The 72,089-nt window shown below is 42.0% G+C and overlaps 1 protein-coding gene and 8 non-coding genes across 13 annotated transcripts; 5 read left to right on the plus strand and 4 right to left on the minus strand.

The window, feature by feature from the left end:
* Positions 1–20,165: 20,165 nt before the first annotated feature.
* On the minus strand, positions 20,166–37,866 carry LOC128443135 (nuclear receptor ROR-alpha A). Of its 5 annotated transcripts, XM_053425909.1 has the most exons (13): positions 37,730–37,836; positions 30,206–30,413; positions 29,715–29,809; positions 29,115–29,200; positions 28,283–28,424; positions 27,618–27,886; positions 27,332–27,524; positions 25,786–25,907; positions 25,068–25,200; positions 24,651–24,758; positions 24,131–24,241; positions 23,904–24,016; positions 20,166–23,534 (listed from the first exon to the last, which is right to left on the minus strand). In XM_053425909.1, the coding sequence occupies exons 3-13, from the start codon at positions 29,719–29,721 to the stop codon at positions 23,370–23,372; spliced, it is 1,449 nt and encodes a 482-aa protein (XP_053281884.1). In that variant the 5' UTR covers positions 29,722–29,809; positions 30,206–30,413; positions 37,730–37,836; the 3' UTR covers positions 20,166–23,369. The 5 variants fall into 5 exon arrangements, with proteins under 5 accessions (XP_053281884.1, XP_053281911.1, XP_053281875.1 ...); XM_053425936.1 differs by lacking the exon at positions 29,715–29,809; XM_053425900.1 differs by lacking the exons at positions 29,715–29,809; positions 30,206–30,413 and having other exon boundaries at positions 37,730–37,866.
* A 774-nt stretch (positions 37,867–38,640) lies between these two features.
* trnav-uac (transfer RNA valine (anticodon UAC)) lies at positions 38,641–38,713 on the plus strand. Its single transcript has one exon. It is a non-coding gene; the product is annotated as a tRNA-Val (tRNA).
* Positions 38,714–41,126: 2,413 nt separating this feature from the next.
* Positions 41,127–41,199, plus strand: trnav-uac (transfer RNA valine (anticodon UAC)). Its single transcript has one exon. It is a non-coding gene; the product is annotated as a tRNA-Val (tRNA).
* A 235-nt stretch (positions 41,200–41,434) lies between these two features.
* Positions 41,435–41,507, plus strand: trnav-uac (transfer RNA valine (anticodon UAC)). Its single transcript has one exon. It is a non-coding gene; the product is annotated as a tRNA-Val (tRNA).
* Positions 41,508–41,917: 410 nt separating this feature from the next.
* trnav-uac (transfer RNA valine (anticodon UAC)) lies at positions 41,918–41,990 on the minus strand. The gene has a single exon. It is a non-coding gene; the product is annotated as a tRNA-Val (tRNA).
* A 2,864-nt stretch (positions 41,991–44,854) lies between these two features.
* trnav-uac (transfer RNA valine (anticodon UAC)) lies at positions 44,855–44,927 on the plus strand. The gene has a single exon. It is a non-coding gene; the product is annotated as a tRNA-Val (tRNA).
* Positions 44,928–45,264: 337 nt separating this feature from the next.
* On the plus strand, positions 45,265–45,337 carry trnav-uac (transfer RNA valine (anticodon UAC)). The gene has a single exon. It is a non-coding gene; the product is annotated as a tRNA-Val (tRNA).
* A 23,288-nt stretch (positions 45,338–68,625) lies between these two features.
* Positions 68,626–68,698, minus strand: trnav-uac (transfer RNA valine (anticodon UAC)). The gene has a single exon. It is a non-coding gene; the product is annotated as a tRNA-Val (tRNA).
* A 282-nt stretch (positions 68,699–68,980) lies between these two features.
* Positions 68,981–69,053, minus strand: trnav-uac (transfer RNA valine (anticodon UAC)). The gene has a single exon. It is a non-coding gene; the product is annotated as a tRNA-Val (tRNA).
* Positions 69,054–72,089: the final 3,036 nt, after the last annotated feature.

Raw genomic sequence — 72,089 nt, forward strand, 5'->3', positions numbered from 1 at the left:
TGTTGAATGTTCCATACTCGTCGTTAATTAGCTCCTTGTATTTACTTCATTGTGTTGAATTTCCTGAAGTGTTTTCATTAGGTCTAATCAACAATCTGAGAGAAGAATAATGATTCAATTTACTGGAGAAATAACATTTCATGAGTTTGTGTGAAACCAAATGGATTCAAGTCAAATACATGAAAACATAAATATCACTTCCTGTCTACAATGTAAAAGGCACAAGGTTGATTTTCTTGCATGAATGATTTATATTCAGAGGAATTATTTTTATCTGAAATTTGAAAAATAAAATAGTTGTGGAAAGTTGCTCCGGAGCCTCAACACAGGACAAAACAACACAACATTACAAACACACACGTTTACAACAGCCACTGAACTGTGACGTCTTTCAGATGCTGATTAAATACTTTAGTACTGATGGACTTATTGATGTGTTTAATTAATTATTGTCCCCACTTCTTCTTCTCTGATAATTGTTATACTCTTTCTGGATGAGATGGTGTTTGTTTAAAATTACAATTTTACTGGAAAGCGACGCTCATTCATCTTTTCATTTAAAAAAAAAACAGACTCCGAGAACTGACTAATTTCTGTTTCACAAAATAAAAGGACTTTGTGAGTTAAGTGCAGTGAAGTGCATCATGGGAGCTCAGTGGACCTGGATTTCTTCCTGTGAGTCGGCGCCGCCTGGTTCGCTGTGTGTGATGAGACAGGTAAACTTCTGCGAGGCGAGGAGGAGTCCAAAGTAGGAAGAAGCCTCAGTTTTGAAATATCCAGGCTGCTGCGGCTGCACCTCCTCCCTCCTCCCTCCTCCCTCCTCCCTCCTCGCTCAGATCTGACGAGCAGGAGGTTTTAAATCCCGTCGACCTTGAAGCCCTGAGGCGCCTCGAGCCAACCAGGCACGTCTCTCCTGAGCTTCCTGTCACTCAATAATCAAACACACAGGCAGAACCTCCCTGAACGCCTCCGCACAACTCACCGCCAATGATCCAAACACACACACACACACACACACACATAATCGCTGCAGCAAAATCCCCCTCAACTATCTGCCTGGGGAAACACAAAGAGGCAAACACACACAACTTTCATCTGCACACACACTCTAACGTGCGTGTGCATCCCCCTCCCCCCCAACACAAACACTAATCAGAACACACACTTTAATCTGCACGCACGCTCTAACCAGCACACATACACACTGACACACACAGACACACAATCCCTCTCTCTCTCTAACCTGCACACACACACTCTAACCAGCACACACACACACACACACACACACACACACACACACACACACACACACACACACACACACACACACACACAGACACACTCTCTCTCTCTCTCTCTAACCTGCACACACACTTTCATCTGCACACACACATTCACACGCACACTCTTTCTCTAACCTGGACACACACACTTAACAGATCATGCACTTTCATCTACACACACACTCTAACCTGCACACACACAGAGACACACACATTGTCCATCAGATCTTTGTTCACTACAGTCTTTGTCTAAGAATCAAACGGATCCTTGGCTCCAGGTTTTCATCCAGTTGTTGGTTTTTGCTCGTGAACAAATTTGAAGCTTGAGCTCAGATCAACATCATCTGTCTCCACAGCAGGACCAGAGGGGCTGAGCCTGAGAGAGGACGAGCCTGGTCCCTGCATCATGTCCCACAGCTCCTCCTCCTCGGAGACACCGACTATCGTCCCCTACGGGACACGAGGCGTCCGCACCATCGCCTCCAGCTGTGTCAGAGCGAACAGCTTAGTTCTGAGATCCATCAACGACAAAGCCTGAGTCCTCAGGGGCAACGAGGGAGCACCAGCCTGAGAAGATCCCAGGATGAAGCTGTGGAGATTAATGAGAATCTGTGGAGTCACCTCACCTCACCTCAATGTGCCGTCTGCAGGGGGCGTGATGTCCTCGGCCTCCACAGAATGAGTGCATTTAAAGACAGAAAGGAAGGAAGGAAGGAAGGAAGGAAGGAAGGAAGGAAGGAAGGACCCTGGAGTTTGGGGCAACATCTGGTTAAATTGGGGGACTGGCGAGCAGCGTCCCACCGGAGTGATGGCGCTGACCTTTCCAGGATCGATAGCACAGCGCTCTCCCTCCATCAGACACATCGAGCAGTTTGAAGCAGAGGAATCAACAACTTCATAATTAGCTTCAGATTATGGAAATCACAACTAATCAGCAGCTCCTCCCTGAAGCCTCTTTTCTTTCCAGCATCATCAACGTCCAGGGTGAATTTGAAACCTGCATTAATCTGAGCTGGTTAAGACACACACGCACGCACGCACACACACACACACACACACACACACATACACACTCACAGATTCAGCATCAGTGTTCAATTTGCTCATGTTTTGCAAATTTCCTGTATTTACAACTTTACTGTTAAGATGTCCAGCCCTGACGCACATTAACAACATCACAATTAGAAATGCACAACAACACAACCTGAAATACACAACAACATCATCTAAAATGCACAATAACAGAACGACACAAACTGAGAAGCCCCACAACACAACCTAAAACACACGACACCAGAGCCTGAGACACACAATAAAATAACACCAACACAACCTGAGACAGACGACAACACAACCTGAGACACACATCAAACCAAACACAGAGAAGAAAACCATGAAACACGTCTTCACACTGAACTCCACGGCCACGCCTGCAGCAACGTGAAATGACAGACGCACAAATTGTACTTCAGCCATTTGTGTGTAATTGTCTCCCAGTGTGTGTGCATGTGTGTGTATGTGTACAAATGAAAATGAGTCTATTTAAGGAGCCTGCAGGGGGAGGATTTCCCCTCCTGAGTAGATGTAACTTTAAATCCAGCACACACGTGTTGACAGCCGGCCTCCTGATTCAGCCGTGCACACTCGGCTCACGTGTTCGCCCCCCCCCCCCCCCCCCCCCCCCCCCCCGGCAGCAGCGACACAGTGCCTCGTTCCGTCCGGTTACGCTGTGAAGACACTTATTCTGTAGACACGACTTTGCAAACAGCAGGAGGAGGAAAGCTTTTCCCCGGCACAGCGGTTTTTTACTGCTCTAATGAGAAACGTGGAAATGTGGAATTCACAGAGGAAGTGAGAGACGGCGTGAGGATGAGGAGGGGAAGACGGGATGAAGAGTGACAGAGGAGGAGAGAAAATGATAAATGCTGAAGGAAGAGAATTGAGTCAGTATCTGAGGAGCAGCAGATTTTCACCAGCGAGTCTTTCCTCACCTTCATCGTCTCTTACTCCTCTTCCTCCTCTTCCTCCTCCTCCGGCTGCTGATTATTAATCTGCAGACGATGATCCACTTTTCATTTGATGTCTGAAGGAGGAATTCACAGAAATATCATCCTCTCTTTTCCCATCAAAACTCGACTTTATCCCTAAATTCTCTTATTCTTGGGATTTCTGAGGAAAAGATTTTTTGCTGTTCTCAGTTCAAACACAAACTTTATTGTTCTCGTGTTGGTTATGATTCAAATGCAGCTTGTCGCAGCAGATATCTATTCAAGGTTTTACCCGAGGACCAGAAACGTCTTCTTTACAGAAAGCAACACAGGTCTGAATCCCTGGTGACGTGCTGTGGGACACTGTGCTGCATGTGCACTTTCAAAAGGACAAATACACAAAGAACATGATATAAACCTCTAAACACAGCACAATGAAACTGGGACATAACCAGTTTGATTTAGTCTGTGGATGAGTTTGATCCTCGTCAGGCTCAAAGCTGCTCGACCCGTTTTAGTTCATTACGCTGAGTTTGAGTCTGGACGACAAAAACTGTGATGTTTGGAAAAGACGACGCACACAACAACCGCTTGATGGTGTCGTCTTTTCGGGGCAGGACGTAGCCGTCCCTGATTCGTCAGGCTCCCATCACATGACCGTCTTCTAGAATCAAACTAAGACAATTAGCGTGCCTTCCTCACTTTACTGTTAGTGTGGCCGGGGAATCAAACTGATACAGAACCAAAATGCACGAGTTTGAAAATTCTGTTTTCAAACAACAACGCAGAAATATTGACGAAGCCTGAAGCAGCTGTGAGCAGCAGCGACATGTGATGATGACCTTCAGTCACGCATCATAGCCAACGGGCTGAAAGTCGCCTGTCGTGACATTTGAGATGTTTAAAAGGGTTAAATTCGATTTTCTCAGTGTTTCCCAGTTGTGTTTTACTCTGTGTGTGTCGTCACTGACGAGTTAACTCCTGAACTTCTGCTTCTCCCTGCGTTCGATTGGCACGAGTCTGAGGCTTTAAAGAAAGCGCTGCTCTTTTATCTCGACCTCGTGAGGGGTCTTTGATTTATTCTTTTGTCCTTTTTGTCCAACATGGATTTTCTGAAAGCTTCTCGTCCTCGTTGCGGCGCCGGCCGTGTCGGCAGCGAAGGAGCAGAAAGGTCACGGCTGCTTCTCCCACAGACGTGTGTGTGTGTGTGTCTCACTCCACCGGCCTCCATCCACACAACCACGACCCAGCGTTTCCCTCACAGCCTCACACATGTCAGAACGCCTTCTACACACGTGTGGGTGAGTTAACGCAGGATGTGTGAGGAGGCGCCGAGAGGCTCCCTGTGTCTCGTTTAAAACTTTATTTTTCTGTTCCATGTTCCATGTTCCATGCTCGTCTGAGGAGATGAAACCATCTTCTGTTGAGACTCAAGCTTCTGCTCGTCCAGTTCGTCTGATCAGCATCAATAACGAGTCGAGTCCTCAGCATGAAGCTCGGAGGTGGACGTGATGAACGACAGCAGAGAAATATGATGTCAACAACTCACACACTGGATTATAGTGAACTGAGCGTCACATAAACACTGAGACAGACACAGAACATCATTTCATTTAGACGTGTGAAAAAGAAATGTGATCAACACTTCTAAATGAAATGATGCAAACCACAAAAAAACTAAACCTGTGAGTAAAATAACGTTAAATTCACTTTGTGGTTTCAAGAAACAACAACGAACCACACGTGTGTTCAAAGCTGAACTCACACGGCGATCTGAACCTATTGAGACGCACAACTCATTTGAGTCTAAGCAAATTTCAGCTTTGTGTTGTTTTTAATGACCATCAGTTGTACAGTACTTTTTTACAATGCATTGTGGGAAACAAATGAGTGAACTTTATAGGGTATATAAATATTACCACAAAATGGCGAACTCACTCTGTGGGGACTTTACTTTGATCAGTGATTTCAGACACACATGAAATGCCCTCTGAGGGTTGACACAATGCATTCTGGGAAATGAAGGAAAGGATTAACTGAAGTGGAAGAAGACGAGAGGATGTGACTCAGTTCAGTGGTTCAGCAGGAAGCTGCTTCACACCACAACATGTTGACTTGTTCTATTGACTGTGTGGAGACAGAACGTCCCCTGAGACGCTGACGTCCTGGAGACTGGATCAATGTCCTGTTAGAGACGTGGAGACCTCCTGCTGAGCTCATGTCTGCAGGAGACTCGCTTCTTTCTCTGAGGACTAAAGTCTAAAATGGAAAAACATCCAGAACATCTCACAGGAATCTCAGACTCTGATTATCTGTGACATGGAACGTGGAGAGGAGACAAACTCAAAATGTGACGTAACAATAGAAACAACACAGTTTTCTCTTTACCTCCTACATGTGTGTTCATTTCATTTCTTGTCAGGGAATAAAAGCTTGTGTGTACTTTCTGATGCTGACGCGTGTTAAACCGGATCTTTCTCTGCAGATACTTGTTCCGTCATCGTCTCTGAGTCTAAGTGCTCTTACATTTACATCAACACACACACATCACGCGTGTGTTCATGTGGACGTTCGAGTGCAGCTGCTGCTCTCTCACCTGGAACCTGTGTGCTGTTTAAATCTCTGAATCCTGACAAGTCGGAAACTCATCCTCAGTTTTTGTTATTTGTGGAATAAATGTTTTCATCCGGTTTCCATCGATCTGGTCCAGTATCAGAGAAACAAATGTCATACAACAATATATCTGCAGAGGAAATATGTTTAATTAAAATTTGTTTATTTAACATATTTATATCTATATATATATTCTTTTTTTTCTACTGTATTATCCCACCTATCCCATCTATAGTGTATTCATATTTATATTTATCTGGCTCATAGTGTATTCATCATTCTTATATCATACCTTACCTCTTAATACTGTTCATATTGAATTTATATTTCTAACTGTACTTCCTATTTATTTTCATATTCCACTATGCACAATACTCTACTTTTTTTGCACTTTTGGTTAGATGTTAAACTGCATTTCCTTATATTTGTAATGGTACTGTGCAATGACAATAAAGTTATATCTAACCCTAATATGCATTAATTCAATTATTCTTATTTTAGAATTTAAGACACAGATTCACCAGCTGACGCCACAGACTGTAAATTAAGATGGATGACGTAACGCCTCCTAAAAGTGAAGCCAATTCATTGTGATTGCCCCCTTGTGGCTGTTTGAAGTATGGGTCATAAACCCTGCCTCCTCCATGTGAGGGGATGGGACGTGGACCAAACTAAAATCAAATAAATGTTTGTGATGGTTTTTGTTTTAATTAGTTAATTTATTGACAGCTGAGCCTCACTCCTGATTGGCCGAGTGCATGCAGCGTCATCACCAGATGACGGCAGCGTTCGTATACTTCGTATACTTGTGAATGAAACTTCGTATATGAGTCGTTTTAGCTTCATTTCCGGAGAAAGACGTCTTCTGTGAACCAACGACTACAAACAAAACCTCAGAGAATCTCATCTTCACGTGGATGAAACAGAATCATTAACCCGTCGCTGTGTTGAACCAAACACACAGATTTCATTTGCAGTAATTGAACCTCGACCCATCGGGGCTGCCCCTGCTCCTCCGCAGTATATTTCATGAACAGATGCTAACTCCATTTCAAGTCCCAACCTGAGACTGGACTGTGAATTTGTTTTGCAGTATCGGTGAATCTGCATTGATTGGTTTTGCGTGTGGCGCTGATGGATCTCACCGCTCCGCCTCCGTCCAGCCACGTGGACGGAGGAGGCGGGGAAACCGGAGCAAACGTTCATTTCCATGATTGCGTTGAGTGAAATTGAAAACACAGGTGAGCTGATGTGAGAGAGTCGATCTGAGTTTCATAATGAAACTTTATTGAGTCATTTTCCCGTGGAGAGCGGCTCTCACATCGCAGCACGTTTCCAAACCTCCAGCCGGGTCCACGTTTAAAGAGTGAACGAACATATGGTCGACAGCCAGACACAAAAGTTTTACTCCAGTAACCGCGGCACTTCTTTATCTCCGCTCTCGTTCCCGACTCTTCATCCATTTATCTCAGCGTGGATCATTAGTTTAAGAAGTGAGTTATTGTCGAGTTAGAGCTTCAGCATCTGTCGTGTCTCACAGGACGGAGGAAAATATTCAAACTCAATTAGATCCAGGTTCCTCAGAAAACTGCATTTTCTCTTTTTACTTTCAGTAATTTGCTTCTGTTGCTGCTGGTGTGTGTGTGTGTGTGTGTGTGTGTGTGTGGGCGGAAACTCAAAGCACTTAAGTCCACACACACTCACACACACACACACACACACACACACAGACACACATAAAGACACACACACACACAGACACACACAGAATTGAATAAACAGACATGTACGTCTGAACCCAGACACGTGAGCTGTGGTAACCAGACGTGTTCCATCCGCTAACATGGAGAAGGCCAGATCTATGGTCTATACTGTAGTCAGCCAGCAGGGCACATTTTATGAAATTATTAACACATATTTGTTTTTGTTACAATCATTTACTTGAAATAGTCTTGAAATACCAAAATTTCAAGACTACTTGAACTTGTTGTATCTGGCAGCGCTGACACAGTGTGTGTGTGTGAGTGGGGGGGGGGGGAGGAGGGGGGGGGGGGGGGTGTCAAGGTCGTCAAGACGTTCTCTCGCCTGTAAATTAAATTCTGAGATTAATTTGAGATCCGTTAACAGGTAAAAGATCAGCTGCAGTTCAGTTTGTCAAATGTGGGAATAATTAAATCTGCCTTTATAACTAACACAAGCGCACACACACACACACACAGTGTGATGCAGTGAGCCGTGCACTCAGGCTTGTAAAGCAAACAGCTTCTGTTCCAGGCACAGTAAATGTTTCCCAGCTGCCATTGAGGCCGAGGGACGATTTAAATATTTATCACCTGAGATGATTGTCACCACCACCACTCCACCTGCTGTTTGTCTCTCTCCATCACACACACACACACACACACACACACACACACACACACACACACACACACACACACGGTGCAGTTGTTGCTGACTTCAACTACAGTGCCTTGCATAAGTATTCACCCCCTTTGGACTTTTCTACATTTTGTCATGGTATAACCACAGATTAAAATGTATTTCATCGTGAGTTTATGTAATGGACCAACACAAAATAGTGCATCATTTGGAAGTGGGGGGAAATATTACATGGATTTCACAATTATTTACAAATAAAAATCTGAAAAGTGTTGAGTGCATATGTATTCACCCCCTTTACTGTGAAACCCCTAACAAAGATCTGGTGCGACCAATTGCATTCACAAGTCACATTTGCAAGTCACATAATTAGTAAATAGGGTCCACCTGTCTGCAATTTAATCTCAGTATAAATACACCTGTTCTGTGACGGACTCAGAGTTTGTTGGAGATCATTACTGAACAAACAGCATCATGAAGACCAAGGAGCTCACCAAACAGGTCAGGGATAAAGTTGTGGAGAAATATGAAGCAGGGTTAGGTTATAAAAAAATATCCAGAGCTTTGAACATCTCTCTGAGCACCATAAAATCCATCATAAGAAAATGGAAAGAATATGGCACAACCGCAAACCTACCAAGAGAAGGCCGTCCACCCAAACTGAAGAGTCGGACAAGGAGAAAATGAATCAGAGAAGCAACCAGGAGGCCCATGGTTACTCTGGAGGAGTTGCAGAGATCCACAGCTGAGGTGGGAGAATCTGTCCACAGGACAACTATTAGTCGTCTACTCCACAAATCTGGCCTTTATGGAAGAGTGGCAAGGAGAAAGCCATTGTTGAAAGGGATCCATAAAAAATCCCGTTTGGAGTTTGCCAGAAGCCATGTGGGAGACACAGCAAACATGTGGAAGAAGGTGCTCTGGTCAGATGATACCAAAATTGAACTTTTTGGCCTCAATGCAAAACGCTATGTGTGGCGAAAACCCAACACTGCCCATCACCCTGAGCACACCATCCCAACAGTGAAACATGGTGGTGGTAGCATCATGCTGTGGGGATGCTTCTCTTCAGCAGGTACAGGGAAACTGGTCAGAATAGAGGGAAAGATGGATGGAGCCAAATACAGGGAAATCCTTGAAGAAAATCTGATGCAGTCTGCAAAAGACTTGAGACTGGGGCGGAGGTTCATCTTCCAGCAGGACAATGACCCTAAACATACAGCCAGAGCTACAAAGGAATGGTTTGGATTAAAGAATGTTAATGTCTTAAAATGGCCCAGTCAAAGCCCAGACCTCAATCCAATAGAGAATCTATGGCAAGACTTGAAGATTGCGGTTCACAGACGGTCTCCATCCAATCTGACTGAGCTTCATCTTTTTTGCCAAGAAGAATGGACAAACCTTTCCATCTCTAGATGTGCAAAGCTGGTAGAGACATACCCCAAAAGACTTGCAGCTGTAATTGCAGCGAAAGGGGGTTCTACCAAGTATTGACACAGGGGGGTGAATACTTATGCACCCAACCGATGTCAACTTTTTTGTTCTCATTATTGTTTGTGTCACAATAAAATGTATTTTGCACCTCCAAAGTACTATGCATGTTTTGTTGATCAAACTGGAAAAAGTTTATTTAAGTCTATTTGAATTCCAGTTAGTAACAGTACATAATGGGAAAAAGTCCAAGGGGGGTGAATACTTATGCAAGGCACTGTAGCTAGTTTAACATAATACTTCCCCAGGTATGATGAATTGTATGATCAAGAAGACTTAACTGTAGAAATGCTTATAGAATGGAGTTCAACAAGGTTTTAATATCTCCTCTGCTTTAGGTGATATTGTAAACTATCGCTGTTTACCTGGATACACACTGATTGGAAAAGCAGAACTTATGTGCAGTCTCAACTCCCACTTGCTCTTTGAGGCCCCACCACCATCATGTCAAGGTAAGACATCACTCATCATTGTAAAAAAATATGACCCTGAATTCCAGCAAGTGTTGCAGAATTGAAGAGCTCCGATTGTGTAGTGAACTTAATTTGGTTATACAAATTAAGTTATTGAAATTAAACTTTAAGGATCCTCTGGCTATTTTACCCTTTGTATCTCTCTGACGTTGACATCAATGTGTTCCACAGCATTATGTCTTTAAAATCCATTTAAATTTTAACTGTATTGACTGTATTTACTCTGAAATGTGTGTACTTGTCAACACTAATCCTGCATTTCCCATAATGCAACATGAGGTGCCTTTTTTTTTGTATTGTTCCGCTCTGTAAGGAGCCAGGTCTTTTCAGGACTTCAGTTTTGTTAACCAAGTTCTCTTTGCAGCGACAGGAGATATCATAAAGCTGTTTACTCTGGCTGAGTGTTTGTCCACATGAGTAACTGATATGCATGTCTCCTCCTTAAAGACGGACTTCTAATTTAAGGCTAATTCATCTTACTACCTTTGGAACTATTACCCACTAATGTGAACCAAAACTTGAAGAATCAAAAGAGAATTTGAATCAGAGGATTGCTGCACTTTATACAGCCGTAATTTGGTTATTGTTGTGCAATTATTGTTTCACCTTCACATCGGCCACCAAGCTCCGTGTCAGTCAATTAGACTTATTATACCAAAGCCTCTCATTTTATTATACTTAAAATAGTGAAGAGGCATAGAATTAATTTACCCTGTTGGTCCTTCAATGTCAGTGTCTGTAGAAAGCACCCATTTTTAGTAGCAGTTAGCATCTTGAATACATCAATTGCCAGAACCAGCTCCTGGTATTTCTATGACGAAACTGAATTCTGATGACTATTGCTGAATTATCCTTTCCTGCTACACTAGAAGTACAAGTAGAATGGACATTGTGCTTTCCATTAGAAAGTTGGAGCAAAAGAGGCAAGCACTCTTATAAGAGAACATGAAACCAAAGTGTGTCCCCAGACAACCTGGAGGACAGATCCTTTTCTGTGACATGATACCTGTACAGTCATCACCTAGAACGACTGGGAGAGGCTTTAAATGACTCATTGGTTAGGAAGCTTTTAAAGGCAGACACCATATGTCTAGAGATTATACACATTCTGACTAAGCCCCACATGACCCCAGTTCATCTGTTGCCAGTGCAAACTAGTTGAATTAAGAACTGAATTTCCATGCTGGAAAAGGCTATTTTTCCAAAAGTGCTGGTGACACAAGACTGGTAAAGGAAGTGGGCAGGATAACATTAACATTGGATGAAAGGGACGCCAGAAATCGAGCTGTAATCTTTCAATGTTTGGGTCAATCTGACAAGCTTTTGACTGTCACCCTCCAGCCCAGTGCCCGGCCAATGAGGAGCGGTCTTCATCATCAGGAGTCATACTTAGTCCGGGGTTTCCAAGCAACTACCCCAACAGCCAGACATGCTCCTGGCTTCTACGTATGGTTCAAGGTACAGTGTGTGTCCTGGGGGTGCATACACTATGTATATAATGTGTCAGAGTGATGTCTGCAAAACTGTGCACTCATAAAATATATGCATGTTCATGTGCACTTACATGTATAATGCATATGCATACATGTTTGTGTGCAATGTGTGTGTGTTTGCATGTATATGTGGTACAGGCTTCATATTACAGCTTTTTGACGTGATTGTAAATGCGTTTCTCTTGTTTCCCAGGTTATACCATCAATATCTACGTAGAGATGTTCCACAGCGAGGGAAGGGATAAAGGGATAAAGTTGTGGAGAAATATGAAGCAGGGTTAGGTTATAAAAAAATATCCAGAGCTTTGAACATCTCTCTGAGCACCATAAAATCCATCATAAGAAAATGGAAAGAATATGGCACAACCGCAAACCTACCAAGAGGAGGCCGTCCACCCAAACTGAAGAGTCGGACAAGGAGAAAATTAATCAGAGAAGCAACCAGGAGGCCCATGGTTACTCTGGAGGAGTTGCAGAGATCCACAGCTGAGGTGGGAGCATCTGTCCACAGGACAACTATTAGTCGTCTACTCCACAAATCTGGCCTTTATGGAAGAGTGGCAAGAAGAAAGCCATTGTTGAAAGGGATCCATAAAAAATCCCGTTTGGAGTTTGCCAGAAGCCATGTGGGAGACACAGCAAACATGTGGAAGAAGGTGCTCTGGTCAGATGAGACCAAAATTGAACTTTTTGGCCTCAATGCAAAACGCTATGTGTGGCGAAAACCCAACACTGCCCATCACCCTGAGCACACCATCCCAACAGTGAAACATGGTGGTGGTAGCATCATGCTGTGGGGATGCTTCTCTTCAGCAGGTACAGGGAAACTGGTCAGAATAGAGGGAAAGATGGATGGAGCCAAATACAGGGAAATCCTTGAAGAAAATCTGATGCAGTCTGCAAAAGACTTGAGACTGGGGCGGAGGTTCATCTTCCAGCAGGACAATGACCCTAAACATACAGCCAGAGCTACAAAGGAATGGTTTGGATTAAAGAATGTTAATGTCTTAAAATGGCCCAGTCAAAGCCCAGACCTCAATCCAATAGAGAATCTATGGCAAGACTTGAAGATTGCGATTCACAGACGGTCTCCATCCAATCTGACTGAGCTTCATCTTTTTTGCCAAGAAGAATGGACAAACCTTTCCATCTCTAGATGTGCAAAGCTGGTAGAGACATACCCCAAAAGACTTGCAGCTGGAATTGCAGCGAAAGGGGGTTCTACCAAGTATTGACACAGGGGGGTGAATACTTATGCACCCAACAGATGTCAACTTTTTTGTTCTCATTATTGTTTGTGTCACAATAAAATTTATTTTGCACCTCCAAAGTACTATGCATGTTTTGTTGATCAAACGGGAAAAAGTTTATTTAAGTCTATTTGAATTCCAGTTAGTAACAGTACATAATGGGAAAAAGTCCAAGGGGGGTGAATACTTATGCAAGGCACTGTATATTTTCCGCGAAGTGGAAATATGATCAGAGTCTGCACTTTGTCGGAGAGTCTCTCTTTCACATCATGATTTAAAATCTGGCAGAAAATTGTTTTTGTGTGAACTAAGCTTAACCTGAGTGGAGTGTGTGTGTGTGTGTGGGGGGGGGGGGGGGATTCTTCAGAGTAAGAAAATGTAACCAGGTGAGACACACACACACACACACACACACACACACAAACGTACACACACACAAACGTACACACACACACACACACACACATAGTGTTTTCACCACAGGAGCAGTGTGGATGCATCTGTGTGTTTTTTTACATTTAAAGAATGAATCACCATTTACTCCAATTGTATCATATTGTGTTTTGTGGACTCAAACATTTATAATGAGGGAGTTTTTCATTTTTGGGTGAACTATCCCTTTAACAACGAGACTTTAACCAATTAACTTAACGAGGCGTCTTTAACGAAGCGACTTTACCAACGTGAAGATGAGGCCGGCGAACATTCTCGATAAATCACAGGAGGCCGTTGTTGAGACGTTAGAAGTTTTTGCACTGAGATACACATTTTTGCTCTAAACCCCAAAACAAACAAACACATTATCCATTATTTATGAATCAATTAACTTTTCACGAAATCCAATCATGGTTCGTCAGCGTTAATCCGAGCCTGGACACGGGCGGTCCTGATAGCTGCCGTTAAGCTCTTGTTGATGCTGAACATTAACGAGACCACAGGCGCTAATTCAATTAGTCACACACAAGCTTCTGAGTGCGGCTGAGAGTGGGAGGAAGCGCTCGCTAGACATTTGTCGGTTGGGTTTGTTTTCCATTGAGACGTGAGCTTGAACATGGTGCGTCTCTGCAGCGAGGCTCTTCTGTTGTGGCTGATTCTTCCTCCTCCTCCTCCTCCTCTTCTTCCTCCTCCTCCTCCTCCTCTCTGTTACTGACACGAAGACGAAGGTCTAATTAATGTTTTCTCTCGACTGGACCCACTCCTAGATAACAGAGCCGAGATGCACAGGAACACACTGTCATGAGATTAGAACCCTTCAGGCTGCAGCAACACAAACATTAACACAACAACAGAACAAACACAACAGCTCAAACACCCTGAGGGGATTTATGACTACCCTACGGTTTCTAATCTAATTTACACCGGAATTTAAAGTCTTGCATTTCCACAACATGATCAAATCTGGTGAAATTCTGTTTTATCTCCACGGTTATTGTTCAAATCCCAAGTCATCACAATAATCACAATAATGATGTTTGTCACCTGAGAGTCTGACACTAGCTTCTAGTTTGTGTTCCTTTGTTTCCATTGGATCTGGTTGGTTGTGGTCTCACTTTGTGATTCAGTCACTCTGAGGCTGAAGATTCAAACATCTTGTGGTGATGACGTCACTCGGACTCAGAGTCTGTGCGATTAGTGATCGTGGATCTGAGGTATCGAGTTCATTGTCGTGATTCAGTCTCTGACCCCGAGGTCGAGAAACACAAACTCGGTGACTGATTCATCCACAGAAACACAACAGAAAGATGAACTGGTCTGACCCCGGTGGAGATGAAGCTCCTGATGACTCGTCTCTCCGGGTCCGAACGAGGCTCTGAAACCTGAACACAATCAATATTTGTATCATTTATGACGCAGATCGATCGTCCTTTCCAACTCTCCTGGATGTTATTTCCAGTTAGCCTCTCACTCAGGGAGCAGATTAGGATACCCCGAGGCCTGGCAGTAATGGGAGGGGCGGCGAGCTGGGCAGCAGGTCGATGCTCATTGATCCGCCTCATTATTCTGCTCCATCGAGCGCTCGCCATTAACGGCTAAATAAAAACCAAATGCTCTCGCTCTCTAGCTCTTAGTGATGCTCGAACGCCCGGCTCTACCTTTCCTCTATGTTGGTTAAAAGCTGCAGCTTCTCACCGACTCTTTGTTTGGAGCAGGGCTCGTAGTTCTGTCGGGGGGGCGGGGCGGGGCAAGGTTTTCAGCTGGAGCAGAGGAACTCATGAGGCGACGGTCGATGGCGCCCGGCAGCGAGGTGCTCTCATCGAGAGAGAGGAGATCTAATTCAGACTCTCCGCTTTCAACCACACATACAAACGTATACACACACCTACACACACACACACACACACACATACACATACACACAAACACACACACACACACACAGGGACACACACACACACTCTCACACACATCTACACACACACACCTACACACCCACACACACACACAGCTACACATACACATAAAAAACACACAAGTGTTGTCAGTATCAAACTAGCACGTCACCACCTCAGTGATCGGTTTGTCGTCTGCTCGGCTCCGTGAGGATTTGTGAGCTTCTTACATTTTGTTCCGTTCAAACATGTCGCTCAATCTGCAGCAACACTATTCAACTTCTGATTCTTTTTTTTATTGACTCATATTTTTTTGTTACTTCTTCACTTTTTCTTTGCAGGGCCGGTGACATTCAGCAGGTTTTCAAATGTGACTTTTATCAACAATTTGAACCCTGAACTTTTTGCCTGTTTTCGCCTGACGTCACCGAAGGGCGACTCAGTGCTGCCACCATCTGGCAGGTCTCTTACTTTACCAGTCTTTGTTAGGGGGAGTGTCAGACTAGCAGCCAATCAAACGTTATGAAGATAATGTGCAAAGATTTTTGTAATTGTCATCCGTGTTAAATATCCTTGTCAGAACAGAAGTAAAACTACTCTCACCATCACTGTGTTTTTTAGTTTCTTAACTATAAAAGTTTTCTTATAGCGAGATAACCTCGACAGCAAAAATGTCAAACTGTTTCTATTATTCCTGCAGCGTCGTGCGCCCTGATAAGAACCTTTATTTCAGATAAACGCGAGCGGCACAAAGCAACTTAAAACTCCAGCGGCGACGATAAACACATTAGAAGACGGTGAATGTGTTGATAAGCTCTGATTTGTGGGAGCTGAACGCAGCGTCGCTCTGATCGCAGAGGAAACACAAAGGATAAGAGAAACTTCACATCACCGAGAAAATCCAGCCGACAGGCAAACAGATGAAACCCAGCGGAGGATAGATACAGTCGAACGTTTGTTTACCTGCAGCTCAGAGTTGTCGTGTGCTGCTGATTAGACGATCACTGTTTTATTAGTAGGAGTCACGACAGATTAAATCAAGTGTGAGAAGAACAAACTATATTTATTTACTCAGTTCAGGGGTTTGATGTTGTCGCACTGATTCAAAACAACAATGAAATCAGGTGAATTGACAGTGGTCAGCTTGTGTTCTTTCAAAATAAAAGCGTCTGAATTGACAGTGATCAGCTCCTGTCTGCAGTGAAGTCAGTGATGGACAGAAAACGTTCATGGAGACATTGTGACACAGAAAGAAAACATCAAGAATCCACATGAAGTTTAGTGGCTGGTAAAAAACTTTTTTTTTGTCAGATTTCAAATTTCTTGATTCATGAATAAATCTGAGCTTCCGTGATTTTTGTTTCTATTTCATATTGTAAAGGTTAATTTGTCTTGGTTTAAACATAAAGAACTGGGATTTGGATTCAGATCTGTTGTTTCGACCTTTTCTATGTTTTTAGTATAAAAAACTATTTATTTTGAGTCGCAAAAGCAGAGTTTGTTTTTACGACTCCACCTACAGCAACACCCAGAGGCATCATCTCTCTCCTCCACTTCACTGACTCACCACTGAAAATCCATGAAACCTTGCAAATCTGTATTTTAAGCAAAAAGAGACCTGCAGAGAAATCCACATGCATGTTTGGACTCCGGAGGTTTGTCTGCACGCTCGTTAATCCTCTGAGGAGCGTCATGTCGCGGGAGCTGGAATCAATGGAGCGAGAAATTAGCCCTTAATTAATAAATATTAGTATTCAGCTCGGCCGGTGCTGGAGGAGGAGAAACCTGTGAGCATACTAACACGACACTGGAGGAAGCTGCAGGCTGGAGGTGTTGCAGCAGAACAGAGAAGAGGAATGAAGTCAGGAGGTAAAATCAGCTGCATGCGTTTTTATTTGTATGATGCAACAGTTGCAGTGAAAGTTCTGAAAGTTTAAGGCCTGAAAAACTCTTGAATACGTTAACACTGGTTCATTTAGGACAAAGTTGATTTACATGACAAATTACTGAGGATCAGCAGCAGACTGCTGGACGACAAAACTGAAACCAAATCGTCTGGATCGCCCTCTGGTGGCTGGCTGTGGTAAAGATCATAAAAACACTGCCCCCTACAAGTCAATCTCATGAGTTCACCTGAAACAGGAAGTCACAGCTGAGCCTTCAGTACGGATTGGACTTTTTTTTTTTGAATGATGAACTTTTGAACAGCGACTTCATCTGATCAAAGCTTCAAAGCCACAGAAATGTTGTGTCTCAAGCATCATTAATGCTCAACATCACACACGTAAACAGAAACAAGAAATAAATAAACCTCCTGTGGTTTGAGATGGTGAATAAGTGAATATCTCATGTCAGTCTCAATATCCGGCTCAGAAAACACAGAGATTCCGTCGAACGCATTTCTGCTCAGAGACGTGATGGACGGATCAGAAGAGAGACGACACAACCCAGAATACATGTGGGAAGATGGACAGATTATGAAAATAGACGAGTGGAAGAAGAGAGAAAACAGAGCGAAAGTGGAACGGAGGAGGATAAAAGCGAGAACATGTTGAGAAGTGAGTCAGCCGTCAGTGATAGATCTTCACCTCGACACTCAGGTAACTTCAAGTTATTTCTGAACACAACCAGGCTGAAGAAGAAACGAAGCTAGGCCAAACACTCACCGCACGCCAGAGAGAGAGAGGGGGGGGGGGGGGGGGACCAAACACGCCAGAGAGAGAGAGAGGGGGGGAAGCAAACACGCCAGAGAGAGAGGGGGGGGGGGACAGGGGAAATAAAGACAGAGAGTGCGGGAGACGCAGAGAACAGGAGGCGTGGATGGAAACTGCTGAGAGAGGGAGAGAATTGTATCTACTTGTATTATGGACATTTTACACGTCGCTCAGTGAACCTCTGTGTTCTTTCTTCTGTGGCTGTGGATCAGGGGGTAGAGCGGTCATCCTGGAACCAGAAGGTCGGTGGTTTGATACCTGTCTTCCCAATTCGGCTGATGAAATATCCTGGGGCAAGATACTGAAAGTGCTGGACATCAACATACGAACATGCGTGTGAAGCTGAGAATAAATCTTCAGTAACCATTTAACTTCCTGAGTGAATCTCTTGTTCTGCACATATGCTTCTCTGTGGTTTCCTCACAGTGACGGTGTGAAGAGAAGCAGATAATCTCCAGACTCTGGAACAGACTGAGGCTATTTACAGTCCGGCTCTGTGCTGCTGCTCCACATGCGTTTGTCTCTCTGTGTCCACAAGACGCTGCCAGGCTCTGCTGCCAAGTCTGATCCATCTCATTAACAAACACGCCTCCCCCGCGACCCCCTCCTCCTCGCTGTGCCGTCGTCCTCCTGTGCGTCCTGCTAATTAGAGCTGCAGGGCATGTTGGGGGGGGGGGGGGGGGGGGGGGGGTAAAGAGGTAGAAGAATAGGAGGCTGAGTGTAAATCAAAGTCTCATTCAGGGGAATCACAGGAAGCGTTTGGTCGTCACACAACAGACGATCTTTGCTGGCTGTTAACACTGCGGCCCTCAGGGAACCTGAGCTACGCATAAAGATGACGAGCGGTGACACGGCAGATTACTGTCCTATCACCAGCCCCCCCAACCCCCTCCCCCCACCCACCCCCTTTCGAACATGAAGGAGAACCTGTGGTAGCTTCAGCTGTCATAAAAACTCTGTTCTGGGTTACTGTAAAAAACATGGCAGCCTCCGTAGAGAGGACCCCTCCCTGATGTAAATATGAAGTAATAAAATATCAATGGGCCCATTCTAGGGGATAGAAAACATAAATTCTAACAATTTACACACACAAAACACACTAGTGAAAACGTCACTGGGATTATTTCATACTCAATTTCCATCAATAGATCCTTTCACCTGAATCTTATACACTGGAGCTTCAAGCCGAGCTGACGGACTCTAGTAAAGTTATTTGACGTTTTAGCAAAACATTCAAACACAATAAATACATTTTTGTACCATTCAGGAAGGATACAACCACGAGGACCTGTTCAGACCTGGATCATGTGATTGTGTCTCACTTCCTGCTCCATATGCAAATAATCACAACCTTTATTATCAAGTGGAAGCAAAACGAACCAATGGAACAAAGACCTGAAGCTTGGTCCAGACCTTCAGGTGAGAAACGTCCTGAACGTCTGGACCGAGGAAACTTTCACACCCAAAGTTCACACACAGGTAGCAAGGTGATGTTAACATGTTTTAAATCAGAGTTCACAGTTTAAGGCAAATACAAGATTTAAAAAAGGTAATTAAAATAAAATAGGGTGACAAATCTGTATGAAAAGATAACAAATAGATCTGTGTAGAATGTGATTTTAAAGACAGAACATTCACAGACTGAGGAGTACAGGTGACAATAATCCACCAGAATATTTTTCGCACAAATCACTTTTGTTAAAGTGTAAAGATCAAGAGAGAAAATAGAAAACGTCTCTGAACGTTTTTCTCATCATGTGAAAACGAGACTCCATCGACATCACAGCGATTCAGAGAAGAATCTTTAATCTGTTTAATCTGCAGGTGAAGCAGGACAAGGCCTGTGTTCTACTGCCACCTGCTGGAGAGAAAATCTATCACACAAAATTCACATAACCCCCAATTTGTCCACAAGTCCTTTCCTCCTCTCTGTTCCTTTCCTTGTCTTTCCTTTCTTTTTCATTTCCTTCCCCAATTTAATTTCCAACTTCCTTTTCCTTCCCTATTCTTCCTGACTCCTTCTTTACTTTCTTTCCATATCCCTTATTTCCTTTCCTTTCCTTACCTTTCCTTACCCTCTTTCTTTCCTCCCATCTTTTCCTTTTCTTCCCTTTCGCTCAGACACAGAGTTTAGAGGCCAGTGAATAATTTTCTCTGTTTTATTCTTCAGTACATTTCAGATACAGCCGTTCTGCTTCGTATCAAAACAAAACAAATCGTTTTTAATCAACAGGCTCGAGCCCGACACACTGACACAGGTGCAGGCTGAGCAATAACATCACTGGATCATGAGTTTTTCATAATCAGATTTACATTTGATCATTTAAAGGAAAATTCAGTTCTTCTTTCAAGATGAAACTTGTTGCAAACCCTGATTGACATAGCTTCTAAAAACTTTATAGATATTTATAAAGTCCACTACCTCAGCGGCTCTTTGTGGTTAATAATCTCTGTGGACTGATGATTTGTCATGTCGTCCATCTTTAGTAACAGTCTGTTGAACACGTTACGTCTCTGGCTGCAACATGTGATCCACTCGCCAGGTGAACATTGTTTTAAACGAATGAGGCTTAAATAGTTTTTACTGTCGAGATGTAAAAAGACTGAATTTTCCTTTAACGAGTTTCCCTGTGAAGAAACATTCCCGTTGGCACAGCTGATAAAATCCAGACCCGGCCAACGTTACAAAGTTAAACAAGAACCACACGCATGTTGAAATATTAAAAACACAAAACTGAACTAAATCTAAAATAGAACAGTGCACATTAAATCAGATATTATACATTAAGATGCATATTAATCAACAGATAAGGAGTCTATATTAGAATTTTCCTGTGGCCTGTACAGACTCGTCAAACCAATGAGGTGACGCAAAGAGAGGAAATTGTGTCGTCGTGTGATCATGTGACAGTTGTAGTACTCCAACAACACACTGGATCTAAAGGAAATCGTATAAATTAGAATCTGCATCGTCATGCTCTATTTTCAAACTGTACACAATAAAGATGAAATACAACATTTACATTATTGCTTGACTTGTCATGGCTGAAGTTCAATTATTTTTTGCCAGAGCGTATTTTTGTACTTTGGACGTGCAGAGCTGTGTGAGTGTGACGGAGAAGTTAAAATGAAATATGACGTAACGAGTCAACAAAATACGCAAAGAAATTTTACAACCAATAACTGGAACAATAGAAGAATATTACAGATATCATTTTTAAAGTGTTATCACTTATCGTGGATTGAAATCAGATGTTTGTGGTCGATGTGTGATTTGTTGTTTCATGTGTCTGCATAGTAGAGTCGGACATTAGCTGCATAGCAAACACAAAAATTAGGGGAACGTCCGACAATTAGGAGACAGTTTAACCAAAAGTTGACAAAAGTTGGTGAGTAAAGACATAGTTTGATGCTGAACGTGTCTGATAGATTAGTAAAGTTACAGCTGCTTACGTAAATTCCCTGGAAGTCTGGGTTCTGACGGTGCTGCAGCACCGCCTACTGGCAATGCCCTGTAACTGCAAAACCTTTAAATAACCAGATCATTGAGCTAAACTTTCATTTGATTTTCCAGAAACATTTTAAGCCTCACATTTTGATTTATTTTCAGAAAAGATACTTTTGAATAGAATCTTTTCATATTTCTCATCTCTATGATCATGTGGTTCCGTTATAAGACCTAATTGAGATGCTGCACATTCCTTCTGCTACACAAGCAACAGACAGATCTTCTGATATTTCTTCTCTGACACGACAGAGACTCAAATTAGGACTTTAATAATCTGTAGTGTTCAGGAATCTTTATTTTTTTATTTTGTATTTTTAAGATTCATGTCTCCAGGTGGAACCAGAGACTGAGATCGTTATTGTTTGAATGTTTTCAATGGATTTGGGGGAAAAACACAACCCTTGTACTACAAATATTTTGTTTCGTTAAATGTTAGCTCTGTGTTAATGTTTATAAATGTCAAGTTAATGATTAAATAAACTGTAATTCAGAAGAATTCAGAACAGATGAGATTCAGATTTGCTGAAACTGAGGAATAGGAATTCATGCACTTTTAGGTGATAACCACCAGATGGGGCTACAGGCTACGTGCTCAGTGTGTCTGCTGGATGATAAAAACAACAATCAGATCATATGTCATTGTCATGTTTAGGACTCTGGTCCGGACCTTCAACCCGATCTGTCACCTGTGAATTTATATGAATATCATCTGAATAGCTGGTCACCTGTCAGTGAGCAGGGATCACATGAACGTCACTGTGTGAGTGAAGCACCCGTTTGAACCTGAGTGATGCATCACCTCAACAAACATTATAAAATATTGACTTGAAACCTTTTTCCAGTTTTTTTTGGGGGTGATGTCATTTCAGTCTTTCTCTTCTACAAAAGACTTTTCAAATGACAGAATCAGCTGAGAAGAGCCGGAGTTACAGAGCAGCTGGATTTCATCTCTCACACTGTAAACGCACAGAGAGCGTAAATAAAGATGGACGACACTAGCCTGGATGCCAGACGAAATTAGCCCCGCCCACAACATTTTTGGTCGGGCTAGTTGACTAGAATTCTGAGTCTGACAACGTCAGGCTAGGACGACACTTCTCCACTTCCTGAAACTAAAACATCTCCGATACAAACATGGCCATCTTGTGGTGATGACTTCATTATCATTCAGTCCTTGAACAAACATCAGTGTGATAAGACCTAACACGATGTACTCCTTCTTTGACAAACATTAAATTAACGCTATCACGTCGTCCATGTTTATTTACAGTCTATGATTAAAATCTGTGTTGTCTGACCATCAATGATTCAAATTATCAGAACTTTATCTACACTTCCACTCGACACTTTGAAGATTTTATGTTTTAACTGGTTCAACAGATAAATGGACGGATTCTGATTCTCTGTCTTTTGACAGGTTTTCCAACATTCGCCCTTGATCACAGTTTGTCCACGAGCTAGCTCAATAGCCATGTTAGCTCGCCAGTCGTTTCCAGAGGATATGTGAATGAAATCATCTTGTCGTAAGAAGAAGTTCTGAGGTGTCGACGAGCTGGTGACGGAAAAACAAACCCAGCTTCAGTGTGAAAACTGAAGTTTCAGGGTTAGAGCTGAAACTGGTTCAGATCCTCATGCAGGCGAAGCCAAACCGCCTGACTCCTCCCTGCATCCGAACCCGAGGCCGTGAGAGGAGACGAGTTCTGGTTTCTTCCTTCTCAAAGCCTCATCTGTCCAGGAAACGTGCAGCAGAGTCGTCACGTCCTCCATCACTGTTCAAACCGGCCTCCGTTCGTCCGAGTCCAGCAGTTCGCCGCCGGTCGGCTCTGTGGAGCCATCGCCGCTCAGTCATCGGCCTGTGGCGTCACTTCGAGGTCAGCACCAAACAGCTCCTTGTAAAGAGGAGGGAAGTGCGTCCGTACCACGTCGGGGTAAACGGTTCTGAACGCCGTCAGTTTCTCTGAGTGCCGACTGCACAGCGAACGCAGCGCTGCCACTTTACATCTGAGCTGAGGACAGGAAGTGACATGATGGTTAGTTCAGTCAGTCTCATTACTGTGGCAACACTGTGAAGAGCTCACTGTGTAATCTATTACATCTCAGCATGTAATCTACTACATCTCAGTGATTGTTTGTCTGAGCTTGAGTATGTTGTGCTGTAGTTCACAACTTCTCCACAGAGCGGCAGCGTGGAGCTATTTTAGATTCCGAGTTTCCAGGTTCCATAAATGTTTTAAGAAAAGTTTCTAACAAAAAACTGATCAATGTTGAGGAACAATTCATTTAAATGATGCTGCTGAAACCTGTGTAGTGGGTGTGTGTTAATGTTTGTGTTAATGTGTGTGTGTGTTTATTAATGTGTGTTTTAATGTGTGTACCTTGTTCATAACTGTGTCTCCTCTGTGGTTCTTCTGCAGGACGTGTTGCAGAGCCAACTCAGTTTTCTGCTGCAGCTTCTCCACCTGCAGCTTCTCCTGCAGCCAAGAGCGGTCTGCGCACACACACACACACACACACACACAGACACACACATACACACACACAGCTGTGAGACGGCTGCAGATAATGATAAACGGACTGAAGAAAAAAAAGTGAAGAGGCGAACCTGCCGAGAGCAGAACGAACGCTGAGAAGAGAGCAAGCTCGTCCTCCATCAGGTGCAGTGAACACAAGCTCTTAGCAAAGTCAAACACCGATGTGATCAAATCATCACAACCTGGAGACACACACAAACACACACAAACACAAGAATGCTTAGAACCACGGAAACGTGACATTATCCTCGGTGACATGTTTGTTTGAAGACACAGAAAGAACCAAAACTTTGAATCTTTCGGCAAAAAGCTAACTTCTGAATTCTGAAGAAATTAAAGTAAAGCATCAAAAACCTCATAAACATAAGGCGTCAAAAGTATCACAGTAAGTCATATTAATATTAGAGTGCTGTAATAAAATGAAAGTATTTTAAGGCAGAACATTTGTGAAGTATAGTAAATAAAAGTCATAGAAATATCACAATATAGGAAGTCACAAAAATGTAATGTACTGTCACATAGAATGAACCAGTGGAGTAACTGAGTTTGCTGGAGTGGAACCTCTGTGAGTTAGAACCTTCCTCCTCTCACCTAACGCTCTGAAGACGTCAGGACCTGCAAACTTCCCATCAAAGTAAACGGTGTTGTGCTGCGAGTCAAACACTCGACACATCCGGACGAGGACGACCTCCAGAGATCCTGACGGAGACAGAACCTTATGATTAATAATGAGAAAATGCTGATGGTTATTTAAAGACTCGCTGCTCAGACCTGGATCGATCAGTCATCACTAATTAAAGCACATTTGATTTTAAAAAGAGATTGTTTCCACGTATGAAGTGAAAGATTTGTCGAAAAAATAATGGGAAAGAAGGGGTTTGTAAAAACATCCACAAATGTTCAGAAGAAGAAAATTTAAATTCCAGTTAATGTCTCTTCATAGGTCTAACGCCTCTAACCATATATTTGATCATGTAAAGAAGTGACCGATGTTAAGATTACTCTCACCAGCTTTCAACAGCACGATCTGATCATTCTGGCAGAGATCCATGAAGCCGTCGATGCGTTTGGCGAACTCCACCACATACTGGATGGCCTCGGTGATCTTTACGGCACAGAGCTGCCACATCACCTCCCTCGGCTGCACACAGGGAGAAATCAAAACGACGTACAGACAGTACAGTTAAAACACGTCCTCCGCACGGCCACGCCACTTCTTCAGTGACGAGACGGGCTGGATGGTTAGCATGCTAACTACAAGAGAAGAAAAGCTGTCAGAGGAATAAGATTTGTACTTCATCACTCGAAACGATAACTCTTGACGAGAAAAAATATTTTACGGAGCAGGTTTCTGATTGATCGACAAGAGGGAAGAACACAGGAAGTAAAACACCAGGTTCACCGGCTGACTCCGCCTCCTCTCTCCTTCCATGATTTGATTGGCTGTAGCTTGAAAAGTTGAGCTTTACTCAACTTCCACCGAGCGCAAAGCAAAAAAGGTGAATTATCAGAACCAAAACACATGATCTCACCACATTCAATTTGAATGAGCAGCGTTTCCATTGAAGCGTTCAACTCAAACATGAGAGTTCTGCGTTAAATTTAACACTGGCTATGTAGCAATAGAAAAAACTTACAAAAACCTTTAATATGATAAAGAACGATAAAAAGGAATGAAATTCTCAGATGCATCATATGACTTTACAAACAGAAACAGTGACCACACCTTGCTCTGGTAACTCTGCACCTCGTCCTGCAGGAAGTTCTGCCAGCTCATCTGCTGCAGCTCCTCCCTCAGGTACTGACACGTCTCCAGGTGAGATTTGGAGATGATCTGGACCAGATGATCTGAAACAACATCACACTTTTATCATATCGCCCTGATTTCACTTAATTCTAGTTTTTATTGTCATATCAGGAGGTCATGCTTGAATGTTTGCCACACGTTTAGTGTTATTATTTTTTATTTATTCTTTTCTAACAGTTTTATTTGTTTTTGATCCAGATGTGTTTGGCCTCACTTCTTTATTTACGGTCTGAGCCTGGTTTAAACCACATCCTGACTTTAATGATGCTTTTAACATCCAGTTCATCGTGACCCAGTAGACGAGTTTGATGCGTCAGTGCTGAAGTTTAAATACTGAATGAAACTTTGTCAATATAAGATAAGATAAGATGGGATAAGATAAGACTGTAACATGTAGTTCAACGCAGCTCTGATCAGTGTCTCTGTGCTGTTGTCAATTGCTTCTGCATGAATGAATGAATCGATATGAATACCAGCAGACAATCCAGATGGTTCGGACCAGGTCTCAGTGTGGGGACGATAATTTGAGAAAAGCTTTTGTCAAAGAAAAGAAAAGTCTCCCGGGACAAAGAGAAGAAGATTTCCCACACCGAGCCCCCGCCACATCCCAATTGTCCCTAATTAACAGAGAGCTAATTACCACACAGAGATTTTAATGAGCTGTGAAGATGAGTTTCCAACCTCCTGCTATTTTGAACCACCTCTGTTTGCCCCACACACTGCTCTCCTCTTTGTCTCCTTCGTAATTCTATTCAAACAACTTTATTTATCCCAGAAGGGAGATCTTAGTTTCGCAGTCCACCAATCACAAAGAAACTGAACCAACACAATCAGCAGCAGCGTTCAGTCGTCAGCATCCAGAGCAGAGAAAACACAGGTCGCCATGTAGGAGCTAAGAGAAGAAGTCTTCACCTCTTTCAGGATATTTCCTCATCTTCTCTCTGTTTATTTTCCCTCCAGCTCTGCAACCGTCTGCTGGTGTTTTACTTTTCAGAGCAGCTCACACGCAGAAAGAACTAGAGACAGATTACTTTTGTAATCCATTACAGTCGCTAACCATCTACAGTTCAGCTTTCCTCTTCAACAGACGTTCAGGGAGTGAAGGAGGAAACTTTCTTACATATTCTGTCCACATCAGAACTCTCAGGCTACTCCTGGAATAACTGGGAATTATGCACATCTTATATTCAAATTTATTTGTTTTAGTCCTGTTCCTGCCTTTATATTGCAAACAACTACTGTGAATACACATTTTCATTGATGATTTAATAATTAAGTTTTCAGTCTCTTGTTCTTCACTATATGCAAAGCCCTTGATCTGCTGTCGTCCAACTATCTATCTATCTATCTATCTATCTATCTAGCTATCTATCTATCTATCTATCTATCTATCTATCTTTCTATCCATCTATCTATCTATCTGTTATGAGGCCTGTGACCCCCGCACTTCATTCCTGCAGCTCACCCAGTTCGGTCATGGACTCGCTGGGCGACGTGTCTCCATTGGTGAAGGAGCAGTATGGGAAGAAGCCGTTTCTGGACCCGTAGTCGCACAGTGGCTCCGGTTTGATGCCGTTAATATCCAGTCCTGATTGGTCGGGTGAGGGCTGAATGTCCAGGTAGAACAATCCTCCTCCTCCCTCACCTCCAGAGTCCGTCTGTTGGTGGAAGAAACACTCGATTTAAAAACTGGAATAACAATCAATTAATTTCAGGTCACGATATGTTCTTTTCTGTAAAATGCCAAAAACCTTGGATGAGACGGATCCTCCTTCGGGGGAGTTCTGCTCCATGTAGCCCCCGAGTTCATCAGGGAGCTCAGTGAGGCCGCTGGAGGAGAGGCCGTATTGGGGGGAGAGCGGCTCGGCGTCCCCGGGGCTCGGGCTGTTGAGGCTGGGGTGGGACATGAGGAGGGGCCCCTGCTGCTGCTGCTGCTGCTGCTGCTGCTGGAGCCGGTGTTTCTGAACCTCAGCGTACAAACTGTCCCGCTGCTTCTTCGACATGCGACCGAACTTCACCGCTGTGGATATAGATATATATTTTAATATTCAAGTCATGACATGTCTCAATAGGATGCAGAGATTATGCAGATTGTTGACGTGATGCATGATTATCAGATCATCTCTCTGTTATTTGTGGAGATTGTATTTTTCAATCCATAGTTTTGTTCTTCTTGACCTTTGAGCCCAAAAAGTTAATCAAATAACAAAATGTCACATGTTCATAAAGATGATAAAGAAGTGAATCAGCCACAGAGTGAAAAACTTCCTGGAACATTTCCCCCGACTACACGTTTCCCACACACCTGACACATCTGCTGCGTTTTGTTGTGCGTCTGCAGACTAACATCTTGCAAACTGCTGACCACCAGATGTTTCTGCAGGTGAGTGTGTGTGTGTGTCTGTGTGTGTCTTACCGTCTCGGGACATGCCCACAGTCAGACATTTCTGCAGACGGCAGTGCTGGCAGCGGTTTCGGCTCGTTCGGTCGATCAGACAGTTTTTCTGGCGAGGACACGAGTAGGTGGCGTTACTCTGCTGACTGCGTCTGAAGAAACCCTGCGAGAGGAGGGACAGGGGTTTCAGTCAGTGACACCAGGGTCAGACCTTCACTCGTCTTTACACCAATCTCCAAATCTCATATGACGTCACTTTGACCTTTGACCACTGAAATATAATTAGTTAATATTTGAGTGGAGGATATGTGAAGAAGTTGAAGGCAGACTTGAGATAAAAGTTTCAAGTTTTTGACTTTTGACCATAAAATTGTAATCTGCTAATTCTTGAGTTCAGGTGAATGTCAGCACCAAATTTGAAGAAATTCCCTCAAGGCGTTCTTGAGATATCGTGCTCACAAGAATGTGACAGACCGACGAACAACCTAAAAACAGTTTTTGAATATTGATGATATATACAATTACAATAAAGACAGACAATAAGTAGGCGGAATTGGATATAAATGGTTCATGAGAATGGAAATAAACTCCTGTTTCCAAGATTTAAAACATTAACAGATGTTTAACACCAATGTCCCTTTAAAGGTCAAACTGTTTCTGAATGAAAACTAAAACATTTCTGTGTTTTTCACTAAGATGATACAAAAAATATTTTAACTAAATATGAAAACAAGTAACAAGGACTTTTTTTCCCCTCAAAATCAAACCAATCTCCATTACAACCTCCGAGAGGAAGCCTGAAGCTCAGTGTCAAACAGGAAGTGACATGGTGTCGAGGAAGGGCGGGGCTTACCTTACAGCCCTCACAGGTGATAACCCCGTAGTGAATCCCTGAAGATTTGTCTCCACAGATTTTACAGGGAATGATTTCAATCTGAGCTACATAGAGAAAAACAAGAGAAACTGTCAGAGATGAAGAACAACAACAACAACAACACATCTATCAGCAGCTGCACCTCAAACTGTCAGGTCTGTCAAAACAACATCATCACGATCATCATCATCACTACCATCTGACATCAGACGTCATGTCACAGACTTCAAACATGTGTTCGGTCGTTTGTATGAAGAATTGAAGGATCGCATGAAATGTGAAATCAGAATCAGGTTAAGTTCATCAGAGGTAAAACTGCAGCGTCTCAACTTTCAACACATGGACAGTATTAATACACACAGACGGACGAGATCCACTCACACAGGCTATATTTAGAGGAGGCACGTTATGTAAGTGTGTAGCCACATGAACACACACAAACTGAAAACAAAGTGGTGGAGTCTGAAGCAACGTTCGTCTCACTAGTGCTTGAACAACACACGAGTTTCCCTCCATATGAGAACAATATTACTAATTCCACAATTGTCCGTCTGAATGTTGAACGAATATCTCACGAACCCTTCATCTTATCGGCTTCACACTCGGCCAGTCTGGTGTCTATCGCCCTCCCCCCCACAGTGATGGATCGACCAACTGACCCAGTGAACGAGGATCTACATGTTGAAGTCAGTGAACAACAAGAGGAGTCACGTTAACAGAGAGCTTTTCAGCTTAAGCAGGAAAACACAGAACAAACAGAGACAGACGAGAGAAAAACATCGACACAACTCTTAATGTTGAGGATATTCAGACTCGAATATCGTGTTTGTTTAATTTAAAACACTTTATTTTCCAGATCATACAGACATGTGACATAATGTGGCCAATCAGCACAGACGTAAAGGCTGTTGATCACTTTAAAGTAAATCGTGAACGTCTTTAATATCAATGACGACAAAAATCATCAGATCGTCAATGTGGATTGTAAGAGAAAACAGTGATGCTAAAAACTTCCTGGATTTTCAACCATCGACCTTCAAGCCTCAAAGAGACAAAAATCAGTAACTCACATTATCTGGTTCAGCTGCTTCACTTCCCCAGTCTTTCATATGCATCTTTATGTGTGTACAGTTTATTATAGAAACTGAATGTAGCCGCGACGCTAACACAGTCTCCTGATGGTTGAGATGAAATCGGTCAAAAACGAGGGCAGAGGTTCAGAAATCTGGAACCAGGCTCTTAAATCTTCACACCAGCAGAGGCTCAACTCACGAATCCCTGAGGACACAAGGACACGGTGCGATAGATTTGGGACTGTGGTGTTTTTGCTGAAATCTCCAGCTGGTCTTTGGCAACTTCACTTCATCATAACTGTGCAGCTGCTCCATGAGAAAATAACCACAGACCCACGAACAGATGTTCACCAAGAAGAAAAAAGCTTTTTCTGGGACTTCGACCACTTTGACTGAGAGAAACACAAAAACATGTATCATCATTATTTCAGCCTCTGTTTTCATTTGAACACATGTTATCAGTTTTAGATCATCAGGAGCAAAAAGCCCAGGGACGAGCACAGATCTCTGAAAAAATCACCGACTGTAAATAAAGATGGACGACATGACAGATCCCTAAAAGTGTCACGATCTCCCCCTGGTGGTTGGCTGCGGTATGAATCCTGAGTTTTAGAGTCCCTCAAACGGAGAACTTAGAAAACGCTACTAAACTCAACGGACAAAAACTGAGATGATTGGAAACAATAATATCGACACTTCCTGATTGGTTAACGATGTTAAGCCTTGATGTTACGATGACTGAGCCTTGGTCCCCATGACGTCAACTGGTCCTGACAAGTTCAGTGTTTATGCTGGAAAAAACTCCGTAAGAGGAAACAGATATGACTTCACACACACATATACGTTTGTACTTCTATCTTAGTTAGGATTCATTACATATAAAACGTACATTAACTGACCTTAACCATCACAACTTAATGCCTCAACCTAGACTAAACCTAATTCTGACCCTCAAACCAGGTCTTAAACCTGATACAGCTCATTAACGTGGGTCTTACAATGAGGACAGGGCAAAATGTCCTCACTTTACTAAAATGTCTTCACTTTACCAAATTGTCCTCTCAGTAGGTCCTTGGCTCAAACTGGTCCTCACACAGATATCTGTACAAGTACACTCACACACTTCGCCTATGCTGCAGTAATTAGTTTCAACATCAAACGTTACATTGAACAAAGCAGTCGACTGAAATTAGAGCCAAGGTTATTTATAATATTTAAATTATTTATACAACTGCGAACACAAACATCTTGATCTGGATCATATAGAGGTAGAAAATAAAAGACCGAACGAGGCAGAGAACATAAATGTGAGAACGATGACTGAACCTAAACATCAGGTGTGAAAGGTTCCTCAGACCGGAAGAGGTGTTCTGGGTCCGGATCAAACTGAACCGGGGTTCTGTTGGTTTGCAGTGAAAACACTTTGCAGGATAGTTTGGACTTTTGGACCAATCAAAGGAAGTACAGACAGCATTAAACAGTAGAAGAAGAAAAAGAAGAGCTGCAGTCTGCACCTTGTCTGTGATTGGTCAGCTTCTAAGTGTTTTTGCATCCGATGATTGATCAACTTGCTTTTTATTTATCTATTTCAGACTGTGAGGTCTTTAGTATTTTTATTGAGAATAATTTATGGATCTTGTGAAAATACTCAACATATTTAGAGGATATAAAATAGTGTGGGTGAGATTTGGTCCAGTTAGATTGGATTCAAGGGAGTTTATGGAATAATGAGCTTGACTGTGTGATAAACTATTTGGTTTCGTTCATCATTTATCTATAATTCAGATAATCAGATAAATTCGATTTTTGTTGCAGTTTGTCTTGAAAAATTCACAACTCATCCATCATTAAAATACTGAATGATTGACTTTACTAATTGTTACTAATGTCACCCTAACCCTATACAAATTATGTTTCTGTGAAACCATCAAAATATGTTCCATGTTTCAATCACAATTACATAAGAAGAAAATAGAAGAACTGTTTATATCACAGTAAAATTAATCTTGAATAACAGACATTTGTTTTCTGAGAAAGGTGATCGACATATTTTCTGACTAAACAAATATAGAAATCAGCATGTTGAGATTGTAATAGTGATAGCGGTTGTGATATTGATTTTCCTGCAGCTCACACTGACCTTTGGTTTGATGAGTGAAATGTGACAACACATCGTCTTCTCGTCCGCTTAGCGAGTCTTAACATCAGCGGAGCCGAGAGGAAATTGTTTTAATGACTCATCAGCTGTCAGAGCAGCAGCCGTCACACTCACATAGCTTTCATGTTTGTCTCTCTGCGACGAGGCCGCTGTGTTTATCAGAGGAGCGTTAGACCAGCGGGTGACTCTCCCTCAGAGACCTCGTCCTCTCTCCTCCCTCAGATAAAACAACAGTCATTCTCTTATGTCTTCATTTCTTCTTCGTCAGCATGTTTCCGTCAAATTAAGAGTCGCATGCGACTATTTGCCTTTGGCTGCAGATCCTCGTCCTGTCTGACTGAGGCCTTCAAAGCTTGTTGGGAAACATCTCCATTTATCAGTTTTTTCCTCCTGAACTTGTGTCCTTGGAGTCGAGCGGAAGGTTGAGAACCGCAGGACTCAATTTAACATCGCACTTGTCAAAACCTGCACCTGTATTACCCACAATGCAACTTAACCTCAGACAGCTTGGTGGTTGGGGTTTGTGATTACGACACAGACTGTAAATAAAAATGGAAAACATAAAGGCTCCCCCTGGTGGTTGGCAGCTGTCAACTATCTTCGTTTACAGTGTGCGGTTTACAAGATGAGTTCGTATTTTCCCTGTTAGCACGACTAGCAGGTAAATTAAAAGTTAGAGACACCTCATTGTAGAAATAGTGACTTGATCCATATTATATCCGTAGTCTAATTAACATGTTGATCTAACAGCTAATGAATATTAGCCATACGTGCGTCTGCTGGTTCACTACCTGTCAAAGTGTTGTTTTTGAACTCTTTTAAATATTGGGTTCATATTTTCATCTTGTAATAGCAACAAAACATGATTCATTTGTTAACTATGAGTAAAATGTTTCTTTAGAAATCACAGAGATGGTTTAGCATCAGTTCTGTTCTGCTGCAGTTCATTGGTCTCTCTTTAAAACCGGCAGGACCTAATGTGTGTTATCATTTGAACTCTGGGGGATTAAAGACCAGTTTCGACAACTCCTGGTCAAGGTCTGTTTTCCCTTTATCTATTATTTAACTGTCTGATTATATTTCAGGTACATTTATAGCTGCTTGCATCTTGATTGTTATTGTTACAGCTCTACTTCAAAACAATTCCTCCATTGGACTTCATGTTCTTCCCACTCATCCAACATCAGGTCTGATCAGAGCTGTGGCTGAACAGTATAGACTCTGCAGCGGCTGACCCCAGTTCATAATGCAGGTGTCTGTTTGACTTTCTTCTACAAAAGGAGGATGACATTTCTTCCTCGTGGTCTGGTCAGGCGAGACCAGACCACTCTTCTTTAATCTCCTTGGCGAGCTTTCACATAATCTCAGTGTGGATGAAATAACGACAGACATATGGCACATGGAGCGCAGACACCCTCATTAAGCCTGTCGGCAGATGAAGCAGCAGCTTGTTCCTCAGCCACAGTTGGTGGTTCAGTTGGACACTTCTCCATCAGGTCGCACAGTAAAAGTGTCTGCTAGACATCCACATACATTTAATGTAAAGTTTCAATGTCCAATGACCTAATAGTCTCCTGCAGTAAAGTGTATTCCTTTGCTTCAGAGTAGTGTACATTTGAGACATGTACAACGAAGTGGGACCAGAAGAGGTGTTTTGGGTCTGGATCAAACTGAACCATGGTTCTGTTGGTTTGCAGTGAAGACACTTAGTAGAACCAGAATTAAACAGTAGAAGAAGAAGAAGAAGAAGAAGAAGAAGAAGAAGAAGAAGAAGAAGAAGAAGAAGAAGAAGAAGAAAGGAAGAAGAAGCAGCTGCAGACCTCACCTCCGACGATATAATGTTAGTACAACGAGGACGTTCATTTGGTGCATTTGAACTAGTGTGGAGGTCTGTAGTACTGTGGAGTACTGTAGTACTGTGGAGTACTGCACCTGAAGCTGCTAATGCTAATCCCATCTTGATGTTACCATGTGAACAAAATTAAGCTCTTCATTAATTTCCTCAATTCAAACAGAAAGACCCCCCAACTGACAACACGCCCAAGTCAGACGCCGTCTACAAACCAATCAGAGTCAAGTGTAGGTAGATGCCGCCCACTTGCTGATGACAGGATCTACTATTGTCAGAAAAGTTTCTTTAGTCCCTAAATTACAAAGTGAAACCAAAACTAACAGATCAAATGAAACTATGGAACAAACACATGAAGCTTCAGGATCTCAGGAGAGAAAACGTCCTGAACATGAACACGAAGCTTCTAATGAAACAAAGAACATCTCAGCCTCTCGACTCCAGCACACTTCCCTCTCTTCTTATCTCCACCATCTTTGCTCTGAGGCTGTTTGTGAAATCCTCTGTCCCGCACCAACACAAACTAAAATGTTATTCTACAGTAATTATGCTCAGAGCTGCAGACGAACACTGGAACCTCCACTTTTCCCTGTGGATGCGGCAGATGCTCATGTATAGATTCCACTGAATATTGTGTAACGAGCAGTGTAGCAGCGCTAAAGTGAAGGCTAATGAGCTGCAAGGATTTTATGGGAGCCACCGCTGTTTACACCAAAAATGCTAAAGCTCGGGCAAAACAAGTCCCTGATGGATAAATTATCCGACGCACAGAAAATAAATAAAGTTTTTCAGAGACGATCAAAGAGGGACGAGAGAGGAGGCCGTGAAGACGCCTCTGTGCTTCCAAATGTGTCAAGGTTTACTGTGGAAACACAAAGTCAACCCCCACCCCCCGCTGCAAGTTTACTTCTACTTTTACTTTCTGCTCCTCAGCTGAATTATCTACATTCCCCAGGCTCAAATGTTCTGTTTTCCATCGATTTTTTAATCAAACATTGCTTCTTAACATAGAAGTTTAAAACTGGAACATGTGGCTTCAGTTTCTGTTCAGTTCACAGCATCTTCATGAGAAATATTAGCAGTCGCATAAACTGTGTTTGCGCGACTCAAAAACTCAAAAAGTGTTTGAGTTGTTGATGTAGAAGAGATGTCATCACCACCAAGACCCCCCCCCCCGCCCCCTCCCTGCAGAGGACAGTTAAATAATCTCCTGGCTGTTTGTAATCCTGTGACATAACAGCCTGGCTGTGTTGTCACATACACACACACACACAAAATCTCACACACACACACCCACACAAACACACACTTACAATCACACACAAATACACACACCCACACAAACACACTCGCGATCGTCATATTACACTGACTTAGATTCATTTCCTGGAGACTCTCAAGCCACCAACATGAACCGAGCTTGTTTTACATTGTGGGGACTTTGGTGTTTGTAAACACATTTTGATCCCCACAATACGAGTAATACATGGACCACACTCTCTCACACACACACAAACACACACACATACAATATTAGGCTCTTTCCAGCTCTTCTTTTTTTATTAACTTTATTCCAGACTTGTCTTTGCATTGTTCACTAAAGTTCTCATTTATGTCAAACTGACTGCAGCAGATGAGGTCAGGCGGCTTTAGGAACGTTGGTGTAACAGTGACGGAGGAAGAATCAATTTGTGGACGGACCATGAAAATAAAACTGGGCGAGAAAAACACATTAGAAAGTTATGTCCTGGGATCAGACCGGTTCTCGTCATCAGGTCTGAAAAACTCAGATCCGTGAATTTGAAGTTCAGGTCAGACAGTTTATTATTAAATGTTGATAACATAACAATCTACATCAGTTGCCACAAAAGTCAACCAAAATGAACTTTTGACTTTTCTTTTCGTGCAAAAAAAACATGTTTCATACCAGAACGGAGCTGGAGCTGACACTCCATGCCAGTAGATGGCAGTAATGTACTACTTTCTTATTTACCAACTTCAAATAAACCTCAAAGAGGAAGTAGAAAAGAAGACAACATACAGGTAAAGACATCATGGCTGACTGATTTTGTATAATAAATACAATCTTAAATTCATATAAAACCTAATTTCTTGCATTAGCTCCTCCCACATTCATGGACATCAGCGGTTCCATCTTTCACTTCAATAATTTATTGGAGCTAAACTTTTTTTTTTGAGGGGGTTAGTGGTAATTCACTGTTATAGAACAGGCACCAATACCTCATCAGTGGAAAAGAGATAAATGTGCAGGAGGATTAAATCAAGAGAAATTGATAAGCAAGACATTTCACCTCCGGTCCACAAGGATCCTTCATTCATTCTGCGCAACCTGGAGCCTCGAGTTTGGCTGTTATGTCGACATTGGATGGCACGAGCTGTCAATCATAGAGTATCCCAGCCCCCCCCCCATACATCCTGTGCTTTATCTTAATGAACATCATTTACTAAATGAACATCAGCTGTTTGAAGAAGACTTGAAACTAGAGATAGAGGCATAAACTCCCGAGGAAGATGTTCACTGACGTTATAAAGTGAGAAGTAATTTTCTCATAAACTTCTATTTCTATTTATCTATAGAAACAACACTTAATAAAACATCATGTTATATTGAACAAGAAAAACCAAGAGAACTCTCCTCAGGTTCATCGCTCTCCTCCTTTCTCCCCTTCTCACCTCCTCTCTCCTTCTCTCACCTCCCCTCACCTCTTCTCTCCTTCTCTCACCTCCTCTTCCCTCCTCTCACCTCTTCTCTCCTTCCCTCTCCACCTCACCTCCTCACTTCTTCTCTCCTTCTCTCTCCTCCTCTCACCTCCTCTCCCCTCCTCACACCTCTTCTCTCCTCTTCTCACCTCCTCTCTCTTTCTCTCCCCTCTTTTCACCTCTTCTCTCCTTATCTCTCCTCCTCTTTCCTCTTCTCTCCTTCTTTCACCTCCTCTTTCCTGTCCTCACCTCCTCTCTCCTCCACTTTCCTCTTCTCTCCGCCTCTCACCCCCTATCTCGTCCTCTCTCCTCCTTACTCCTTCTCTCACCTCCCTTTTCCTCCTCTTTCCTTTCCTCACCTCCTCTCATCTCCTCTCACCTGTTTTTCAACTCCTCTTATCTCCTCTCACCTACTCTCACCTCCTCTCTCGTCCTCTCTCCTTCTCTCACTTCCCCTTTCCTCCTCTTTCTTTCTCTCACCTCCTCTCTCACACCTCTTCACAGTGGCATTTTCCCAGAATAGAATTTAAAGATGAGAGAAGATTTCATGTTTCCAACCTGAGAAAACACGCGTGAAACTAAACAGTGAAAAGAGTGAAGCTCCAAACAAAGACACAAACAGAATCTGGAATAAAAGCTGCTCATCAACATCATCCTGTGACACAGAGTCAACAAAACATCTAAGAGTGAGCTCAAGTGAAAAAAACTTCAGCAGTGACAAACACACACACACACAGACACACACAGACAGACAAACAAACACTCTCTCTCTCTCGCTCTCTCTCTCTCTTACCTTTCATGGCAGAAATGATAAAGTACATATTTGTCAGGCCTGAGTTTCAGGAGGATCCTTGTTGTGTCACCAGCAGCAGCTCCTCTCAGCTCTGACATCATCCTGAGCTGCTGCTGCACAGCATGAGCAGCCATGTGACCGTGACGTCGCCGCCCAGTCCCGCCCTCCCCCGACCTACCCCCTCTGATTGACATATCCACCAGCCAATGAGAGGAGCCAGATCTGAAAGGTTGTTTGTGTTTTAAAGAACATGTATTGAAAGAAGAATATTGATATTTGTATTTGAAGGATTAACGGTTGTTGTTTAAATGGGCTTTATTTACCAAATACCACAACAATGTTTTCCCCTTCAGAACTTTAGACGTAGAAATGTATCAGCAAAGGAAACAGAGTCTTTGAATTGTTATCTATGGAAATCTATGACACATGTTCGTCCAGATGTTAAAAGCCTCATATACTAAGATGATTTTGATTTAATATGTTAACACAAACACATGATTACCATGTTCAGAATGTGTCCTTTGTAACCAATATTAATGCCGTTAATTCTTGCACAGTAAAACCTCTGAAAACCAAACACACCGATCAAGTCGCTCCGCCAACATGACGACCGCGTGCTTCACCTCCACCACGACCAGTCAGGCTGTCACTGCAAATGTCTTTGTTTATCAGCGTCACCATAAACCAGGAGCAATCATACCCATGTCTGTCACCAATTAAAACATCCATACATTTTTAACTGTACAGGCAGGATTCAGCATAAACTGAGTAGATTCAGACCAACCAGCTCCAAAAATATAATCCTCTGGAGAGACTCTTTAAATGTCACACACAAGTTTGGTGAAAATCTGTCGGTGTTTTTTCCGGGTCAAACAAGTTAGATTATCTCATAAACATACCAGTATTACACAGGTTTCATAGTGTAGTGGTCATCACGTCTGCTTTACACGCAGAAGGTCCTGGGTTCAATCCCCAGTGGAACCAAAGATATGTATTTTGGCTTGTCGTAAAGCCAGAGCGGACGCAGACACTTCCTACACCTCCATGAAATTGTTAACCATTCACAACAGAACCTGTCAGCTCTAGACTTATCAGGAGGGGGTTTTAAAGAGACAGGAGCTAAGACCAAGTGTTTGCGACAGAGGCTGAATGAAGAGTTGCAGCAATGGACAGTCTGAGGAAGAAGATGTAAATTTATCAACCTGAATTTGAGCATAATCCATCTCCTTTAAGCAAACACATTGTTTTATCCAAACACGACAGGAACATGAAACTAACAGCTTGTATATTTTTGTGGAACCATGTGAAACTTCTTGGCGACCAGTGGCCCCTGACTTCCCGTCGACCTTGTTGTGACAGTGACGCTGACACGAAAGAAACAAACTAACCAAATTTACTCACAGATATCATCACTGAAGTCGTTGGATTGTTTATGGTTTGTGTTTCTCACATCAGGACAGAGAGTGACACCCTGATAAACACAACATCACATAAACAAACAAGAACAACCACATGGCGTGCGCGCTGCCATGTGGTTTCACATGTTTTCACATAGAAAACAGCTTAGAGAAAAAAAGAGGGAGATGAGGTATAAAGGAAGAAGAGAGTGTGAAACAAGAAAGGAGACAAACCACAAAGAGACGAAGATAACAAGAGGACGACAAAGCGAGTAAATAAAGAGATGCTGTTTCAGCGAAAAAAAAGTCTCCACCAATCACATGCTGCTATTCTTCTATACAGCAACACAAATCTGAGTCAAACTCAAGATTCTTCATCAGTTCAATTGTTAAATAGCTGAAGTGAGTTTTTATTTTTATTTATAGTTATTTAGAATAGATTTTGTGGTTAAACTGTAAAATACTTGTATAAAATATAAATAACAATAAAAATATGAATTTCATTTCTTTGTGATAAGGGTTTGATAACGTGGTCTCATGAATCGCTGACAAGTTTTAAAATGAATATCGGCCGAAATATTAGAATCAGCATCAGCTCTCAAAAAAAACCCAGTCAGGCTTTAAAGTTGACAATAAGTGTCCTTATCTAAACATGAAGTGACATCAGGATCTGAGGGATGTTGAAGGACTGGGACTTGTGAGATAACAACTTAAGACCAGTTTTATTTTCTAGCGACCTGCTAATTCAACATATTTGTATTTGTGTGTCTCTTCTGGCCCATGTTTTTCCTGTATCTGAGCCGTGGAGAACAACAGAACTTCCATTAAAGCTAAAGGTAAATAAGACGTAACTCAGCAGTAACCGAACGAGCTGAAGTAGCTCGAGCTAACTGGTGTTTTTACCCATGATCCCACACTGCGTCTGAGCTGTGAGCTTCGGTGAAAGTGATTAAACTCTGTGAAAACAGCCGGCCTCAGTAAACACCAGCGCCCGAAGGCCGAGCGACTCCTGCCAGCAGAGAGAAGAAAGTGAGCAGCAGCAGTCTTCATTCTTCCTGTAAATTGGCAGAACATGAGGATGATTTACGCTTCGAAAGGCTCGACGTCGGATCCCCCCCCCCGGGTCAATATACTCCCAGCAGCCCGTTACGAGTTGTTTGGAAAAAGCCTCCAAGGCTCCCGGAGGATCAATGATTCTCTCTGCGATCATCCCATCTTCACATTCATTATCCGTCTCCATCAGCTCTAATGAGAGCGACTCGACTGTGGCAGCGCTCCCCCGTCACACATTTATCCTTATCGCCCCTGAACACTCACCGCTCAACACGTCCTCCTTTAAAAACTAGTTCCAGGAAACTTAAAGTGTCAGAGCCCCACAGAGACCAGAACAACTCCTCCACTGCGGTGACTCCCCCTGCCCTCAGATTCAGATTCTCTCTGTACTCATTAACAAAGGAAGAGATTCAAATGATATCGATGGAAATTAGTTTATACTTTGGAAAAAATTTCAAACAAACAGTGTCAAAACAACCAAGGATTATCCACTTAAAGATGGACGACATAAAACACAGAAACTTTCTCAGATATAAACGCTCTTGCCCTGTTGACCTCCTCAGAGCTAAGGATTCTGGGAAATCAATGCATCTTTTGGACTCATAATCTGAAACATAAACAACTCTTTCACACCCACGTCCGCAGGAAATAGTGACGGCCACATAAACCAGCAGCTTCAGAACAGATGGAACAGGAAACAAGGAACTCACATGTGTGCGTCTTCTTCACCGCCACCGACAAACCTGCAACACAGAAGAAGAAACAGTCAATCAGCGATTTACGATCAGAGATCTGCCAGAAAACTAAAATATACCATTAAAGTGAGTATCTGTTTATAAATCAAACAGCTCCAAAAACATAACCATCTAGAGATACTCTCCCAATATTATCTTGTATTAAAATCTGTCCTTGCTCAAGTATCTCATTAAATATGACTTGAATACAGAGGTTTCATAGTGTAGTGGTCATCACATCTGCTTTACACGCAGAAGGTCCTGGGTTCAATCCCCAGTGGAACCAAACCACTTTTCTTTTGATTGACATGGAGCCACAACTCTCTTTTAAAGTGAGAATAAACACTGATCATAACCAGACTATAAATACTTCAACCTTAGTCCACTTTACTTTTTTCATCCAAATCAAATACAACATGCAAGAGATTTTATGGGAAAATAACTAATGAGGGAAAAGTATAAATAACTATAAATTCTATAAATAGGGTTCAGTATCTCATTAAACGTGGCAACATCACAGAGGTTCCATAGTGTAGTGGTCATCACGTCTGCTTTACACGCAGAAGGTCCTGGGTTCAATCCCCAGTGGAACCAGAATTTATGTCTCAAACTCACAAATAACAGAAACAATCCAAAAGATTCAGGTTTAACAAAAAATCAGTTGTGGTCTTGTCTACTCACTTTTGTTTTGTATTTGGGGGAAAAAAAGCATTAATTTGTTAATGTTGCTTTGTATTTGTGTTTTCAAGTGAATGTCAGGCAATTAGTAAAACAGCTTTTGTTTATTTGCTGAGTTTTGGCATGAATTTAGTTCCGTATAGGCCGAGGTCTCTTGTTTGACTTCATCTCATTAAGGCCCTGATGGCCACTTGTGTATTTTCCATTTAAACAACATGGACTGTAACTAACAAAGGAAGTTGTGTGATGACCAGAACACAATCTCTTTGTTGTTAAACATTAATGTTTTGTGACATCAGTAATCTGTGAGTCTCAGACATAAGTACTGGTTCCACTGGGGATTGAACCCAGGACCTTCTGCGTGTAAAGCAGATGTGATAACCACTACACTATGAAACCTATGTGGTGCCGCCACGTTTAATGAGATACTGAGCCCTGTTTATAGAATTTATTTGGCAGAGGAAACTCGGGACCGTCAATTACGAAAAAAGGGAAAATGACATCCTACAATTTCACAACATTTAAAATGTTGCACCAATCCATGTAATATAATATAGTTTGATTCTAGTCTAGTGAGGGCGTTAACTTTGGGATGAGTACGCTCCCTGTACCACAGACGTTAATCACAGGCTTTGTTGTAATAAACTGTTACATTTGTTTTCATCTAATAAATATCTTGGACGTCATGTTGGATAAAAGTGTTGAGGAGGAAATCACTGAACGTGAATCTGCTCCTGGTGAAGACGCCTGAAGCTTCACACTGATCGACCTGCGATACAGAGAAAACCTGAGCTGAGGGAAAAAGAAAAGGAAAAAATAAACTACCCAGTTGATTTCATTGATCATCAAACGCTGACCTGGAAAATCTGATCTAATGTAAAAACTTCCTCAGCAGGAAAACACTTGTGTGTTTCCAGGTCCAGCGTTGTCGTCGTACATCTGCAGCGACCTTTGCCTCAGTAAATGAATGGTGCTCACAAACACACCCCCTGCACACGCTTCATATTTCAAAGAGGTGATAACAGCCGCTGTCTTCATGCACCTACACGGCTTTATCATGGAATCTAGGCCAGATTAGAATATTCATTATCTCTGACCTTTTCAACTCCAGGCTGCAGGAGGAGAAGCTGGAGAAAGAACATGTCAGTGAGAAAAAGGAGAATGAATGAACAAGACTGAGAAGGTAAAAACCGACTGATGAGCAGGGCCGCACCTGTGCATGAGTGGGGGGGCCCGTTTACATGCTGGGCGAGGGGCCCCTTTTGTGGTTGTTCTGCTTTTCTTAGTGTTTCTTTTCATTTCAGCTACCTTGATGTGTGAAGAGGTTTCTCATCTGTAGGCAGTTTTATTAATTTATTAAAATACTACCGTCCACACAAGAACTCCGGCTGCAGCTGTAGTCGCGGCTTTAAAAATCTCCAGTGAAGCAGCTTCTGTTTGCATGAAGAGTTAATCAGCTCTGGTTGATGTGAATAAATAATGATTAAATGTTTAGTTGAACCTCGATGCTTCTGTCTTTCAGAGTCTGTTCACTGAAGCTGTGTCAGGAAAAAGACGAGCGCTCAGTCCTGCAGGCGGCTGCAGCTTCAACCTGCGCCGTGAACAACTTGTGTCAGCGACTCTGACGTCTGTTAAAAGACATGAAACGCAGCAGGCTGACAACAGCGATGGAGAGAATCTGTTTGTCTCCCTCTGAGCCTCCGCACCGATTACAGCTCACGCTTCTTATAATTGTTCAGAGCGAGCGGCTCCTCGTACCAATTATAGTGTATTAGCAGCAGCCGCCAAAGTCATTTCACCGCCGCTCATCAGGGAGCTCGAAACAAAACAGAAGAGAAAAGAAACAGCCTTCGTCTCGCTGCATCAAATGAAGTGAGGATTTAAGATGGTGCAGATAAAATGAGATTTAAGGATTAATGACAGAAGGAATTGAGGGAACTTTCAGTGACTTGTTTTAAAGTAACAAGAGGAAGTGAGTTAGCGCAGCGGCTGAGGACGACAGAATCTGATGTAAATAACAAAGAAAAATGACCCGAGTTCACAATCTTTACATTCATTATTTATGTTTAATAATACTTCGTATAAACCTGCGTTAAATAAAGATTTATGTAATTTCAGTCCATATTAATTCTCTGTATTAAAGACTCGTGAAGAACTCACATCTGTCAAACGCACAAACCAATGGATCTGAAACTGTTTCCCCAAACGTCCCGTACCGACAGGAGCTGTGGTAAAGATGTCATTAAGAGAGAGACACTGAAACAAAAATGTCTGAGCCAGTTGCTTTGGATACTTTATACTGTCAGACAACAGCAGGAAAATGTTTGAAGAGGTTTCTAACAGTTAACGGACGTGCAACTGTAAGAACAAAAATATCTCAGAATGAAGAAGAGGAGCCGTACACATAGAAGACTAAGACTTAGAAAGATGAGGGAATTCCAGAGCTTTTGGTTTTTGAATTTATACTTCATGTCCTGAAATATTAGTTAAAGTTCAAATTAAATATGAGGTATAATCAGTGATTTAGGTTCTTTATGGTCAAAACTAAAACTGTATAGGCCTCAACTGGAGCTGGAGTTCATGAGCTAATAAGACAAGCACAAACACACACACACACACACACGCACGCACACACACACACAAACAAACACACACAAACAAACACACAGCTCCTGGTTGTTTCCTGTCTAACCACAGTAACGTTCACTGACACCACACAGAGCGACACTTTAAAGAGAAGACGCTTATCACCAGCAGCCAAACACAACTGACACACTGCCGCTGCCAAACTGAACTCTGCAGGTACAGGAGCCGCTCACAAGACGACACAGACACACACCTGTAGTCCCCAATGCACGTTCCCCGTGTCAACACTGACACAATGTGACACAATAACACTGATGAGATACAACAACAGGTTACAACAAACACAAAATGTATGTGTACTTTGAATCAAACAAACAGGAGGGAGTGGTACATGGTGATGAAGGAACAACAGTCACTCTGAACAACAATGGACAGACGAGATATAAGATAAGATATATCAGGCTCTGACATACACACACACACACACACACACACACACACACACACACACACTTATGGGTGAGTCTCAATCTGTCTTGTGTGTATCAGGTTTGTGAACAGGAATCTGCAAATCATCTACAGATTCACTCCAATATTCACACGATGTAAAAAATAAAACTGTCCCTTTGTTGTTCAAATATGCACCAGTATCTCTTTAAATATGACTTCATTACAGTGGTTTCATAGTGTAGTGGTGATCAGGTCTGCTTTACACGTAGAAGGTCCTGGGTTCAAACCCCAGTGTAACCAAACTTTTCTCTATTGATTAATTTATATCAATAATGAAACCACACCACTCACTGATCATAACCAGTAAATAAATACTTACACCATAATCCACTTTACTTTGCTTTCATCCAAATCAAGTTCAACATCGAAGAGATTTTATGGGAAATTAACTAATGAGGGAAAAGTTAAAACAATTGTAAAACAGACAAGATGAGATAAGCAGTCCATTATTAGTCCCACATTTGGGTAATGTACAGTATTACAGCAGCAATTTATAAGTAAAATGCAAGACTTAAGTGTAAGGAATATTACAAAAAGATAGATTTGAGTGTCTCAGTTAAGTAGATTGCATCACATGGGTTTCATAGTGTAGTGGTCATCACGTCTGCTTTACACGCAGAAGGTCCTGGGTTCAATCCCCAGTGGAACCAATGTTATGTTTCTGTCGTGTGGATAAAATCATTAAAGCTGGGTATCATGTAACTATGGTTACATCTCTACAGTAGCTGTTCTTCAGACCAGTTTATCTCATACTGGTTATTTCATTTCCTTTAAGTCTCCTCTGAATCTCTGTTTTGTCCTCGTCTTTGTTTTTGTGTGATTTCTGCAGAACAGACACCTGCCGTAACTGAGTCAGACCCATTTAACTGTGTAATGTTACTTTTAATCCTTTCCTAAATAACAAATAAACAAGTAAATAAAATGATCTGAACACATCTCTGTGTGATTCAGACTCTTTCATTTCTTGCAGTAATCCTTCAACCTGCCAACAGTTTGTCTGTTAATAGATACATATACAGAAGCTAAAACCAACTTGTGGGATATGAAACCAGACTGGACGTTATGTCCTCCTCTGTTTTATGAGATATCAAAGTGTGGATCAGCTGAACGTGCACATCACACCTGTGTCGGCAGGAAGACACGTCCTCATCACACAGGTCTACTCTTATCTCACATCACAGAGAATCACATGAAGCAGGTGAGAGAAACACGCTGCTTGTTCCACTTCTGATCAGAAACACGTTCACAGATTAATATCATCCAGAAGCTGCTGTAAATATTTACAGCTTCCACAACATTGGAATGATTCATCATGTTTAATCATTATAAGGATGTTATGATTCATGTCTGCAGAAGGAGACTAAGGTCAGAATACTACAAATATCTTATGACTATATAAAGGTTAAAATAATTGGAAAATCATCTTTGTGTGTCAGTGTCCTATTCAAACTTACGTCTTAATTCTGGTTTATATTGACGTGGTAGTAGTACAGTAAAATTTAAAATCCTGAAGAGAGGTGTTTGTGTTCACTTTCTTGTTGCTCTGCTTTGGTCTCCTCCACCTCCAGAGTCTTAGTATATGGTTCTACATGAGCCAAGGTTTTAATGTTTGTGTTTAAAAAATATTGATCAGAGCTTCCACGTCATTTTTTGGTTGCATCCTGCTCCAAGTGTTTTGTTTTTTTTGATTTTCTGAATTCTGAACAGCTTCAAACATCAACATCGCTCTGTGTAATAAACAGGGGAGATGGATTTAACATGCGCTGAATGGAGCCTTCCTGGCATCCATCTTTTCAATTTTCAGGGGGGGCGTCAGGCTGAGTTTAAGCGCTCTAAACTGGTAGACGATAAGTTAATCCTTTTATCCGTGTCATTGCCGCGGGGCGACTGAAATAAATGCTGAAGTGGGAGTTGAGAAGAATCTGGTGAAAGAGGAAAGTCGACGAGCTGCAGCCGTGAGAGAGGAGCAGAGAAATACTGCTGAGAAACGAAAAGAAATCAATGCAGATATTTGTCTGATTCAATGAGACACGTGGGTTCATCATGTGTCGCGGCAGCAGAGCTGAGGTCACACTGAAAAACTATCGACTTAAAAAAAAAAACGGAGTAAAGATTTCACCTCAGGGAGTTAATCCATGTATATCTCCATCGACAACTAGTTGTGTGTCTGTGTAACTGCAGAGAGACACAGCAGCGAGTGCCTCAGCTCCGGTGCAGACTGAGGGTCGATCATCAGTTTCAAACACTCGTCTTTATCCTTCTGCAGCAAAGAGCTGTGTTGACCAATCAAATGCAACAGACCCCATGTTCCTTTATCGTTAAGCTTACACTTCATCTATCAATTCAAACATAACTTACACTTCAGCTCCTTTCACTGCTTCAACTGGAACCTTTCACTTTTACTGCTGCCGTGCCCTTGAGCAATACACTGACGCCTTAAAGCTCTACAGCCTGAGCTCAGTCTGACATGTTAACACAGACACTGTCTGCTCTGCCTGCGTTTGGAGATAAATCAGTGTGTGAGTGAACAGGTGTGACAGTCATTCATCCATCGTGGCGACCGTGCAGGCGACTCACGCGAGCAGCAGCACAGCGGCTGAATCAATCACAGCAGCGTCTCCAGACATTCAGGAGCTAAAAACAGGAGAGCGGAGGCAGAGCGAGGCCGACTGCTCGTCCCCGAGGACGCTCCTGGAACTTCTGAAATATCTGTGCTGCCCTGAAAGGCCACGAGCTGCCGCACTCTTAGGTCCGCCGAGAAAAATTGATCCAGAGTTTGTATTGGTGCTCCAACAAATGACTCAGAACAAGATCAAGGCTCTTTTACAGCACAAGCCTCCTTCACACCTTCAGATTGTTCACTTTAGTCTGAGTTTAGTTTAATCTGCAGGTGAGAAATGTCGGAAATGATTTTTCCTCTTTAATTAGTGACTCTCTCTCCTCGACTCTGTTTCCCTGCTGAATTAACTGCGCTGATCCGGAGGAACACAGATTGATGTTGTTGGCCTCATTGTTAGCCAGTGACCAATGGTGTGATGGTATGTTTTGGGGGTGTTGTAATTAATATCTCCCCGGGCTTGGGCCGGACCCGGAGCGGAGCAGCAGCAGCTCCAGCACATCTTCATCTTCATCGACCGAGCCACAGCTCGCCAGGCCAGGTGAGAATCCATCATGGCTATTATTACCTGAGGCTCGGCACTGCATCCATCACACACAAACACACGTTGTTCTTTCTTTAGATGTGAGGAAATTCCCTCACCCTTATCATAGATTATTCTACATACTATATAAAACGATAACTAAATGAAGATGTTTACCAAAACATTCCTTTGTAACTTTCATTGTTTATTATAAAATTCCAGTTAATCATCACTGAAACACTGAAAAAAAAAAAAGTATTTTCCTTCTGAGTTGTTTATAAATCACGGTAACAGACTGAGGCTAAGTTTAGAAAATGATTTAGCAACGATATTCAGCTTCAGTCACATTGGCAGAAAACAAGAAATTCGACTTTTGTGTGTTAAAATAATTCAACTTTTAGGCAGCGTTTTAAAAAGTTGTTAATTTACAGGTTGAACCGAGAGTAAACAGCTGTCACCGTGTTAACAGCAGCTGGATAACAGGATCACTTTAGCTTCCATGAACAGCCCGAGGCTCGAACCACGAGGCCGCTTGTTATTAACACACAGGCTGAACATGAAACCCTGGAGCAAAGACAGGAAAATGACAAGGTGGTTTGAAATGTTTGAACTGTGCGAGTAGAGACGTAAAAAGACTAGGTCAGAACGTAACTGATGCTCAACTTACATTACTCCAACTTTGATTGAAGATGATTCATGGTTTTTGAAGCTTTGCAGCGTGAGGAGGTAAAACTTGGTGTAAAAGTCTGAATCACATGATAACGTCCTGTTTTCACGGCATCAACATACAACCAACTGACCTGAGTTCAAGTGTAAACAAAATGACTTTGTTAGTTTGACCTCTCACACCCAGGAATAAACCAGGAATCAAACCTTCTTGCTGTGAGGCAGGTTCCTGTGTCTTACAGTTTCATGCTTTAAAATCAGAAGGTCCTAGGTTCGATCCCCAGTGGAACCACTGAGCTCTCTTATGACTGAATTTAAAACAAATGTTTGACTGCTCGATATGATCCTTCAAATCTTTCAGCCCGACGTGTTTCAGGAGGTAAAGTGGTCAAATCATAATCACATACTCTGAATCTGATGCTGCGACATCAGACTGTGAATGACAAACATTCACCACAGGTCTGAGTCACTACTTAATAAATAAAACCAATTGTTTCCTGTTGTGCTTTTCATTCCTCTCTTGTTGTTGTTTCAGGTGTTTACACGTCCCTGTCCGGTGGAAACCCTGATGTTTCTGTCCAGTTTCTATACATCCAGCGTCCTGATTTCGTTTGTTGTTAAACTCTACAAACAGCTCGGAGGCTTCGTGTTACATTAATGTTTCATCAGCCACAAACCAAAGAGCAACAGAACAAACAAAGCTCCATCAGGAGCCTGAACGCAGCGTTTGGTGCATCTGCCTCTGCAGCATCCAGCTGTCAGAGAAAAATCAAAGACTGAAGCATCTCTGTTAGACGGCAGCCAAAAAATAAAAAATAAAAATAAAACCCAGTAAGAAGAATCAAACGCAGATAAATCCCATCAGACGAATCAGAATCTGGAGTCAGAGAGAAAAGGGCTTCACAGGCTGGAAATCCAGAATCTGCTGGAAGAGGAGAGGATAAGATTAACCAGCTTCTCATTGGCTGAATCTAAGCCCGACATTATCTTGTGAGTGTTATGATGAGCACTTTATTAGGAACACCTCCCAGGCCAGGTAATCTCATGAAGGAAACATCTTAGATTCTGCTCCACAGAAGCTGCAACTCATCATTTCTGTGGATTCAAGCTGCCAAACTCCAGCTTCACTACCTACTGAAGGTTTTCTACTGCAGGGGCTCCGCAGGAGTTACAGAAAGAACAAGATTTCAAATACAAACAATAAATTCTGCATCAGGCGTCTGGGCTCAGCGGCACAGATGGGGTGAGGAGTTCATACAATCTGAGATGAACCGGTGTCGGCGCCTCCATGTCGTCAACGTGTGACGGATGCTAAACAAATACGAATGAGGACAGAAGCGTTGTTATGTCTACAGTGTGAAACCTGCTGCAGATGGTTTGTGAGGACGACACAAGCATCTCCTCCTCCATCTGCTCCCAGCAGGCCGAGCAGGTGAAAGGTCACAACTCTACCCACCTCGCTGCAGGGAGGTGAGAGCCAGGACAAGGAATTAAACGCACCCTGTCGCACATCTACACTTACACAACCTCATCACGGTTACCATCATTCACACATTGAGGACATTTACATGTTATAAACGCCAGAGTGACTCCTCCTCCTCTCTCCAGGTCACAAACGGTGAGGAGCAGCTGAGGAGGGAAACAGTCGACTGATGCTCCGACACATACATTCACACAGATTGTGTTGAAGCTGCGTTCAGCCTCCTGCTCCATGTTAATGCATCACAGTGAATTAAAATCCTTCAACGCAACATGTTACAATCAACTGCTGCTATATGCTTCATTTTGTAAAACCAAGATGTCGTCTCCTGACATGCGGAGCAGCTTCTGTCTGATCCCGAGAGGTGACTCAAAGCTTCTTATAAAAAAAACATGTTCAGATTCAAAATTAAAAAACCAAACTCCACCTGGACACGTGTTTGTGTGCGTTTGATTAGTCAGGCGACACAAAGTAGAGTGTTTTATAGTTTCCTCGTCATCAGAACAGAGGGACATTTTCTATTTCAAGAGTGAAGCATCTTTTTCAGAGAGGGAATGACTAAGGGAAGTTAGAGAGTTTCCTAAAAATGAAAACAAAATGTCTCAGATGCAGAGTTCAGATGATTGACAGGAGAAATATTCTGTGTTCAGTAGCGTTGGAGAGTCATTCAGAAAGTTTGTACTATATTTACCTTCAAGATTTGAATGTTTCTTTTTTATAAACACGATGTTTCTGCCAAAAATATTGGAACTCCTCTAAATGTGACTTTGCAAGTTATTTTCCAGAAGTTACATGATATGCTTACAAACTGTGAAATACTGATAAGGATTAAAGTAGAACATTTCTAATTTGAGGACGGAAATTATTTTTAGTGTTAAATATGTAAAAACTAGAGCTGTGAAAAATAACGCGTTAACGCGTTATGATTAAATTACAGGATTAATTCGGTTTTTTTTTTTAAAGCATTTAACGCATGCGCAGAAGGACCTTCCAATTCCGCCGCCTCTGCACTAGTCGCCACTCTTCGCCGGGTTCACACCGGACGCGGAAGCGACGCCAAAGCGTGGCGTAAACGCTAATCCCTGGCGCGCCGGCGCTTGGCTGGTCACACCGGACGCGGTAGCGACGCCGAAGCGCCGCGCATTACTAATAATATCACATACTGCTGCTGTTATCAGCCTGCAGTAAAAACGGCATTTAATCATTTTTTTCAAGCATATACTTACTTGTTGCTCCAACATTAACTGCAACAGCGTCCCAACATGTGTCTTTTTTGGTGTTGTCTTTATACAACATATGCTGAGAATCAACAACTCAAGTTACTTCTCCACTTCAATGATTTATTTAATGTCATCCATGTTGAAGAACTTCTCCGCTGTTTGCTCAGTTAAATGTCGGGTGTCGAGGGTAAATTACGTATTCTCCACTCAAGCCTATGTGGAGAATACGTAGCCCCCCCCCCCCCCCCTCTCTTTTTTATCTTTATGACTGCTTGTGTGGCTATAGTGGATTGGCAGAGGGGGACATTTAATAATGTGGTTGGTAAAAGTGGTAAAATTAAAACTCCAAGACAACAGAAGGTGAATACAAAGTATGGGATGCATATTTGGTCATTTATATCACATAAAATATGTCATCTATATCGTTTAAAATCATTTTTCAGTGTGTTTCCTGTCGCGATACGCTCGCGTCAAGCAGAAAAAATAGACTCGACGCCGAAACGATCGCTTCACGGCGCTAGGCAGCCGCGGCACAACGCTACGCTTCAGCCTCCGGTGTGTTCAGCGCTGCGGTTTAACATGGGAGTGGATGGGAGCCAGAGGATTGGCGCTGCGCTTACGCCTCGCTTCGGTGTCGCTTCCGCGTCCGGTGTGAACCCGGCGTAATGCAGTCAGACGGCAGCTGCCATTCAAACAAACAAACAACATGGATAATTCTGATGAACCTGAGGACTTTCTGGACGGGAAGATCGTGTTCCAAAAAAACAAAGATCGAACATTCAGTAAAACCAAGGATATATGCACACTCTGCGAGAAGACGTTATCGTTTCACCGTAGCAATACCCGCCTAACCACCGCAACACGAAGCATGTGTTGGTCGGCGAGGGGCGTTCAAGTGGAATGCGCCAAACCAGACTCACTCGCCGGACACATTGTGCAAAAGAAGCGGTCAGCTTTACTGTCAGAGAATTTGAACAAGTTAGTTTGCCTCACCAACTGGCTAAAGACCGAGTAGCTAAGAGGGCTTTTAGAGGCATTAGATTGTATCATGGTGTGGTTAATGGTTGTGTGACAAAAAATATAAAAAATGTCAACCATCCTATGGCTAAGAAGCTCAAATAATTTCTGTTTAATTTAAAAAAAAAAGTTTTATTCAACCACACAATGGCTAAGGAACCCGAATTCTGTTTAGGATGAAGATTATATTAATGTTCCATATGGAAAAGCAATGATAACGGCTGAAGAACTGCTGAGTTGCAGCACAAAAGAAAAGTTAAATGTCATAAATCTTGTTTTCACAAAAATATTCCGAAAAAATCGGTAATGTGATTAATCATGATTAATCCATAGAAACCTGTGATTAATTTGATTAAAAATTTTAATCATTTCACAGCCCTAGTAAAAACTTTAAAAAAGCTCCTATAGATTGACACCTAACGAGGAAACAAGATCGCAGGAAGTGTCGCGGATGAGAGGTAAGAATCATTATTGAGTCAGGACGACAAAAAAGAGGAAAAATCAGAGGAAGAGAAACAGTTACTGAGCAAATACTGAAGGACTCAGTAAACTTCCACAACACTGAAGCACTGATCCTCCCTAAAGTATTTTGGGCCCAAAAAAAAATCTATTTCTACAGTAAATTTACTTGTCCAGGTAGAAGGGAAATTACCAATCAGAGCGCAGTAGGCGATGCCAAGCATATTAACACAACCTTTATATTTCACATACTATATTTAAAATTTTTAATGAACCAAATGTTCCTGGGAACCACCTACACACCCACACACACTTATTAAAGGAATGATGACACACTTTTTTTCTGATAAACAACTTTGTCTAATTCCCGTTTCCATCTTATACACTGTGTGCACAATTATTAGGCAAGTGAGTATTTTGACCATATAATCATTTTTATGCATATTTTCCAACTCTAAGCTGTATAAACTTGAACACCTATTGGATTTAAGCGATGTGAGGGAGGTTTCGGCCTAAAGAGATCAACACCCTATATCAAGGTGTGCATAATTATTAGGCAGCTTCTTTTCCTCAGGCAAAACAGGTCAAAAAAGAGATTTAACTGACTCTGAAAAATTGTATAAAGTCTTTCAGAGGGATGCAGTACTCTTGAAATTGTTAAGATATTGGGGCATGATCACAGAACCATCAAATGTTTTGTTGCAAACAGTCAACAGAGTTACACGAAATGTATTGAGAAAAAAAGACGCAAATTAACTAACAAAGATTTGAGAAGAATTAAACGTCAAGCTACAAGGCACCCATTATCCTCCAGTGCTGTCATATTACAGAACTGGAACCAACCTGGAGTGGCCAGAAGTACAAGGTGCTCAGCGCTCAGAGACATGGCCAAGGTGAGGAAGGCTGAAACCCCACCACCACTGAAAAAGACACATAAGTTGAAACATCAAGACTTGGCCAAGAAATATCTGAAGACAGATTTTCAAAGGTTTTATGGACTGATGAGATGAGAGTGACTCTTGACGAACCAGATAAATGGGCCTGTGGCTGGATCAGTAACGGGCACACAGGTCCACTTCGACTCAGATGCCAGCAGGGTGGAGGTGGGGTACTGATATGGGCTGTTATTATTAAAGATGAGCTAGTTGGACCTTTTTCTGGTTGAAGATTGACTCAAAATCAATTCCCAAACCTACTGCCAGTTTTTAGAAGACACTTTCTTCAAGCAGTGGTACAGGAAAAAAAATGCATCTTTCAAGAAGACCATGATTTTTATGCAGGACAATCTCCACTGCATGCATTAAAGTACTCCTCTGCGTGGCTAGCCAGTAAAGGCCTTAAAGATGAAAGAATAATAACATGGCCCCCTTCCTCCCCTGAACTTAACCCTATTGAGAACATGTGGACCCTTCTTAAACGGAAGATTTAAGGTGAAGGAAAACAGTATACCTCTCTGAACAGTGTCTGGGAGGCTTTGGTTGCTGCTGCACAAGAAGTTGATCGTCAACAGATCAAGAAACTGACAGAATCCATGAATGGAAGGTTTATTACTGCTATTGAAAAGAAGGGTGGCTATATTGCAAAAATGATGTATTTTTTTGAAATGTCAGAAATGTTTAATGTTCATTTTGAGTTGTTTATTTATTATTCTCACTTTAACAGATGAAAATAAACAAAATTTCCGTTTTTCATTTAGTTGCATAATAATTCTGCACACTAATAGTTGCCTAATAATTGTGGCCACATATTTATTCTTCTAAGAAAGCCAAAATCTCACTTTTACTTTCTTAAATATTCAGGTTTGAGGTTTATTAACATTTTGGATTGACCGAGAGCACTGTAGTTGTTCAATAATAAATTGAATCCTCAATAATACAACTTGCCTAATAATTGTGCACACAGTGTAGAAACGTTCAGAGTGTGTGTGTCTGTGATGAGCTATAATGCCTGATATTATGATTTAAAAGGGTTTGGAAACGCCAGCCTCCTACTCACACATGTGGCTGAGAGATAAGACACTTACTGGACTATGTGTGTGTGTGTGTGTGTGTGTGTGTGTGTGTGTGTGTGTGTGTGTGTTTGTGTGTGTGTGTGTGTGTGTGTGTCTGTGTTATATCAGTGATAATATTTCTGCCTCAGGAGAAATTATTAAACTCAGGATTTGACCGCTGACAGCTTGTTGTTGTTGATGTTGTGATCAAGTTTCAAGCCGGTTTGGTTCATTCAGCGTCTGAGAGTAAAACTCAGTAAAGTTTGTCTCAGAGCGAACACACACAATCTCACTTACAGACGTCTGTCACCTGAGGACAAAACGTCCTTGTGTCCTTCTGTAAAGACTCCCCTGCTCCAGTCGACACTTTGTGCCATCAATCATTGTGTCTGTGTCGACTTTCTCACCGAACGTTTCATCTGAGAAACACAAATGAATCAATATCGAGAGAAACCGCCGAGGCCCCGCAGGGCGAACGAGTGAGAGGAGAAATAAGCAGAGAGAGAGAGTGAAACATGACTTTGACTTCAACTTTAGTTCACTTTGCTCAAAGTTACAGGAGACAAAGCATCAGAAGTTGATCCATCATGACGACCTCCTTCAGAGAAATGATTATACAAACGTGTGTGTGTGTTTGACAGGTCAGTCTAAGAATACCAGCTCGAGCCGAACCCTCCTCTGTAAAAAATAGGAGAAACCACCTCATCGATCACTAGTGGCTCAAACGTCATCCGACTTCCAGGCAGACGACTCCTCTTCGCTCTCCTCTGTGGAGACGAGCGATGATCAAGGTGAGAGCTGCCGCTGAGCAAAGTCTCTACCAAGGAGGAGAATCGTTTCTCTGGAACTTTAATCAACTAATTGGGTTTCAGGACAGATAACAAGGAATCAGGACTGTAATTCCTCCATGATATAAAAAAGCTTCAGAGTTTCTAAATAAAAATCAAGAAAGATTCAAGTCTCCCAAATAGAGAACAAGAAAAGAGAGTGATTGTTACTAGGGAGAAACAAAAGGAAAAACACTTCCTTTTTGAGTAGTTAAAAAAAAGAAGCTTCCTGGTTTCAGAGCAAGGAAGGAAGAAGCTTAATAAAGGAAGGAAAGGAAAAGAGGAAGGAATGAAATGAAATGCAACAAGAAACGTTCTATTTTAAGCGGAAGGAATAAAAACGTTTCTAAATTAGGGAGCAGGGATACAAACTTTTCAGGATCAAGATTTAGGGAGGAAATATATTTTCTTGGAGCAGGAGGAGAGAAGCTTCCAATTAAAGGAGGAAGGATGAAGACGGTTTTTAATCAGTGAACATGAAACGGGGAAGCGCCCGAAGAATCAGAGAAGGAAACTTCCTTTTAAAGAGATGAGCAAGATTCACTTTAGTATTTTCTGAAACCAAGCAACCAACTGCACAATAAACAAACTGCTTGTTTTTTAAATCATGACCAGAAGACGCAGACAAAGCTCAATGAGATTTCTGTGATGGGAACTATAAACTCTAAACACTAAAAACTGTTTATTGTTCAATTGAGCAGGTTACGAGGCCGGTCACAGTCATCAGGTGACTCATGAGCTTGTTACATTAACGTCATTTTCAGATCTGAGTCTGAAACTTCATGTGTTTGTTCCATAGTTTCATTGATCTGTTAGTTTTTGTTCAACATTGCAATTTTGGGACTAAAGAAGTTTGTCTGACATACGTGCGTCCTGTGTTCATCACCTACGTGGGCGGAGTCTACCTATATTTGACTCTGATTGGTTTGTCGACGCTGTCTGAAGTGGGCGTGTTGTCAGTTGGGGGGGCAGTAGTTGTTGTGGAATATATGTATATGACTTCCTCACTGACAGGGTCACCTAAAAAAGACTTAACAGCACGGGGGATTTATGGTTGTAAATATTGGGAAAGGGATCTTGAAAACAGATGTTACATTCCAGGGGTCTGGGAAAGAGTAGTTGACAGGATATTGGTCACCTATTACTTAACATCAAAGAGGTTGATCGATAACATTTGTTTCCTCTCTAGGAGGGGCTTGGAGATGTATAAAGTGCTGCTTTTCTTGTATGTCATTGCTCATTGTATGAAATCTATCCCATGGTCTTGTACATTGATGCCCATCTGAAGATGTAGAATAAACTTGCAGAAAGACATTGTAATGACTTGTGCTTAACTATTGAGAAATTCCCATGACAGTACAAACACACTGCAGTTCAAATGCACCAAATGAACGTCCTGGTGGTTCAAAATTATATCGTTGGATGTCCAGACTTCTTCTTCTGCTATTGTTTAATGCTGTCTCTACTTCCTGTGATTGGTCCAAAAGTCCAAACTATCCAAACAAGTGTTCTCCCTGCAAACCAACAAAACCGTGGTTCAGTTTGATCCAGACCCAGATCGCCTCTTCAGGTCCGACTAAATGTTTCGGTGCTTTGTGGTTCCTGGAAATAACAATTTCTTGTTGATGCTAGCTTAGCATAATTACTAGCATCAGAGTCTATACTGTCAAATTTCTCTATAAACAGTATAAAGTTCATGTTCTGTGGGTTTCAGAGGCAGTGAATAATCTCAATTAAATTAACGTGTAAACTGTCGCTTATAATACAGAGAAATCAAATCATTTGTGTGTATTAGGAGCTATAAACAGACACACAAACACAGTTTGTCACCTTGAAGACACACTCATTTCAATTTTTCTGTAGATGAAGAACTAAAGAATAAGCTGAACAGATTTCTGTACAACACACTGCCGCTTATCAGAGTGCACACACACAAACATGCACAGTTTTTTCATCTCGGAGAGAAAAACAAACATCTTTGCATCATGTGTGTCTCCCTGGTGGATTCACAAGGAGGAAAATAATCAGACGCAGAAGAACTTCTTTCATTTTTTCTGTGGTTTCAGAGTCCTGAGGGACACACACACATACATACACACACACATCTGATGGTGAGCTGCTGCAGCCATTAAAAAAATATTCATCCTTGAGTTTTTCGCGAAAACAAGCTAATAAACTTGATTCACATTCGTCAGTTTAACATAAATGAGAGACTAATAATAAACCCAATCTATTTAAAACGATCCCGGTTTATGTGATATAATATGTTTGTGAGTGTATGCGTTTGCTGGTCCGTGGACGACCCTGGAGTTACATTTTTAACAGTGTTCACAAGAAGAAATCGTCTAAATGAGCTGAATACACAATCAGACTCACTGGCCGTCTGGACTTTCCAATAAAAATATAGGATTTTAGAAGGGACACATTTTTGCTGTATTTCTGTGACGTTAAACAAAACTAAAACAAGTAACGTGTGTTAGAATCGTCATCGACACTCGCCTGCGGTGATTCCTGCTGCTCACATCGGCTCATTCAGACCTTCAGCAGAGTTTTTACTGGGGAGATCAGTACAAGTCTGAAAATGAGCCTTGCTTTCCAGCTCTGTCTTCACTGAAGCCCGTCGTTGATCTTAATCTCATCAACACGTCAGAAGACACCAGAAACAGATAAAGTCTTGAAGCTCAGACTCTGCAGTGTTTCACTGACGTAGACTGAACACAAGTCTGTTTTGGTGCCTGAGCTGCACTGAACCTTTTTTGTAGATTAAGAGTTAAAGAACGACTCGAGGCTTCGTGTCTGAGATTTTTGCTCAGGTTTAGTATCAAAGTAGGAATTTCGTGACGTGACCTGAGAAACAAACTAATTGTTTTGGTGCCGCTAACACTCGTCGCTGTGGGATGTTCAGCCCTGATCTGACACTTCACCTCCAGGGTCTTCAGCTTTAATCCGACACAGGAATTTTTTATGCTCTGCATTTCCTCGCCACCGCCCAGCATCACGCCACGTCTGTGCCGAACCAATGAGATAAACACTTGTGACTGATGAAGACAATTAGTGTTTCCACTCTGTGCGCGAGAACAAAGGCGAGACGAGAATAGCTTCGTATGCAAATCAACCCCACATCCACTCCACCTCCATCGACGGCGGAGAAAACGTACTGACATCAAAGGAAACGGCTGACATGGCTGCGGCGGGGAGCGAGACGCTGATCAGGGCTCACAGACGTATAAATGATGGTTCCCTTTAATCCCGCAGGGAAACTTCACCCAAGCACGCACGCACGCACGCACACACGCATGCACGCACGCACTCACACACACACACACACACTGAATGTATGTGGTACCATTGCAGAGATGGAGAGAAACGAAAGACACCACCGTATCAGCAGCTCCGTGAGGCTGCACATCATCCATGGAGGGTTCGCCTTCATCTTCATCTGCAACCGTGCTAACATGCTAACGTTAGCCTCAAGCTGCTTTGTTCAGACGCATTCTCACACCAGCTTTGCATTTTGCATTACAATTAAAGCCGCGAGCGCATCTGCGTTGACTTTTGCAAAGAGAAACTTCCCTTGTGACCATTTTCAGCTGGTCATGGCCCTGACTCTCCAACGGCAATATTCAGAGGCTGCGTTTGAAGATGATTGCATCACAGACTAGACTTTCCTAAATCTGAGGCTCGTTCAGAAGCATCCTTCCATCCCCAAGAAACAAAGGCTCCAAAAAGCAATTCTGCCCAAACTATCCCAGGATTCATTATGCTTCGGCGAAAACAGTTTTAATAAGAGGTCATGATACCGGCAACGGACAAGATGTACGATGCTGATACTGACTCCTGATTCTTCAAGCGTGTGGGACCTCAATAGCACGACTTCACTTCTTAATAATTACTGAACAGGTTCTGGCTCCAAATGACATCATCAACACAAGATGGCGCGGTGTTCTCTTACTTTCTTTTTTGATATGATCACATAAAAGTGCGAAAAAATCTCTGAACGCATCTGAACCTTTTATTAGAGGAGGAAAAATACATTTAAATTGAACTTTAATTAATAAATCAGTTAATGTTGAATCTGATGAAAATGTGCAGCAGGAAGGAGGCAGATAAGGAAACGAACCGTTAGGATTGAAGGGTCAGACAGTATCTGTATGATCGTCCTGCTATCAGTCGCCCGTCACTCAGACAGATCGTCCTCATCATTTCATCATTAAAGACTGAACCTTCATTTTATCTGAAGAAGTCAGTCGATCGAGGAGAAACACAAACCAACTCACACATGGGAACTGTAACATCACAGTCATCATCTGAGAGCTCCGGGTTTTAATAAACTTAAGAAGTTTGATTAGGGAGATTTTAGGGTCTAAGAAAGACTCAGGTTTTAGTTCAATCCAATCAGTCAGTTATGGTGAAATCTTTCAGGTCAGTTACGACTCTGGCCTCTGTTCTCTTATTCTGCATCTGATCATGTGATCGCAGCTCGTCTCCATCTGATGCTGCAGCAGGATCGAGTTCCGACAGCGATAATTAAATTTCCACAACAGCTCTTCTCTGACTTTATCAGGGGGCAACAAGGCGTGTTCAGCCAAACAGGCCCAACGCCGCCGCCAACACGCTAATTAACAGCTGGCTTCAGACCAGAGTGAGAGAAACTCTGGGTAATTACCATCAGAGCCCAGTAATTCCCCTCATGGAGATGGTGGAGGAGGAGGATGAGGAGGAGAAGGGGGGAGTGTGATGTGAGATCAGAAGTCAACAAGTAAAAAACTGTAAAGAAATGTTTTAACGCTGAATTTCGTCTTGTTCAAATCAAAGAAAAATACTCATAAAACCTAATATATTTCCCTGTATTAAATACAAAATTAACAGTTATTTTTTAAATTTCATATTTACATTTATCAGCATTTTACACGAAGGGGTAGCTATATTGATTCGCTTCGTCCCTGCGTAAAGCATTCAGGAATTTCCGTCAACACCTTCGTTTTTAGGAGGGTCCTGAATACACTCCAGTTGAAGGGGTGTTAGAAAGGCTAGATGGGAGACATTTGTTTAAATACTGACAATTTTTTAAATAAATGCAATTTTGAAAATAAATGGAATTTTATAAAGTGAAGAAATTTGTAAAGCAATTTTTCATTATTAATTTAAGCTGAGGCAAGATATTGTTGTTCAATAAGCTGGAAACTGTCCTTAAAGCTCTTCACAGGTCTGCTGTTCACTCTCATTCTGCGGGGGCTCATGCCCTTCTAACCCATCACCTCTTACATATCTCAGCCTGCTGCATCTCAGGGTGTCAGAAATAGATCGACTGACGGCTCAGAGCACGAGAGAACTGACGGTCTGAGTTGAGCTCATATCTCCACCAACATTCAGTCAATCAATCTGCAACAAATAACACATACTCATAAATATGAGTCCCATAAAGACGTCATATTTTTTCATCAAATTCATCAAAGGAGTTTTTGTCTCAATGTCCAGTTTCAAGTATTCTATAATACAATATAATGTTCATTGTATAAATGATGGTCTATTTAGAGTGAAATATATGGCGGCAGAGAGAGCTTAAAAAAACCAACACACAAAAAACACGTGCAAATTAGGGGTGGGAATTGGCAAAAATGTGACGATCCGATAGTTTTGCGATATTTTGGCCACGATTCATTATTATTGCTATTCTTAACATATTGCGATAGAGCAAGTACTGCGATTCAATTCTGCGATATATTGCGATTCATGTCCTCCATATTATTCAAAGGCATTACAAAAAAATTGGGAAAATAAGACTGCTCAACTCACTTCAAATGTCACATTTAATTCTGTGAACAAAATCGCTTCTACACATTAACTGAAGTGCAAAAACTAAGAAAAAGTAGTTCAAAAACTTTGTCCTTGAACATTCAGGACACAGGAACTTTTTAATTATTTTCTGAATAGGAGACCTCTCATATGAACGCCGAGCTCCCAGCACATAACTTAAAATTATTTAAATACAATACAGTAACATAAAGCAGACATAATAGAGCGACATAAACCTGAGAATAATCACATAAATAAGAGTAACTTAGAGCTTAAATCAAGTTGAGAAAAATAAACAAAAATGTGTAGGGGAGAGCGGGGTAATGTGGGACATCGGGTGATGTGAAACACCCCCTGTATCTAGGCAACAGAACACATTTGTGGTCATGTGACTATTATGTTTAAAAGCCCCTCCCATTCCCCCCTTGCCATGAAGGAGAAGTTGGTGCTGGTGCTGTGGAAAGTATGTTTTTTCACAAAAATGTGTTTTTTGCATGTAAAAGTAAATTGTATTGCTTTGAACTTAATCAACTGTTGTGTCAAAACAAATTGATTCAGGTAGAAAAAAATATATCATAAATGTTGATGAACTTCCAACATATAAAACCATGTGATTGATGCTAGCTGAAGATTAGCCTGAATTGATAAGCGATGTTTATCTAAAATTGTGGCCAACTGTGAACACCATCAACAACAACTTCATAAATTTGACGACATGTGCTGCGAAAAGTCACAACACAAGCAAATACAGAAACTCTTAATTTGCACGTTTTTTTTCTATTTCCATGTATTTTCTTAATTTGCTGTACGTTGAGTACAAAGAGACCATAAAGCATTGTATGCATTACCACAGTGTGATTGACAGTCACTACCGTCCAATGGGTGCAGGTGGAACCCACAACCCTAATAATCCCTTATATGCAAAGCATGTGCTTGACTAAATTATCTAATTACACAAAGCTGTGTGTCTCAAGATGTTGCTTTGATGCCTCTCTCACCCCTCCTTCAGGGATGAGAGGTGTTCACAGCCACGCAGTCGCAGAGCCAGAGGAGAACGATCCAGAGCAGGTCAACACCCAGGAGGTGTTCAAACTGTTCCACAACATTCTCAATAAACTGACCCCCAAAAGCTTTGAACAGCTGGCGGACCAGGTGACTGAACTTGACATCAACACAGAGGAGAGGCTGAAAGGAGTCATAGAGCTCACCTTCGAAAAGGCCATCTCCGAGCCAAGCTTTTCAGTGGTCTATGCCAGAATGTGCTACAGCCTCATGGGGGTAAGTGCCTTTTGGAATCTTTGAAATTAAGCATGTGAATGTTTGTGTGTAGATACTTGAGCTTCGATAGTGACAAAAAAGCTTAAAGTGTTTGTGAGGAAAGGGTTCCGAGAGGGAACACAACATGTTTCTGTGATAGATGAATAAGTACTACACATACATAAAAACTTTAATAAGAATGATATGATAACCCTAACCCTGCAGTGGTGTTTATCATTAAAGTCCTAGTTTACACAAACTCTACCAGGCTGTTGACATATTTCTGTGCCAATGATCAAAGTAACTGGATTGAGGAACTGAGCAGTAGACCTCCTCCGACACGTTCATCAGAACTCTGACGACCGTAATCTGCCAGTCAACAATCATCTGAAAGTCAAGTTCTTCACATTCCTTATGAGAGAATTTGAATAACACACTGAATGTGATGAAGTGATGGTCATGAGTGAAGTACACAAAGTCAGTGAGGGAGTTGACCAACAGCGTTTAATGAGGCTTTTGTCACTTTTACCTCAGCAGGTGAAAACTACTACAGCGTGGACTGTGAACAGATCACGCAGCGAGCCACACTGCTGCAGAAATACCTGCAGGATGAGGAGACGCAGCTGCAGGCTCTCTGCGCCCTGGAGGCGCTGATTGGGCAGATGGATCAACCTGTCTGTGAGTCTCATTACTCTTATATTTAAAGTTCCCTTTCAGACGCCCTGAATCTGTTTCTGTGCACAGTCTGTGTTATAGTTTAGAGCAGAAATGATACTCACACAGTTCAGATGTCTTATCTTGTTCAGTTCTTAGGTCTCAGTTTTAAATTATTATTTTTATTATTGTATGAATGATATTAATTGTTTGAAATATTTTGTCTCCCTCCCTCCATCAGAGCTGCTGCAGATGATCTTCGACTGTCTTTAGGACCAGGACGTGATCGAACCCACGGAGTTCTATAAGTGGGTTAGAGTTAAACGAAGACCCCACCGAGCAGCAGGGCAAAGACGAGACCCTCAAGTCGGTCACTGACTTCTTCACGTGGCTCTGTGAGGGGAAGTCCAAACAGCTGTAAGGCTGCCAGTCGCTGAAACTGTTTGACATCAAATGCTCCTTTCCCTCTGTTCTGCCTCAGAGCAACAATGTACTGTGAACTGTGGGTTTACTATCCGTGATAAACTGTGTATCGTTGTATGTGTTTTTATGATGGATAAGGATTGTGAATAAAAGATCATGAGCACATGCAGCACGGCCTGAGTTAGTCTGTTAGGTCTGATCCACAGTTTCCTTTATCAGTCTGAAAAGCTGAGACATAATGTTTCCATTCGGCTTTAGTTAAAAAAAAAGTCTGATAAATTCACTCGTGAAATCACGTGGCCTTTCAAATCCTTTCAATGATGGCAAAGCAATAGAAACCCTCACTCTTAGTTTATGAAAAAAAAGTAAAAATAAAAGCTGTCAAATACATATTTTGGTGTTTACGCTGATTAAACTGTGCCTGACGCTGTCGTATCTTTTTAACAGCAAACACACTCAGAACGGTTCAGAACCTTTAGATCCCTCACGTCAGCTTTAAAGTCTGACCTTTGACCTTCCAGTGAAGGAAGGTCAACTCTGCTGTCAGTCAACGCACACAGACGTTTTTTTGCTGGAGCTGGACGAACAAACCATCACAGGTCGATTCAGTTTAAATGAGCTGGTTTTCACTGTGACCCGTGACATTTGATTATTAATCAATTATTTTACAACTCTGGAGTCTGGCACAGATACGACAACATTTTAAACAGATCACATGATTATATAGGAATAAGATGATGTGTCACATTTATTTCATGTGCAAATTGTGGATCATTGTGTGTCCAAGACATCTAGACCTTTAAATGTGATGCTATATGCACAGATATATAATATTCATACTAAGATGAACAGGAGGACGGAGTGAAATCCATTCAGACGTATATAATACAAATATATAATATATGTATTGACTCAGAGGTCTGACTCCAACAGAGTCACACTATCTGCTCATTTCAACACAGCTCACACCTCATTTTGAGTTTTTCCCTTCTCCTTGAACAGCTGTTACGTAATCGACTCAGCTCCAACAACTCAATGAAGCTCTCTCTCTCTCTCTCTCTCTCTCTCTCTCTCTGGAGAAACGTTTCTGTCTGTATCAGTAACCAACTTCACGACTTCATCTTCACAAACACGAACTGAATCAAACCATGTTGTCATAGTAATAGGCCTCAGCCTCAAACTGCAATTTTACTGTTTTAACCGTTTCCATTTTTAGTTTTTACCTTTGACAAGTTTTTCAAAGTGCTGTCAGATACATTCACTCATTCATCACTTCATTACTGCTGAGACACATGAAGACGTCACCTTCCAGAACCAGAGTCAAGGCTAGTTAGCCAATAGATTGTTAGAGTAGAGCTGAGGAGCTGCTCTCAACACATGAGTCTTGTTCCTCCATCGGCCAACCACACATCAGAACAGTGGATGGTCTGTGATTGGCTCATGTGCAGGGATGGAAAGGACCTTTCTCAGAGGACCAGAGATGGAGAAGGAGTGTGAGCTCATATGATTGAGTCCAGAGCCAGAAGAAGCTCTGTAGACAAACCTTAGTCACTGAGTTTGATTCTGGAGGTCAGGGGTTATCAGAAGAGGTCATGTGACCTTTCCACAGATAATTTGTTTATAAATAATAAAATAATAATTATTTTTTATTCTAAGAGTTTTAATTATTAACAGATATCTGTCTGTCTGCTGAGCTGAATCTGGGACATGTCAAAAACACCTGCAGAAAAATACACTTCACTCCTTCAGATGAGATCAGAAAAAGTCTCTAAACTCTAAACTGACTCATATTTGTTCATACAAACAATCATGAGAAACGTAAATCTCCAGCTCAGCTTCAGTCAGCGGGTCTCAGCTCTGAATGTGTCCGACTCTCAGTCACCACCAGCGGCTTCAACAACACCGGAGTTCAGGTCACTTCACTAACTGCTGCGTTCAGGTTTCACCCGGAGTCCTGCGCGTAAAACCAGTGCGAGGACGCATCGTGGCACAGCGCGCTCCAACAAACCGGGTGACTTCCAGCTGCAGCCCGACACAGTCACATCATCACCGCTAATAAAACCACCAACCACCGCTCCTACCTTTGCTGGAGCCCGAGCTGCACACTCTCCTGCCCGGCGCCTGCTGCTCTCTGCCCCGCTCAGCCTCCACACTCAGCGGCGTCTCTATTATCGCTGTGCCCGGCTCAGAGCCGCTCCTGCCCGGCTCGCTCCCTGAATCCTGCGGGGGCGACTCCATTCATGCACCGAGAAAATAACACTGCACCTCGATCAAATCCCGCTCTGAGGTCCGTGGATGTTAAAGCAGCAGAAGTAGAACCGACGAAGGGAACCGGGAGCAGGCGGAGCGGTGTGTTGGAGCAGCGGGAGGAGCGCGTCTGACAGGCGGCTGTCAAGAGGCTGCTGCCGGCGCCATTAGAGGGGAAGACGCCGGGCTGACAGTGAGGGGCGGCGCTGTGGAGGGGTCGGACCCGAGCAGCTGCTGTGGATCCAAGTGAACCAACACACATCTGAGAGAGAGACAAGTTCACAGCTGGAATCAGACATGAACTTGAGTTCAAGGGAATGAAACTGAACTTCATCCCTGCAGTTTAGATTCATGTTTACATATGATCGCACACATTTATTAAATAATCTATAATAATAATAGTGAATAGAGAAAAATTTGAATAACTCTCAATGCCGTACATTTTTTCAGTAAAATAATGATATTATAATATTAAACATTATTTAAACAGCACGTTTTAAAAGCAGAGTTTACAAAGTGCTTTGACAGCAAAGCCTGAAAAGTAAATATAAGAGAAATAACCATCAGCAGGATTCAATGTTACAAGGTCATGTTTAACTTAAATGATGAAATATAAAGCTGTGTCACATGAAGACTTGAACACATAAAAACAGTCATATGACAATAAAAGGAAATGAACAAGTAAAATAAAAACACAGTTGAAAACTCGACCTCTCACGAAAGCAAGTCTATAAAAATGGGTTTTAAGAAGTGATTTAAAAGAAGTCAAATTTGATCTTGGAGCTGTTTCGTAAGTCAACTATACAAAAAGACCAAATAAGGACTAAAGTTCATTGTCTGTTATAAACCTGCCTGTTCAGAAGCTGTTTGTCTGTGGGGATGCTGGTTAGAGTTTTTCTTTCTGTAAGTGACCTTCAGTAATTGATCTGCAGCAAATAAAGACTTGCTGCTGCACAAGGAGACGTTCACAAAAATCTGTTAATAACAAGTGAGTAAACCACCGTTAAACTGCCACAGCTACACTAAGATGAACGGCTCTCCGATTTCCGGAATAACTAGATAGAGATAAACATATGTTGTATGTAAATATTGTGTCTGTCTGAGCCTGTTCAGTCACGATGTTTCTCAGTTCAGGGGCCACACCACCTTCGGAGGCCGTATTTATCGACGTCACAGCGGCAGAGCTAGACTGTCCTAATTCGAAAGCTCCTCGATTCCGATTCTCTCTGAGAGATGGTACATCAGATTCACACAAGTCGACTTTATGACGTGATTATTGTAAAGTATAAAACAAAATAAGTCTATTATGCCATCTAATCAAAGTCATCATTAATGATTGGTTTTAATTTAGCTTGGACCCGAGCTGCAGTGTTTCCGCCTCCCTCTCCACCTTTTCATCACCAATTTCCTTTTTGCCAAAAGCTTCACAATGCCTGGAACATTTGAACGGGAGGATATTGCTCCAGATTTCATCACTTTAATTAGCTCAGATGAAATAAAAGAGCTGGATATGATGATTATTTGGAGCTGAGGCGTTTGGCAGTCGTCTCTCGCCTGCAGTGAAAAGCCTCAGGAACACACACGTTACTCTCATTTTAAAGTCACCGCGGGGTAAAGAAACCGCCCACCTGCTCCACTCTGCTGCTCCTTCTAAACTGCTCTCAGATCTCAGCAGAGACACTTTGCATTGTAAACTCTGTTGTTTTTCATGCATGAATCAAATCTTAACAGCGAAGGAAGTTTTCCTTTCTTCAGCATCACACATGGATTAAGCTTCACACAGTGTGAAGGGTTTTTGGACATTTGTGTTTAGCCTGATGGGAAACTGTCTCCTGCAGAATTACATCTATTCATATTCTTAATAATGACAAGAGGAAGAAAATCAGAAGCTTCCAAATTCAGAATTTGCTTGAATATTTGCATTTATGGGGTAAGATGTAGTGTCGTCCATTAACCAGAAGGTCGGTGGTTTGATCCCCTGCTTGTCCACCCTGCCATGCCCTTGTGCAAGATAGCGAACCCCGAGTCACTCCTGATGATGGCTGTTTGTTTGTTTTCATTAAAAAAAAATGTCCTGAAAAATGTCCTGCAACAAACAATTAGGAGAGTGTGTTACTTGTGATTTTTGGTTGTTTGGGATAATCCAACAGAACTTTAGGGGGTCTAGTGTCGGAAGGTTCTGAGATTTTGTTCCTTAAGAGGTTCTGCAGTCAGTTTTCAGACATTTTGTATGCAACAGCTTTTTGAGGAGATTACTCTGGTTCTTTAAAGTTTTATTTAGGTTTGGAAGGTTCCAGATTCTTCAGGGACTCTGTAGAACTTTGAGGTTCTAGATTATTTTGAGGAGGTCAGCCTGTGTTTAAAAGTGTCGGATGGATCTCTGGTTTACGGTGCAAAAAGAATAATGTTTTTTGTTCCTGCTTGGACCTCGCACAGCTGTCATAAGATTCTAGGGGGGTTCTCAATGAGTTCATGCATTTTCTTCAGGTTCTATGTAGAAATTTGTCATTAGGAGGATCTACAGCTCTGCATCTATTTGTAGAGCATTCATTGTAGTAGATGGAAGGATACATCCATAGACACATTTTCTGAATAAAATGATGTATTCTGGCTCTGTATCAGTTTTAAACAAAGTTTACAGTAATGTGCCTAAAAACGCAAATATAGTGATCACTGTCGTATACTCGGAATGCTCGATTAAGTATGAAGACACACACGATCTCTGTATTCAGGATGTTCTTCTGAACAATAAGTGAAACATGTGGTTCCACTGAGGCTTGAACTCAGGACCTTCTGCGTGTAAAGCAGACATGATAACCACTACACCATGAAACCACTGTACCATTTCAATGTTCATCAAGTTGCAGGAGCTTGTTTGTACAATTTATTCAGAACATTTGGATAGTTTGTTCTGTTGCCGAGCAGCACTGACGTCTCTCAGCAAGGTGGTTGGTTTGAATCTATCTGGGAGTGAATGTCTGAATATGTATATTAGCCACATTGTTTCCTCCTATGTGTCTGGGTGTTGATTGTTAAATTTTATAAAACAGGAGTGAGAAGGACTTTCACATTCAGGTTATAGTCAGTCTTATTTGTTACTTATTTCAGCCATAGAATTGGTTCCACTGGGGATTGAACCCAGGACCTTCTGCATGTAAAGCAGACGTGATCACCACTACACCATGAAACCACTGCTTGTTATTGTCATTGACAGTAGGTGACTTTTGTCTCCAGCAGTAGTCCTTGTCCTTGTCTACAGCTTCCTGACCGTGTGACCCTCTCTGTGTGAATCAGAAGAGTCTTAGCTCCTGATCATCACTTCAGAGGTGCAACAAACATTTGCATTATCTCTGCAGGTTCACAGCAGGGACACAAGACACCACACAGGAAATTAAGCTGTTATGAAATTGCAGACTGAGTGTAATTCGTGAGCTTCCTACTTTCGCCTCCTCTCTCCTGACAACAACAAAAGGCTCCTCCCCTCAGGTTACGACAGCTGGAACCCACATCCCATAATAAAAACAGAAGGTTTTATCAGTTGTCGCTCTGCTCAGTTCACTGAGTTCTTCATCTTCATCATCATCATCATCAGCGGTTTCAGACAGGTGAATCAGGCTGAGATGATTTTGACTTTGTAGCATCATTCACTTGCTCTGGGTTCAGCTGGGTCGAGTGGAGATCAGGTCTCAGGCTGAAGTCCAGAGTTATGTTGAAAACATGATCCAGTAACTTTTATACTTCTAATACTTTTATACTATACTTATACTTCGATACTTTTCCTTTTAAACTCCTCATTGTCAAAATAAAATGTAAAACTGGATTTATCAATGCAAATAATTTGATTATTAATGATAAATTATTGACGGATGCGTCTTTTAAGATTTGGTTTCGGTTTCATAAAAACACAGAAACATATTTTCTGTTTCTTCAGCAAATCAAATGTTCAGTCGTATTGGATTCACTGGCGTCGCTCGTGCAATCGATCTTCATTACTAACAACTTTCAACTGAAGAAGTCGATCTTTAAAAACTACACATTTCCAACAAGGCTCACTACGCCCCTGCCTCCTCCATGTTAGCAGATGGGACATGGACCAAACAAAAAACAAGCAAAGGTGTTTCTTTCACACTGATAATTTCAAGTGTTAAAACCAGCTGAGACCAACTCCTTTTTGGTCGAGCATGTGAATCGGAAGGACCTCGATACCATGGCTCCATTGAACCCAAATTACGTCAGAAGCGCAGGATGGCAGCGTTCGCATCCAAGATATGTTGGCTTCAACGTCGTCTATCTTTAGGTACAGTCTATAAACATGTGAAGAAGTCTTCCTCTGTAAATGATTATCTCTGATTGGACAAATTGTGTTTGAGCTAGTCAACATTGGTTATAGAAACAGTTGAGTTACATATGAACCAAATTTCGAGAAGATGGTGTTAAGATGCTTTTAGTTTTTGGCATCATTGCATTTTCATCCCATGTCCTTTCCTGCTGGTGGAGACACTGTTCTGCTGCTCACTCTCTGTGTTTTACATACTTCAGACTTAAAAAGATAAAAGATGAGATTTGTTTTTGTACAACTTCATGATCATCCTGATGAGGCTCAGCTCATTAAATACAACACGGTTCATCCGTCTCTTACATCCGAGCCGGTTTCCTGCTCTGATCATCTGCTGTGATAAATAAAAACTGAGCTGATAGAAGAGCAGTGATCAGAGGAAACTGAAGCCGCTACAGCTTCGTCCTCTCACAATAACAGAGCGTGAGTCATCGTCAGATTAGCAGCTCAGTTCAATAATTCAAGGCTCCTCTGTAAGCATGAATTATTGAGTCTGGAGACGGTGTCCTGCTCTGTGAAACCACTCGACTGAATATTTAAATGTGAATACATTCATCGGAAAAAGTGCCTTTGATATGATGACGCCTGTGATACCAGGCACTGTTGTATCCAGAGCCACTCAGAAGAAATGCAGTTTCTCAGAAGTGATTAAAGCTGATGAACGACACATTAAACTGTCCTACAGATTTTCAAAGAGAATCCAGAGTTATGTTGAGGAACATTGGAGACATCAAGAAAAACAGTGAAGGTGGAATTTACATTTATGTTGGTCAAGAAAGAACTCGCTGAATCAGGGAGCGGATCCAGGAATTTCAAATCACGTTCCTTAATATTGTGAGAGGGGAAGTTTTCATTGCTTTCATAGGGAATAAAAAAATCTTACATATTAAGAAGAGGGCTGATATATGTGTGTGATTGAATTCGTTCGTGTTGCAGGTTTGAACTCTACTGAGTCACATTCTAGCTTCAGAGGAAATACTTTACAGATATATAAAGATAATCTGAGTCAGTAGTCTGAGGCATTCATATGATTAAATCATGAACAGTTAGGTTGAAGGAAGTGTTTCCTGTGAATCATTTGTGTGAGTAATATGAATCCAGCACAGGAAGGATGATATAAAAATGTTATATGATATTAAAGGTTTGTTGTAAGGTGGAGACGTGAAGGACGGTGACTTGTTCTAGGGTTTTGTTGTTGAACCTCCACAGGCCGGAGCTGGTGTTAAACTCAGTGAGATTCAGATGAAAAGCTGCTCTGACGTTCCTGTAACGAGACGGAACCATCTGCACACCATCCTCTTATCATCTTCACATGCATCACTAATAGAGTGTCACAATCATTTCATCACACTCAGCCCTGATGAAACACAAACTACAAAGGGAAGTTTTAAATTATAATGTTGCACATTAGCACTCACTGAATATTTTCTTTCCTTTTTAGCCGGATGCATTTTAATAAGACGTGGTGCATAAATTTGCATTTTCTGAAAACTCCTCTGTGTCGGAAGAGAGTTGAACACGGACGCATGTGAGAAAGGAGGCTGAGGAAACTTGACTGTTGCTTAATGTCATTTAACTCTGCTGCGTTTTAATGTTCACAGTCATGTGAAGATGTAGTTTTCCTACTAGAACTATGTTATATTTGACATGATCACCCTCTGGTGAATTTTCAGACAGGTTCGCGACATCTGATTTAAAAGGTCCAATGTTGTGTTAATTTTTAAAATGATGACAATCAGATCTTTGTTGGTGAGATTAATAATGATAATGCTAACTTCCTGTGCCTCGACATAAAGAAAGACTACGACTGACAAATGTTCACGTAAACGAGGCGCCAACTGTCTGAAGGGTAAACTGTAGTACAGGGTCATTCTTCATTTCCTCTCCTGA

Source organism: Pleuronectes platessa, chromosome 1 (assembly GCF_947347685.1).
Source record: "Pleuronectes platessa chromosome 1, fPlePla1.1, whole genome shotgun sequence".
NCBI classification, from domain to species: Eukaryota; Metazoa; Chordata; class Actinopteri; order Pleuronectiformes; family Pleuronectidae; genus Pleuronectes; species Pleuronectes platessa.

Coding starts and splice junctions, on each gene's coding strand:
- LOC128443135 (XM_053425900.1), bottom strand. CDS start 37,757: ATGTACTTTATCATTTCTGCCATGAAAG. Junction 24,759..25,067: donor GATCGTGCTGTTGAAAGCTG/GTGAGAGTAATC, acceptor TGTCTCCGTCAG/GATCTCTGGAGGTCGTCCTC. Junction 24,017..24,130: donor GTTCGTTCTGCTCTCGGCAG/GTTCGCCTCTTC, acceptor GTGTGTGCGCAG/ACCGCTCTTGGCTGCAGGAG.